The sequence below is a fragment of the Citrus clementina genome, unplaced genomic scaffold (genome assembly GCF_000493195.1).
Source record: "Citrus clementina cultivar Clemenules unplaced genomic scaffold, Citrus_clementina_v1.0 scaffold_2, whole genome shotgun sequence".
Classification (NCBI taxonomy): Eukaryota; Viridiplantae; Streptophyta; class Magnoliopsida; order Sapindales; family Rutaceae; genus Citrus; species Citrus x clementina.
In genome coordinates this window covers 8,837,877-8,898,824 of record NW_006262688.1, presented here as the reverse complement: position 1 = coordinate 8,898,824, position 60,948 = coordinate 8,837,877, and the positions used below count along the sequence as shown (strand labels likewise).

The following is a 60,948-nucleotide window of genomic DNA, read 5'->3' as shown; positions in this document are numbered from 1 at the left end:
TTTTATTAAATTTAATAAAATAAAAATAAATAAATATTATATTTAAATTAATAATATTAAACATTAATTTTAATAAATATTAATTAATTATTTATTTAATAATAATAAATATTTTATTCTAAAAAAATATTAATTTTGTACTATATTATCAATAATAATATTTCATTTGTGTTGCTATTATTAATAATTTTTATTCACATAATTTAAATTTAAATTAATAAAAAATTATGATTTACATAATTAAGAATATTAGTAATTATTATTAATTTATAAATATAATAAAATATTTATTTTATTTTCCAAATATATTTTTTATTAATTTTTTAATTACAAATTATAATTCTGTACATAAGGATAAAATTGTAATTTAAAACAATTTACTTCCAATCCAAGACAAAATAAACAAATAATTAGGATTCTGATTGACAATCCATACTTTCATTTAGTCTAAGTAAACACCCTACTTTCACTCCCACTCCACACTCCTTATCCAAGGATTCTCACTCCTCAGGATTTCCACTCCAATCCAAAAAGTAAACGCAGCATAAAAGATTAAAAGTTAATTTTGATATTTGATAATTTTTTTTAAAATTATTTTTGATAAATCACATCATCCTACAGTATATGGTAACTTTTCAAAATTTGATTTTGAGAATCAATTTTAATATTATATACTTGATACGATTCCATATATATCATATACTATAAATAGTAACTTCACCCATGAGGACGCCGTTATTTTATTTTATTTTTTTCATGTAGACATGTTATTAAGCCACATGAGTTTACAGTGAATTTTACATTAATTCTATCGAATGATATGATTCAATAGCGTGCCCGCATTTTTTTTTTTTAAAAAAGAGGATGTTTGCACTTGAGAATTTAGACACGTGTGCACACACACATATACTTACATACATATTATATAAATTAAAAAATTATCTTTATTAATTAAAAAATCATTAACTTCAAAGGAATTATTATTATTACCAATTACATTGAGATAACAAAATAAAAAAATAAAATTAATAATATAAAATATTTATTTTAGCTATCATTATTATATAACTATATGTACACAATAAAAAAAACTTTTATATACATATTTATAAATGTATAAATAAATTTTATTTAACGTTATATTTAATTTAGTTATTTATATTTTAACAACAGTTTAACAATAAGATTTACCAAACACATATGAATGTTATTAAAACTAATGACACTTTTAAAATAAACTTTACCAAATATTTAATTAATTTTCTTCACTGCTAATTATTTTTACAGTACAATAATGATAATTATTTTAAAAGTTATAATATATCAAACTGAACAATACTTTTAAAAGTGACAAAGTAATTGAGTGATTTTTAAACAGCTCTCTTTAGCCAGCAACTTGAATTTACATTATTAAAAAAACGGCCTAAAAAATAAATAAAATAATTGTGTGAATTTATATTTTTAAACCAATCAATATTGTATAATAATTTCATGAGGGGTGGAAAAAAAGTAGCAAATGAAATTGGTTTGACCTTGTCACTCACTACCTTTAAATAGAGTTTGTATAGATGTCACGTGTGACACAATCATTTCTCACCACTCTTGCTGGGCACTTCCTTGGGTGGAGTTAGGTAACATTGTCTTTGTTATGTCAATGATATAACAAAATGGTTCTCTCTACTTATTATCAATGAAAAAGATGATTTACCCAAAATTAATTTTCGGTAATCAAATATCTAAGCTAATTTTTAATTAGTTTAAAATCACTTTTTACACCACCCTCAACATCAATCCCAAACTAAGGTAACATTTGTTTTTTTAGTTTCAAATCTAAATGGATCTAATTCATGATCATATACTTTTTGTGATTTAACACATAACCTCTAACTCTCAAACCAAATATCTTTTTGTAAATTTTCCCCTTTTTTCTAATAAATTTTTTATTACATGTAAAATTCTTGTTTGCTCTTTTTTTCCCCCCTTTTCCTTTCATTCTCTCCTTTTTCTTTTCGGTCACAATTATTTAGAAGAACTGAGTCACTGACATTGCCAAAAGCCCAGAAATATGCACCCATGATAAGCTTCCTTTCTAATGCTTTAAATTAAATTCATGGTGGCACTTTTTCTCTTTCCTCTCTCTCTTTTGACAATGCTAAGTAATCTAATCACATCAGCTGCCCTTTCATTGACTGAGAATCTCCTCAGTTTATCAGTCTTAATTTTTACAATAAACAAGGATTTATTATATGGCTTAATTTCTACACGATCACATGGCAAGGGCAAAATGTGACCCACGTACAATTGCAATAAAGACTTTCATCACAAGATAATAAAAAATTCTGTGACACTGCTTTCATTGATCCCACAACATCACTGCCCAACTGCCCAGCCCTAAGGACTGGGTTCACCTTAGCATCCCAAAAGGGTTATGCATATGCATATAAAAGGGAAAATAAAGATAAAGGAGAATTGAAAAGCACACAATGCCTCAAAAGGCAAGAAAAGCAAAAGCAGTTGCCTGATCCCTTAGATCATTCTACATATATAAACCAAGATTACATTTTAGACTGACATTGTTATGTGTTAAGCTGAAGGCTTTACATATTAATGGAAATGGTTAGCATATAATTCTATGATGTGCATATTCTGCTATCAATAGGGTTCGTTTTGTAAGCTTCACTAAAAGCATACCGGAACTAAAGGCCACAAGTTTTATGTACAGTTGTTCTTATTTCCTCATTCTGGGTTGCAAAACTTTACACGGAAAACAAGGATTTCCTTGAACAATTAAAACATAGTGCTTGCTTTAAGTTAGTAGTGATTGATGCTTCTGACCTAGCAAATGATTTAGAAGGTGCAAAACTAATCTAAAAGTAAATATCAACATATGAACAAGGAGTAGTTTCTTCTAGGAGATTTAGAATTAACTGTAGGAACAGAGCTTATGACATGTAGGTGTGTCCAATGAAATAATGATTCTACTTTCCAGTTCGACATACAATTTTACAGCCAATGCAACACATTCAAACAAGCTAACCTCCATATTTTCTCTCACCAAAGCTTAATGCAAGAAGTTTAGAAAGGCCAAAATGAGGCAAAGAACTCAAACAAATCATATAGATATCTTCTTTTCATAGAACAAATACATCATGAAGACATATCCAGTTCTCCACTGCATGAATAATAACAGCATAGCATAATCTGTCAACTACTTGAAGTCGCCTATTTGAATCCTACTATGTCATTCCTATAATAAGAACATGCCTTGGAAGAAAAACTTGATCCTTGGGTTTCAAAATGCCACAATCAGCCATTTGAATATTTTAATTAGCACAACAAAAAAAATTTCAGAAGAAGAGCTGGACAATGGCTTGACAAAGGTTTGATTGAACTAACCCTGATACAGGCAGCCGAAAATATACCTTTCATTTTTCTTCTGTTTTTCCCAACCATGGCAAATCCATTTTGAGTGACGGAGGCATACCCATTTGAGCATCTGACGAACTTGAAAATTTTCCCTTCTTCGACCAAAGCCAGATCTTGGAAACAGAAAAACTCTCACCTTTAGCCATATTACTAATTTTCTTCGCCTCCACATCCCCATCAACAGGAGAATTCCTATTGTTTTCCGTTCCTTTTGATAGCTTTGTATCACGGCCACACCTGTCAGTGCACAATGAGACCCTCAAGTCGGAATTACCAAGCACATATTGGTATGAACCCATTGAATAACATCTTCTTGCATCTAAATTACTACTACTAGTCTCTCCTCCAGCCTCTACTGCTAACCCATCATTTAGTCGTCTAAATTTACCAAGTCTCACAGGTAAAACACCCTTATCAACAACAATTTCTTCAATCTCAGCGGTTTTTTGACTAGCAGTGAGCCCATTTTCTCCACAAACATGACCCCCATCTTCTTCCCTAAAATCATCAAAATCGAACATAGGATTCTCAATAGAAAACCCAGGCGTGAAAAGAGTGTCTCTACAAAGAGGACAAGTCGAATTTGATAGCAGCCAAGTGTCTATGCAATTAATATGGAAAGCATGGCTACACATAGGAAGTAACCTGAGCTTATCCTTCTCAGAGAATTCACACAAACAAACAGCACAATCAAAAGGCTCTTTTAGACCAACAATCTCTTTGTACTGAAAGACAGGAAGTGCATCAATAAAAGCTTGATCCAAACCAGAGTCATGGAGATGGAAAAGCTGCTGTAGCTGTCTCTGAAGGGCATCAGAGCCAGAAATCTCAGTGGGGTATCTAGCATTGGATTGGCTATTAGAAGCTGAAGAAGATGGGTGCTTTACTAGGAATCTAACAAGCAAGTGAAGCAGCCCAGAAATGAAAAACAGGACAGCCAAAATCACTATGATGAAAAGCACAGCAGGGCTAATTCTTGTACCAGATGATGATGATGAAGGGCTAGTAGATTCTCTGTGAAAAGAAGGGGAAAGTGGAGGCGGGTAAGTGTAAAAATCATCTTTTTGCTTCATTTGATGATGAATCCAAGACATCTTCAAGTGGTTGTGCTCACTTTCTAACATTCCACAGATCATAATATATGAAGAACACTCAAGAACCATGCTCTTATGAAAAACAAAAAACCCATAAAAAAAAAAAAAAAAGAACAACTCACAAGTCACAACTTTTTATTCCTCAGCAGATTTGAGACAAAAAATATTTGCATAAACGCCTGTAGCTGGTGGTGGTTACTACTTGTTTGGTGCTACAAGTTTCTTTTTTAAAAAAAAATTATATGATTTTGAAATGAAATGAAACCCCACAAAAAGGTCACTAATTGAGGAAATAATAATAAGGCCAGTAGTAGAAGCTGACAACACACACTACAAGAATAATAAGGTTGAAAACTCAAGCTCAAGCTCAATCTCGAGCTCAACTCACCAAACTTGATTGATTCTCTTTGAAATGATGTTCTTGGAATTCAAAGAAATGGGAAACTTATAATAAATACTCAAACGAAATAAAAATATCTATTGTTTATTATTTATCTCTCTTGTTAAAAAACTTGAAAAGTCACTCTCTCTTTGATTTATAATGGCAGCAGTGACAGTAGTTTCCAAAGTGCGAGGTAAAGGATGCTCTAAAGTTAAAGAAAGAACAAAATTTGTGGTTCCACGTGCTCCGGAAGCGCGTGGGTGTCAGTTGGTCAACCATTAGCGACAACTAGATCTCGTCATTTCTGGGCTTTTTATGTGGGTCTTTGGGCCTTCACTCAAGTTGATTCAGTGGATTCAACTCTATCATTAGAGAATCAGCCACATGCGTTTGATTAATTGATACATTTGATCAATGACAATGTGTATATTGATCTTACGAATCACTGCTCAAATTCTCTTAATTCTTTTTTATATTTGAGAGATACCTACTCCACTCACATTTCGTAAAAAAGAGACTGTCTTTACTTAGAGATTTGATAATTGAGGGAGAACTGAAACTAACTCGAACTATTGCTCTCATAATTATAAGTGTGAGGACTCTCTCACTGGATCAAAACCTATTGATTTAATTTTTTAAATCTTGGATTAAGTAACATGTGATGTTATTTCAGTTTGATTACGTTATTAAAAACTTAGATGATTTGTCACATATCTTGAGTGGGAGATTACTTGTGAGGATGGGTTTTATATATGGCCATAGCTTGAAGGATGAAGCATGTGTGAATTACTGAATTCTGATGTGAATGCTTTGCTTGTTTTAGTTTATTTTCTTAAGTCCAAAGGCAATTAGGTAAAGATTTTTGGATCACACACACAATATAAAGAAATGATTAATAGTAACAATTATTAAAGTATCTAATAATTGCATTATCAAGAATGACGACTAAGACTGTTAATTTAGGTGAATGGCATGCAAGTGTGCCTCTCTTTAATTATCTTAGACGATGAACGCATTAATTTGCCATTCAATCACAATTCGCCAGCCATACATAAATCATATCACCCAGTTAATTGTTAACAGTTTTTAGATTCATTATTTTGGTAGGTTCCCATTTGATTATGAGTCTTGTAGTGAATTGACACACAAAGCTTGATGAATAGCCATTAAAAATTAATTTTGAGAGGATAAATAATACATCTATTCCTAATATTTTCCCCTTATTAATTATTATCCTCCTCTTTTTTCCTTATAAAAATGCAACAAAAAAAAACCGTAATTATTCATAATTTAGATTGAGTTGGAACATTATGGATGATCTGATGGCCGATTCATTCATGTCTTATATTTTTCACCCGCACATAATTAAGATAAAGTTATCTGACCAAATAATAAATAAATTGCAACCACTAACCATGTAACAATGTTCATACATGTAAATATGCCGTGTGACCCATAAACAAAATAATAAATTAAAAAAAAAGAGGAAAATATATCTCAATTATAAAAATATGCAAGAGATTCATCTATTTATCATGTATTAGATTTATTTATTTTTTCTTGTTTGAGTTTATTTAATCAGTGAGCATACGCACATATAAAGATAAAAGAAGAAAATCAAAATTACGGTTCCAAGGCTAATCAATTACTTTATTTAATTCAGCCCAACCGTTGCTGGCATTGTCTTAATCGTCTAAATATTTCCACTATTAGAAAAGGGTTGTAAAGAAGAGACTGGAAAATAATAATCACAATAACAATAATGTGGTTAGTAATTATTAACATTATTACTTGATTAAATGCTGACTTTTAGGTTGTCTGATTGATATATGCTCGTGCATTGAATTTTTGGTTCTAGTGTGAATGTGTAATTTCAATCTCCTAAAGTCTGAAGAAAGTCTTTCGATTAATCAATTTTTGGTTTGACCACTTGTACACCACCAAATTTGCCTTAAAAATTAATGATTTTGTTCACTATTCCACCATATCTAGCACCTCTTCTCATGGTTATCGGTTCATTAGAAAGTCTAATTAAGACGTGGACGTTTCCATTTGGTGTGAGATTGAAATTAAAATTTCATACGTAAAAAGTTAAAAAAAGACAATATTTTGTGTATTTTATATTCATTGACTATGAAAATTTTACATGTTAATTTTTCCTTTTTAATGATTTGTTTATTCAAAGAGCTTTGCTCTACATTTTTAAAATTTAAAATATCATGCGTAAAAATAAGTTGAGATGTAAATGTAGTAGTGATTACTTTAACTTATCTAATTATGTTTTTTTTCCCCTTTTATATACTTTATGTCTTATCAATTGAAATATAAATTAAATCCAACTTTTTTATTATTACAAATGGATATTTACAAAATAAAAAATATTTAAGATTTGTTAGGACTAACGTTTAGCAACATATTGGCGATGAACGCAAAGTAAAAATGATAACTTTAAATATGTTGAGACTAGCCTTGATCAGCATAGTAGTGACTAGTGATGAGCACAACTTTAAGCATCGGATTCCAAGATTAGAGAAATGTACTAAAATTAAATTTGGAGGAAAAAAAAAAGTTTCAACTTTGATGTGTATTTGTAATAAGCAAATTAAAGCTATGTAACCGAAGGGTGTTCTTGTATCGAATTTTACGGATTGGACATCAATCCATATCCGATCCACGATTTTGCAGATTATAAATTTTCAATCCAATCCAATCCAATCCACAAATTGGTAAAATTCAATCCAAATCTAATTCATATATCTGCGGATCAGATGCGGATTTGACCCAATCCATATCTAATCCACCATTTTGCGGATTAGTTTGTGGACTAAAAGTTTTTAATTCTATCCAATCCATGAACTAACTAAATAAAAAAATTTAATATAAAAGTAATTTTACTACCAATTAAATTTAAATTAAATAAGATTTAAATAAATTAATTGTTTAAATAAAGTTAGAAAATACATTTAAACTTTCAAAATATAACACATCAAAACGAAAAAAATTTTATTCGTTTAGATCAGTACATAAAAATTAACTATTTAAAAAGTTATATTTGTTTATTTAGTTATTTTTTATTTTATATTATTATCGGATAAGATACAATATAATGTTAGTATAACTATATTTTAACTTATTTATTTACTAGTAAGTACTAATACCATATTTACAAGTTTTATTTTTTAATTAAATAAATACTTTTTATTTTTTTTGCGAATTCACGAATTTTACGGATTTACAAAAGTAGATCCATATCTAATTCACCGATTGCGGATTATCAAATTTTCAATCTAATCCAATCCACCAATCCACATATCGAATTTTTATGGATTAGATTTATATGGATCAGATGGGTTGAGCGAATCGGATTGGAATATGAACACCTATTGTAACCTAGGAATTCTAGCACATAGCAAGTTGAATAGAGGTCCTCCTTCAAACTTAAATGTATAGAAGCTTGCTCCTGTAGAAACTTTCAAACTCTCAAGCCCTGCCTCAAATATTGAGGATTTGAGGGATTTTCCTTTTTAAGTGAAACACAAGTAACCAATTATAACATTAATTGTTTTTTTTTTCCTTGTGGGTGTTTAAAAAATGTTTAAACCTGAAATAGAAGGTTAGACACAAAGTCCCAGATAAAATTGTTTTCAAAAATAAAACAAACATAATGTTTTTGGGCCTGCTTTATTTTGCGTTTTGTCAAACCTTTATTACTGTTCCTAAAGTCCAATGCATTGACAACGTACATTGACTAACTTTGTTATAGTGTACATTATTATAAAATTTCTTTGAAACTTTAACTAATTCAAATGAGACGGAAGCAATTTGTCCTCCACCTAGACTTAAAAATTTTCAGAAAATACAGAAACCGAAGTACAAATTGATCTTTCTTCTTCCTCTTTTAAAGTAACGATCATGACAGCAACTTGCTTCATGCTAGGCCTGGCCTCAGGAGACTTGTTCACACATTTTAGAGCAACCTGCAGCAAGTTCACAAGCCTCTCTTCACTTGCGCCTCCTGATATTAGCAACTTGTCAAAAACTTCTCCGGTCCATTCTTCACTGACAACTGAGTGAACCCATGTTGCCAAGTCAACCCCCTCATTCTTTACCAGCTTCCCAGTTAGCAGCTCCAATAGTATCACGCCGAATCCGTAAACGTCTGCTTTGAAGCCTTGATTGTCCAACGGCACAAGTCCGTATTCACTAATGCAAGGCTCCAGGTTTTTGTTCAGCAAGATGTTTGATGATTTCAAGTTACCATGAGCTATCCCGTCACTGCGAAATTCCTGATGCATGAATGCTAATGTCTCAGCAATTGTAGCTGCAATGCTTAGTCTGCTGACCCAATCAAATGCTTGCCCCATCTGAGCTCCTGAAATACAAATTAAAATTTACAGCAATTTACAACATCTCTAACCCAAAAATGACAAAGAAAAAAAAATGAAGTTACTAGTTGCTAGCATACCATGGAGAAGCCTGAAGAGACTTCCATTTTGTAAGTACTCATAGACCAATAGCTTCTCTTGTTTGGAGCAATAGAAGGCAACAGCTGGCAGTACATTTTGATGCTTCACTTGGTTTAGTCTCTGCATCCTCAGCTTAAAGTCATCGGTTGAAATTTCCCAATCTTTAATCCTTTTAACAACCAACAGGACACCATTTTCCAACACAATTTTGTAGAGGGTACTCTGCCTTCCTCTCCCAAGCAACTCAGCAGGTGCCTTGAGCATGTCATCGAATTTCAATCCGTTCACTACAGGACTTGTGAGAACTAACAGTGAGGTTGATGCAAAATTAGCACTTTGTTCAGCTGATGAAGTGAGGAAGAATCCTGATTTGCTCTCACCTGCTACGTACTGATCAGATTTTGTGATGATACTACGCGTATCGTTATCATCAAATGACGCTACCTTGTTTGCTTTCCCTGCTTCGACATTCTCGCCTTGCTTCTTTAGTTTATGTAGCCGGAAAATGATCACAAAAATTACAATAATAAGTCCTACTGCAGCATATCCCGAGTACATAAGAATATGCGCATCCATTCTGCGGCGCAATCTGAGCTTTGATTCAAAAAGAAAAAAAGGTCTACTGCACAGCTTTGGAGACACACAACCAGGAGTTGTAAACTAATATATGGCTTTTCAATTTATTGATATTGTGGAACATGGAGAAAATCTCTATGCTCTACTGATGGCTGGAATTTTTTAAGATAAGCACTTTGCTCATTGACTGATTCTACAATGTCTTTGTATCTTATCTTTTACATTGCTTCTTCCATTTAATTGGCTCAGGACTAATAGTTTTTCAGACGCCGGCAGCTTCAAAGGGTTAATAAATATAAAAATACTTTGTCAGGAATCTGAGAATTCTAAAGATACTCGATTGGAATCTAGTTGATTGTAATATTTGCAATGCATTACGACAGGTCACTGTCGAAGCAATAGACAACAAGAATTTAAAGTTGTCAAGCTGATTACAAAAGCACATTGAAGTGACTGCACAGTTGGTTTGTGTGATGATTGCTTTTGAAAAAGTCGAAGAATTCGACAATATATGCCTGCAGAGAAAGATTTCCAGGAAATGATTAACGATTGATCAATTGCCAATTGGTGCATTATTGGTTTTCAGAATCCCCTTTCCAACACAATGAGTTGAGAACAGCAAAAGAGGAAACTGATTCAATATTTCTAGTTCATTTCTGTTTATCTTTACATTTGATGTGCCTGCAAATTTGGTACAAACGCATGGTGTTATCTATATATCCAGTCAAACTACTACTCCGTTAGATAACAATTGCATCTGAACATATAATTTTTCTAATTAATTGATTATAAAGTATAGTGCTGAAGGTTAAATTAGCTGCTTATGGATCAGCAACTCCGGCAATGTTGTCATCACTTGACGTGCTTTGTCCATCACTTATGTCCTCATTGCTGATGTCCTCATCAGTTTCTTCTGAGTTTATGCTGGAGATATTCTCCTTCTTCGCGTAACGTTCACAGTACTCTGTCGTTGTCACAACAAATCGACAAAACAAGTAAGAAACGCCCATTCAGTGACATTGTTTTTAGTCAGCTTACTCGCAAGACTAGCCCGTTTATTCCAATATCAAGTAAATTGAACTCAAGATTGGATAACTGGCGAATATTTCTCCAAGGGAAATTATTTTAATGAAAAAGTAAATGAAAAAGGATCTCACCTTTCACCCTCTGTTCGTACTGCTTCCTATCCTTCATCATCAGAGATGCCGCGTCACCATTTAATGGGTCTGAAGGATTAGGATAAAGCAACAGCTGTGGAAGGAAAACCTCAAATATATTCAAAAGATCTGCAGCCGAGAGAGGCTGCAATAAGATACTTGAGGGTTGAATTTTAAGGCGAAGGAAAAGTAAAATCCCAAAAATAAAAGCTTAAGATCACACAATTACAAATGTCAGAAGCAAAGCATCCCGTATGTATAATTCTTGTAGTTCCGTCACATGAAATAGGACCAAGTTGCTTAATTCAGGAATTGATATTCATACATTCATTCAGAAATATGGCTTCTAGTAGGTGAAAGGGCCGCATCGGATTTCTTTCGCAAAATCCAAGCTGGATGATTATCAAATCTTTGTTCATTTGTGCACATTGCAGAAACTATTATTTTTATTTTTTATTTTTTTATCAGAAGAGAATTTTGATATTACCAAACATTGGACTCCATGTTTGGTTGATTACATCCAAGCATACAGAACCCGACCTGCAAATCACATAAAAGACCTGTGAGCTGAAAAACTCAAGGTAACACGAAATTTCAACAGAATTCAATGTAGAAAACACACAACTTGCCAATGCTTTCTTCAATGTAACACTAAAACTATATAGTATATAATATGTAATGCACAAAATTCTTATGCCTTTCCTAACAAAATGTTCCATACAACAGTCAATCTCAATAGAGTTGGCCTAAAATTTGTAACTGATATGAATAGTTGGGTTCCAAAGTGAAAAACAGCTTACAGCTCGTCAACATTGGGATGAAAAATTTTATTAACAAACCCAATGGAAGGAGACTTGTAAGGGTAAGCATCCGGCAGCTCTACTCGGATTTTCCAGATACCGCCTTCATATAGACCTGTGACCATTGAGATGCAATAAACAAAACTAAAGTTATCATAGGGTCAAGAGATATTGAGAAGCCATATTTTCCAGCTGAGTGTCTGTAGTTCAAGTCTCTATCTGAACAAAAGAGCAGTGGCAGAGAGAGGCAGGAAAATTACTGTCTTTCGGACCATGGAATTCGACTTTGAGTTCACTAATCCCATCGTTAATTGGCTCGACAGAATAGTCACTCATCATCCTATTTAGTAAGAACACAAAAGAGAGGAAACACCAGTCACCAATACGATGATCAACATCCGTAAACATAACTTCGATAAGTTAGAATTTCACTAGAAAATGAACTGCAAAAGGAATTGTAACAAACAATAAGGTGAAAAAAAAATGAACAATTTAGACTACACTTACAATTTCATGACATCCATTTCTCTTCTTTTGCATGGGGAAGACATCCTTTACGTGATTGAATTCTTCAGATTTTTCAACTGTTTTTTATTCTCTAATTAAAAAAAAAATGAAACTGCTTTAAGCACATTGTAAATGAAACTGCTTTAAGTACACAACAATGTTGAAATCCATAACGTGCCATATGTACATGACACAAACCCATAAAAATTTCATGCTTAGCTGAGCATTGAATTAATGGTTAAGATTTAATTGGATCCATGCAGGACTCATGTTAGATAAGTCCTAGCCGTCGATTTGGTAATTAGCAGCGTGGAATCCTGGTCCAACACAATAAACGATGCCAGTACCAGAAAATTTTGAATAACTAAAGAATGAAGTAAACTATTAACTATACGTTCTGGTTTTAACAGATATCAAAACGTTTACATTTGATCAACACATTGCTAGCACCATTTCAATTAGTCACTTTGTTCAAGTTCTTCTTATTTCGAAATACCAATATAACCATAAAACAAAGGCACTGGAATAATAAATAATGAAGAGAACATCAGTAATCATACAATGAAAACAAAACATTACTTAAAAAGTTAAGAGCTAGATAGACATGATGAGTAGAACAAAATCCATTACGAATTTGCTTAAAGATACAGTTGCAATCAAATCAGCAGTAAGCATATCAACAAGTAATAGAGAGGAAAATAATTTTGAACAAAATCAAGAAGAGGAATACAAACCCCCAAATGGTGATCATCGGGAGTGAATTTTTGGCAGCTTTTTAAGTAAATAAAAGCAGAAAATGGGGACCAGACAGAATGAAGAAGCAGGTCAAAAACATGGAACAAAAAACGGGACTAGTTCAGGCTCAGCAGCACATACATACACGTGGCATGTGTTACCGGTTTTCTAACTGTCAATGTAAACTATCCGTGTTTGGCTCCTCTCCACTAAAGCCCTATCAACTCTACTTGTGTACTCTTGCTTTATCATAATTATTTTTTATTATAATTAAGCAAATAACATGACTAACTTTTTAGTTATTTTAATTTCCAAAAATTTTTCAAGCACGTATTTCGTAAAACATAACAAATTATGCTTATTAAATTATATTTTTTTAAAAATAATTAAGGTTTGGATGAACGTATCACCCACTAAATACCAACTGCTTACTCTCTATTATTACTCAAATTTAGGAGAGACAAAAGACTTCGTGTTATGATCAAATTATGTTGTGTGGGTTAATGTGTAAATAGTTTTTGGGTTTATTTGCAAGCTATCCGATTTAGATGGCTTGTACTCTTTCATGTCTTGTTAAATCCCTTGGATTCTTGTTTTGTTGATTAGCTTTACAAGTTCTCTGTAGCCATTGATCTTGTATTGTGTGTATCGATCAATAAAGTGTGCTGATTTTCCTTCAAAGATTCGCGTGTGTGCAGCAGTCTATTCTTGCTGTTGAATTTTAGGTTTCTGTCATCAAGCTAGATCTATTATCAAGTATCCAGTTTCTTAGTTCTGGTAATCATAAAACCACAACAAATTATATATTTACTTCAACTATTAACATGTCATATATTTTCATTCAATTTTCTACACAAGTCAAATATAAAACTACTGAAAATATTATCAAAACCTTAATCAAATTTAACATATTTTAGTTAAATTTTATTAGACGCAAATTTGTTAAGTCTGTTTTGCACATGATAATGATAAACAAAGTTTTCTCCAACATCTCAAACACACTTAACATAAGCAGTACAACAAATATCATTATTTGGACTGAACCCAATATGGGGAAAACGTAATTTTGTTCAATTACCACTTAATATCTCTATTTTAGTCCCTGTATATGTATATATATAAATTTATCAATTATTTATGTTAGGATATTTTACAATATAAAACTGCATATGAATGTGTATGGTGCATGTCAAATTTTCAATCTTCATATCTTCATAAAGGAAACAAATTAGGACTCACAAAAATATCGTTTCAGTTAGTGTATATGAAAAAGGTCATGGTGATCAAGTTGGTGAAAAATTAAGATGTAAAATCATGTGATATGTAACATTGCATGCCAATATCATGTATGGAAAGATTTTTTTTTTTTTTTTAGATAAACCATTTACTTTAAGAATAAATTTTTCCATATGCAGCGGTATGTGCGAAAAAGAAATGATTTGTAAAGAAAGAAACTTAAATGTGATTATATTACTGTTTTGAAAGAAAAATAAGAAAGAGAAAACAAAGAAAAGGCCAAAGTAAGTTTATAAGAATGAAAAAGTAGAAGAGTTTGTAATAAAATGATTAGTGCAATTCCCTTGAACTAATAATATGCTAAGCTTTTTATAACATCTATGAGTGTTTTCAATACTAATTTATTCGATATAAATAATTCGTTTATTTCCCACCTAATACAAAAATTACCTAACTTTTTATGCTATGATGAATCTTAGAGATATTCTTTTAATAACGTGTCACACTCTTTATTTTGTACAGTTGTCTTTCCATAGTGTTAGCGATGTAGGCTATGATTAATCTTGCACAAGTAAAGCTTGATATTGAATCTAATTTCAATTATCATTCACTGTATGAGTGTATGTAGTGTATATCTAATGAAAATATTGAGGTTGAGTTTGCATGCGGTGATGACTCGTACTACAATTTTTTATAATCTTTTACCATGCGTTTATATTATTGTAAGTTCAAGATTTAATTACCTATGATTTTTTTTTAATCCAACAATTACCTACACATCATAGTATAAAGTTCAATACTTATTCAAGTCCAAAAATAGTATGCTATACTTTTATTATTTTCTTTTTCTCAATTGCCTTGTATTTTATATGGTGTAGAGCATCAAATATTCAAATGAGAAAAATTTAATGACTGAATAAATCTCAAAAACTTCTTCCTTTATTATCAATCTCATTGGATCTACCAACAACTTTGTTTCCATTAACTTTGTTGCCCAAGCTCCACTAAAACTTACCACCTCAAATTAGATATACTTCTTGAAGATCCCAATTTAATTCCCTTCCAAATGGATATGCTTTAATGAGTTATCTTGATGCAACCTAAACTAACCCTTCACCTACCCTCAACGAAAGTTAATTAAGTAGAGAGAGTGGGTGCGTATGCCTCTCGGGATCGCATCAAGCGAATCAACCAAGAAAGAAAAGTTATCACATGATCTAAAAGGATGACCAAAATATGTGATTGAATACATGCAAATGAACTATATATCAAGAGCTTTGCTGAAGAACTCAGCCGAAATTGATGCCCCTCTTAACAAGAGAGCTAGCCCGGGCTTTCACCTTAGTGTCCAGCCATCGCGCAGCCAACTTCACAAACAAACATGGCCAGAGGATTTTGGGCTGACATTCGCATACGCAGGACGCGCGGGCGCACACGAGTTCAACTAATTTAGTCTTGGATTTGCACCCCCCTGCGCACACGCGTGTGGAGAGAACCTCTATCCTTATAATTCTTACTCATGCATGGTTAAGTGTTTATATATAAACACTAATCTCTAGGCTTCTTTTTACCATGTGGGATAAGACTCATTTCCTTTTAAATTTCTAACTTCAAGGGTGAACTTTAAGACATAATTTTTTATTCACCCAAGCACCATTTTGAGAAAATAAGATTATAGTTTTGAAGTATCAACGGAGTAGAATCCGAACTTCATAAAATTTTCCACTTTCGTTAAATAGGGTCCACTCAAAATGTGCCCTCAAAATAGTATATATACATGCTATTTTTTCAACATGTCTTACATTTTCTTACTCCTGAGTACAAGGGGTTCGTTGAGCGTTGTAAGATGAAGGTGCGATCGTATTAAGAGTTCGAGAAGGTTTTGAGAAGATATTGGTATTTGAACCCAATAACGGTAAAATAATCGTAAAATATTATGGCGTTAATTAAAAAATAGTGTTAAATTATTTTTTGTCACCATTTGCGCCACGTCTCGTACTGTTTTCGCGAATGAAAGCATGCCAGTTTTGCATCGCATATGTGGCTATGATATATATATATATATATATTTTGAGGTACGACGTCGTTTTATTCGGCGTGCTCATATATATACACGGAAGCCCTCTTGGCGGCAACCAGCGTTAAAAACACAAATCGTCTCCAACGAACAAGTCGGTCAGAACCAAACCAACAACAGAAATGGGAGTCCACGGTCTCTGGGACTTACTCGCCCCCGTTGGCCGTCGCGTGTCCGTTGAAACTCTCTCCGGCAAAAAGCTTGCCATCGGTTAGCCTCAAAACCTAGCACTTATGCTCATAAACATTCTGGACATGCATATTAGTAATTACTAATAAATAATCATAATCAATTTAATTTAACTTAATATGGTTGGAATCGTGGTTAGATGCGAGCATATGGATGATCCAATTTATGAAGGCGATGAGAGACGAGAAGGGAGAGATGGTGCGGAACGCGCATTTGATAGGGTTTTTTCGTCGAATTTGTAAGTTATTGTATCTAAAGACAAAGCCAGTGTTTGTCTTCGACGGTGGCACTCCGGCACTCAAGCGCCGCACTGTCATTGCCCGCCGCAGGCAGCGCGAGAACGCCCAGGCTAAGATCCGCAAAACAGCTGAGAAACTGCTTATTAATCATGTAAACATCATTGTGCCTTGTAGTCGTTTATTGGTGGAAGTAGATAAACGCAATTGGTGAAATCAAATTTCATTTGCAGTACTTGATTTTAGTAGTATCGGGTAGAATTCAGTTTGATAACTCGATTATTGCCAACAGCTCAAGACAATGAGGTTGAAAGAACTCGCGCTGGATCTTGAGAACCAAAGGCAGATACAGAAGAGAGACCCTGAGGGAAAGAAGGTTTTGTCGGATATGGAAAATTGTTCGGAAAGAACTGATGGGGTGTCGGCAAGTGATGACAAGGAAAATCTAGATGAAATGTAAGCTGCTGCTTTCACTGTTGTAGTTGTGATTCTATTTTCAATTATGTGGTTTGACTTTTGATTGATGATTTAGTTTAGGTTGGCAGCATCTATTGCAGCGGAGGCTAATGAGAGTTCAAGTAAGAGTGCATCAAAATCTGCCACTGCGAATCTCCTTGAGGAGGATGGTGATGAAGATGAAGAGATAATGTTGGTACGTGGTTAGTTTAATCTAGCTATGACTGTTGGCATTTATGTGGATACTTCTTTTATAATTGTTTTATGGGACCTTGTTGTTGGAAATGTAGATTGAGTGAACTGACTATTAAGTTCATTGGATCATTCACCTCTGAAGAATTAGGGTCAATTTTGCCCTCATGGAATGACAATCTTTAAAATACCCCCAAACTATTGTAAACCTCAAATTACCCTCCATTTTTGTTAAGAAGACAAAAAAAATTTTCATCAATGTGCCCCCATTTTTGTTTAAAAGAATTTTTCTTTTATCTTTTAAACAAAAATGGGTGTAAGTTGAGGTTAACAATAATTTGGGAGTATTTTGAAGATTGTCATTTCACGAGGGGTAACCAGATATTTACCTTTTGAATTATGTAGATGCTTTATTTATCCATTTCTTTATTCTAATTACACCTTAAAGATGAAGTGCGAATTAGTCTAAAATATTTCAGATTGGCTTACTCCAGTATCTTATTTAAGAATAAAGATTCTTTCCATGTGCCTTGTGGTGTTATTAGGCTTATCTGTAAATCAGCACTTGTTTAGGATTTTCTAGACTTGTGGGTATGTGTTTCATGACCACTGTATCTTGGTTTGCAGCCAACAATGGGTGGAAATGTTGACCCAGCTGTTTTTGCTGCTTTGCCTCCATCAATGCAGCATCAGCTTCTTGTTCGGGTGAGTATGTATATGTAGTATGGTGCTTGACAGACCTGAATTTAGTCTTATCTTTTCTGCTCATCATTTCTCTACTAATGGTTAATAATTGCTTCAACTCAAAACTTTTTTATTGAGGAGCAGAACAATGACGCAAAGGGCAAGAACGTTTTATCGGATGATTTGGGCCAAGCCGATACGGTGGGCATTAGTCCAGAAAGTCATGATGGGGTATCAAAGAGTCGTGATCACAAAATGCTTGATGAGATGTAGGCTACATTAGCAGTAGAAGTTATAAGGATATTTGATATTTCTGGTTTCAGTAGCATTTTTGAATTGTTTTAATGAGTTAGTTTAGGTTGGCAGCATCTATTGCGGCAGAAGAAGATGGAAGTTTAAGTAACAATGCATCTGCATCAGCTGCTTCACTTCCTTTGGAGGAAGAGGATGGTGATGAAGATGAAGAGATGATACTGGTAGGTTTGCACTGACCGTGCATCTAGGATTTTGAATAGTAGTGTTGTAGACTTGACTGGTTTAATGAGTAGACTTGATTTTTTCACCCCCGCAAATGTTAAATTCGGGAAGGTTTAGAAATGAATTTATAATTTTGCCCAGCTGAAATTCATTGGGAAGTTAAGTATTTTTGGGATGCTTTTTTATTTGTTTCCTTTTCTTAGTTTTTTGAAGCACTATGTGGGAATTTAGTTGGTCTAAACTTTATCAGATCGCTTACTTGACTGTGTTATTTGACTCATAAAGCTCTCTCTCTAGGATGTAGATATCTGGTCGATTTCTTGGTCTTCCTATGGACTAAACTATAGTTTTATTGGATTTTGCAGCCTGCAATGACTGGTAATGTTGATCCAGCCGTTTTAGCTGCTCTGCCTCCATCAATGCAACTCGATCTGCTTGTTCAGGTGAGCATTGTATATATTTAATAATGGATTCTTATCAGTTAAGGTATACTTCTTTCACTGTATTATGGTTTTTTTTCTTATGGTTGTTGTCAATGCCCTTTTCTGCAGATGAGAGAGCAATTGATGGCAGAAAACAGACAAAAATATCAAAAAGTCAAGAAGGTCTGTTTTCAAGTGCTATTTCTGATTTGCATTGATGTTAAATATATCAGAAAAATTGCAAATGCATGATTGCTCCAATATCTGACTCTGTATTAGCAACAGTCATAGTGGGTTGTGCATTCTTGACTGATTAAAATATATCTGATATCTCTGTATTAGTGACAATTGTAGTTGATACTGATATAGTGCATTCTTGACTGATTAAAGTTGTAATTGATAACGATAAATGAGTGGAATCTCTAGGTCTATACTACTTTGTTGGGGCATGTGGGACTTTGCTATAAAATTCTTTTTCTGATGCACAAATGGCAGTCATGATAGTCCTTGTAATGGAATTTTCTAGGTGAAGATGGATTCTAGTATCGAAAAGGATGGACCAATCTACTTAAAACTTGAACATAGGTGAACATTAATACAACTGACCTATGTCATAATTTTGATCATAATTTTTTTGGTGAGTAGTTCTGATATGATTTTTGCTAGTGTCCACTAGTGTACTCTAATGCGGCGAAAGCATGATAGAAGTACAGATTTTGTATTACATCAGCATGCTATGGAAACATATTTGATACATTTGAATTGGGAAATCTATATCTGAAATCCAAACTATATGAATTATATGAACATAGATACAATCAACATGATCACAAACAGAAAAGGAATCAAGCAATATTACGACTGTTATGTCACCACTTGGCTAAAAACTTACAGTGATGGAAATGGCCCAAACTATAGTATCGAGTTTTCTAACAAGCCCCTTCATCTGCAAGACGGTATTTATTAACAGGCTTTTCAGGGGGCATTTGATCACTAAAAGAAGGCCAAAATAATAAAATTCAAATAATTAAGACCAATGCAATCATGTGGGGAATTTGATCACTAGACCTCTTGGTTAAGATTAGCTCTGATACCACTTAACCTAAAAGCTTAAGTTGTTAGGTAAGGGCGCTAGAAGTACTTCTCCCTTACTAAGAGCTATATTATACAAATAATTTGATAATTCTCTTTGATCCATGTGTAGTTCATCTCATTCTCTGTTTCATGTACATCTAGGCCCCCGAGAAATTCTCTGAGCTACAAATACAGGCTTATCTTAAAACTGTTGCTTTCCGGCGGGAGATAGATGAAGTGCAGAAAGCTGCTGCTGGGAGGGGGGTAGCTGGTGTTCAGACTTCAAGAATAGCATCTGAAGCCAACAGAGAATTTATCTTTTCATCATCATTTACTGGGGACAAACAGTAAGTATTGGTTTAATTTCTGTTTTGAAAATTGCGTAAGGCAAGTCCCATGCCTATTTTAGGTCCAAATCTAATGCACTTTTGTGTCTTTTTCAAAGATTTTCTGTTCTTTCCCCTTTTATATGAGTTAGTTTCATTTTGATGGATGACTTTCATTCCATACGTTTCAGAGTGCTTACATCTTCCAGAGTAGAGGGTAAAAAAGATGAGCAACAACAGATACCATCTGAACACCCTGTTTCAGATTCCGTGAATAATGGTGCATCTATTGATAAGTCCAATTTTTCATCTACTGATCAGTCCAATTCTGTCACAAAATTAGGCCCAGGGGAGTCTAGAAAGAGTTTTGCTGATGATGTTGAGACATACCTGGATGAGAGAGGGCGTGTGCGACTCAGTAAAGTGAGAGCTATGGGGATTCGTATGACCCGTGATTTGCAAAGGAATTTGGCAATGATGAAAGAGATTGAGCAAGACAGACCAAATGGAAACAATATTACAGGTGCAGGGTCTATGCTTACTTTGAACGAAACTGGCACGTCGAATGCTGTTCCTTCTGAGAAAAGCAAGTTTATAGGAACATCACTTGATGATACTAATGAATCTGTAAGCTCGATAGAGAGAAATAAGCAGTCTACGTTAAAAAGTGGAATTTCTTTAGAATTGTCATTTAAAGACAATAGCGAAAACAACTGTGATGACGATGATGATATATTTGCTCATTTAGCTGCAGGAAAACCTGTAATCTTTCCTAATTCTCCAAGGGCACATTCTTCTATTTCTGTTTCAGATAGTGATTGGGAGGAAGGAACTACTGAAAGAAAAGGTAGTAGCTTATCTGATGATGCCAATGCAGGAATTAATCCCCCTCTTAATCTTGAGGAGGGGGGTATCAGCGATGAGAGTGAAGTGGAATGGGAAGAAGGACCGTCTTGTGCTCCCAAAAGTTCCTTGTCATTTCCTGCTGAGTCAGAGAAAACAGTTTCTAATATTGAAGAGGAGGCTAACTTGCAGGAGGCAATCAGAAGAAGTCTCTTGGATGTATGCATTGAGAAACCTAATTATGCTTTATCTGAACATAACAAATGTGAAAATTTAGGAGAAAATGCTTGTGATGGTACTTGGTTATATGATAGAGAAAATAATATGGATGATCCAAATTTTTTGGGAGAAAGTGTCTCTCAGCAACATGAATCAATTTGTGAATATGTTGATGGTCTGGGAAAACTGGATACTGTTGGTGGAATAAATAACTCAGAAGTGATTGGTTCTTTAGGCAGAGAGTTGAAGTTGTATGAACCGCGTAATTCTGATGAAAAGGAGATGCTGATAAATAAACCATTTGAAAAGGACAATTCCTACTTTGAACAGTCAAGGCAAGGCGCAAATGATGGTGCAAATGATGGAAGGTCTTTGTGTAGCGATGCACCGTGTGAAGACTCAGGTACTACTATGGAACTGACAGAGGTCCAATTAGTTAAGGGGCGTTGCCTGAGTGCTTCTGCTAAGGGTGATGAGCATCTTACCCGTGATAAAATGTGTTCTGATGATAGGTCTCATAGTGTTGATGCTGTATTTGAGGACTCATCCATTGCCATTCTAGATGAAGATAAGAAAAATAATTGTGAAGCTGAAACATCTGTTCTCCCTGGTGATAAGAAAAATGAAATTGAAGTTGAGATGAAACATGATTTCACAGCTGAACCATCATGTCGTACAGTGGGGACAAGTGATACTTCTATCCCCTTGGTGAAAACATCTGGGAATGCATCGATTTACGACACTGATATTGAGCAAAAGTCCGCTGAAGAAAGAACTCCTGATACATATTTAAAAGATAGCAAACAAAATACGGGAATATTTGCAACTAAGGCAATTGAAAATGTCCATGCTGAAGCCACAGAGAAAATTTTGGAGGAGGAGATGCAGATTCTAGATCATGAATATATGTATCTTGGAGATGAGCAGAAAAAGCTTGAACGTAATGCGGAATCTGTGAGCAGTGAGATGTTTGCAGAGTGTCAGGTGTGCATTAAATTTCATGTTATGTTATGTTGTCTTCTATAGTTTAGGGTGCCATAATTAGCATATGTGAGTAGGTCTTTTGGGCTTTGTCCTAGATTTCACTCTATGATCCCTCTATGTTCTTCGCCCTTAATGTTGTTATTAAAAATTTGTATTGTGCATAATAAATTTACATAAAGCTCTGATGTTAATAGATTTGGGAGGTTGACTATGTTGCTTTATGTTATCAATAAATTAGCTTTTAGATGAAGAAATTTGCAAGTAACTATAGAATATTTCCTTTTTATAAACTGACCTGTTTTAGAATATATTTTATTGGTCACTTGTAATATGAATTTTGATTTTTTTTTTTTTGGTCCTGATGGATAAACAACTTGATTCTGATATAACAAAGGTCTGTAGCATAGATCTCGACTAATGATAGACATTGTGGTTTTGTTTTCCATAGGAACTGCTGCAAATGTTTGGCTTACCCTATATTATTGCACCTATGGAGGCAGAAGCTCAATGTGCTTATATGGAACTTGCAAACCTTGTTGATGGTGTTGTGACTGATGATTCTGATGTTTTCTTGTTTGGGGCGCGAAGTGTTTACAAGAATATATTCGATGACCGCAAATACGTGGAGACGTACTTCATGCAGGTATGGAATTGGCAAGCCGCTAAGTGGTTCTCCCTCTTTTCTGTTGCCGGAGAAGCTTTTTCATTTTTAGCTATGCATCAATGGTCTTCTTTTTTATGGTATTCTAATTTCTTTTCAATTATCTTTGTGATGCTCTATAAGAAATCTGTGTGTGTGTGTTGGTTTCATTTATTTTTATACTCTGGATGATTCATTGGGATTCTTTTTAGTACATTAGATGTTGGGCGTTTTACACCATTTCTACTCTTGTGAACTTTTATTTATCAGGATTGGATCTCCTTGTTTGTGGAAATTCTATTTTTGAGAAAACTTGCCTCACTGTGAGTATAAAAACTGTAGTGATTTGACCTGCTTATCACCCCCAAACACTGCTCTGGATCTTGAACAGATCAATACAAGATGCTCAACTTGATGATTGAAACCTGAAATGACCAAATCATAAAGCAAGAACAATTAACTAGATCCAAGAAACAAGTTTGATGAACATAAACCAAAAAACGAATTAATCACAGCCAAAGAGAGATTTACGTGGTTCAACTGTACCATGAATGACACAACCTACGTCCACGGGAGAAGCTTTCTGGTGAGATTTTATTGACAAACAATGGAGAATCTTTGCAAAACTTTTACAACAGTTTACAGAGAACAAGCTAGAACACACTCTCTCTTCTATCCTTCTCAATTTGTTTCTCAGTGATGATCCCAATCTGTTTTGTTAGCCAGCTTTATAACTGCATCTGTAACAAACTAGCACACCCAGCTTGTACAGCTTGAGGACATGTGGATAATGGCTTTACCGAACTTGACTCACTTTGTCACGTCCATCAGTTAAGTAGATGAAAACAGCTGCAAGCAGAGGTCATTTTGATCTTTATAATTCATAAGTGATGCATGCTTATCTCATGACCTTTTCAATGTAATATCAAGCTCAAAATGCTGTTGTTTCATACTGCTGAGTTTGATTCACTACCAAGCTACCTGAGTTTGTTCCTTGTTCTCATCTTTCATTGTGTTTTGCTAGTCACTTTTAAATTTATTTGATGGTTTTTGTTAATTTACACATGTACTCAAGACAAACATTGATTTTCTAATACCTTGGGTTATTCTTATCCTACCATTTTCAGTTTTTCTTTTTTGCTAACTCATACTGTGGCGTATTACTGTGTGCTAATTAGTTGCTTATATTTATGCTTATACATTATAAATATTAATATCATATTTTTTGGTCAGGACATCGAAAAGGACCTTGGTCTGACCAGGGAAAAGCTAATTCGCATGGCGTTGCTTCTGGGGAGTGATTATACTGAAGGGATTAGGTAATTAACTGTGACAATTTTAGCGTTCATATTTTGAACTTATGTTATTGCACTGCAGTCTTGTGCAATTTGGATTTTATAGAAGTTTTTTATATTTCTTTTCCTGTTTAAATTTGTTTTGTACTATCCTTTAAAATTAAAAAGAAAAAATCATTTTGTATCACAGACCAGGAAACAATATTCTACCAGTTCTCCATTTACAGTAGCGGTAGTTAAAATGTTAATCTTGCATGGTAGGTAGTTCAACTGACTTTGCTTATTAGTTTTTTGGATTTCAACGGGAGTATTTTGATGCAGTGGGATTGGTATTGTCAATGCCATTGAGGTAGTAAATGCATTCCCGGAGGAAGATGGCCTTTCTAAATTCCGGGAGTGGATTGAGTCACCAGATCCAACCATCCTAGGGAAGTTTGATGTACAAACAGGAGCAAGTTCAAGGAAAAGACGTTCAAGTGATGGTGACAAAGATGTTAATTACGCAAAACACTCTGTGGAAGGTGTCTCTGAATTTGATGAAAGCATTTCCCAATTTGATGAGGACAAGCAATCAGCTGAGTACAGCCAAAATATGAAGAAGATTTTCATGGATAAGCATGTACTAAATAAATTAATTCCTTACTCTTTTCTTCAACATTTTTTATTTGTATTGTGGCATTGATCATTTTGCATTGCTAAGCTACCATTTTACCTAAACACTTCAGCTCATAGGTAAGGCCCTCTTGCACCCTCTTACGTGCAACACACATGGATCCAACACAACACTATTACAAACATAGCACCAGACCAATTGATTAAATATAATTGATTTAAATATGAGATCATTTTGTCAAACTGGCTTTGAACCATGTTCAGTAATCACTTGACCTAATGATTTAAACTTATAGTTGAGGGCCTAGCAGTAATTCTGAACTTCTAGCATGCACTTTCTATATGTTTCTGAGCATTTATATATTCTAATTCATAGAGAAATGTGAGCAAGAACTGGCACATACCTTCCTCTTTTCCAAGTGAAGCAGTTATTTCAGCATATTTCTGTCCACAAGTGGATAAGTCTACTGAATCTTTCTCGTGGGGAAAGCCAGACCTCTTTGTTCTTCGCAAGTAAGTTCTCTTATATTTAGCTTTTGATTTTCGTGAAACTTGGCTGGGTTCATCAGTTTCCTATGCCTTTTCAGATGGGTTAAAGATGTTTCTTTCCAGTAAACCATCGACTGAAGATCTCGATAGTTAATTTTGATACATCTGCCATATAATGTGTGTGAACTTATAGTGATACTTGTTAATTTTTAGATTTATTTAGTTCTTGGTGTCTTATTATCTACTTATTTGATCTTATGATGTGGACTATAAAGGTCTGGTCTGATTCACAATTTGTGAAAGTATCTTGATCTTCCTTTTCTTTGTCATTTCCCCTTTATATAGCACTGCACCTGTTATACACTTTTATGAATTCTGTGCTAATTATTTTATAATTTTTATTTTTCATGCAAGAATATGATTTAGCATAATATACATCATGAAAGGTTTGCAGGTCTCGTGAATTGACTTACCGACACGTATGGTTTATGTATTTGACCAAGTGATTTGTCTTTACTTTTCAATATGCACCAACATAATCTGTTCTGCTTGCACTGTCATGATAACTTGAAATCACTGTGGGCATTGTTTATCTGCATATCTTATTATTTGAAAAAAAAAGCTTTCTTTTTCTTATGTGCACTGGTTTTGTACAGATTTTGCTGGGAAAAATTTGGGTGGGGTGGTGACAAGTCGAATGAGTTGCTCGTACCTGTTTTGAAGGAATATGAGAAACGTGAGGTTAGAACTTATGCACCACTCTCTTTCTCATTTACATGCACACTTGCACATGAACCATATGCAAATGCCCACCTGCAAGCTAAATGAAGACTTCTTTCAGGGGGAAAAAATGAAAAACATATTGAAGACTTAAAAGTTTTGGCTGAGCAATCTTTCTCTGTTGGCCATCACCACCCTTTTTTTTTTTTTTTTTTTTTTAAAACCCCCAAAAACCTATTGTTGTAAGTACAATTGCTGACAACATTTTATTATGTGAAAGACTCAACTGCGACTCGAAGCTTTCTACACTTTCAATGAAAGATTTGCAAAAATTCGTAGCAAGCGGATTAAGAAGGCTGTTAAAGGAATAACTGGAAACCAATCTCTACTGCTGATGGATGATGCTGGGCAAGAAGTTTCCAAAAGTAGAAATAAGAGGAAGAATAATGGTCTTGAAAATGGCAGTAATCGATCACAAAAAGCTCCAAAGAAAGGGGAGGAAAGTGTGTCTGGAGCTCAGAACAATATGGAAAAATCATCTCAGAGTCAATCTAGGAAAAGGAAGGTACTTGAGAAGTTTGTTTTGGCTGAGATGGAGAATCCAGAAAGACTTACACCGGCCGGTGGCGGACGAAATGCCAATAATGTATTTCGTGGAAATAGAAGAGGTAAAGGTCAGAGAGTTGGACGAGGAAGGGGAAGAGGAAGGCTTTGTGCTGAACAATCTGAAACCAGCTCCAGTGATGATATTGGTAGTGATGATACCCAAGAATATTATTCTGAGAAATTTGAAGGGCAGCAAGAAGTGCGAAGGGTAAGCTTAACTATTCTGTTCCTGCCATTATATTTTAGTAGAATTATGAGGAACATAAGCAATGGATCACTTGATTTATTAGCTTTCCAACATGGTTTACCTCAACTTTTGAATAGAATGTAGTGGGTTTGGTTATCAATGGTTTGCCCTGTTCTTGGTATGATCGTTAATTCTTATGAGTTAGTGTGGTTCCTGAATTTTCTTGCTTTGCCTGTGAATGAGGAGTTTAGTCAAACATGAAACATGACATCCTAAGAGAAATTGATATTAAATCCTTGTAAATTATTACTAGGATATGGACTGCCCCTCTTCTTCATTTGGGAGTTGAATACAAAATTTTGCTCTAATTTTAGGAACTTAGCTGCCTAACAGAGTGTATGATAAATGTTAATTAACAAAAATATCATTCTTATGAAATTCTACAGGGGCATTATGCTATTTAGAAAGTGGTATGATTTGGCCAGTAGATTGCTTCTGAATTGACTGACAGCACAGTTTGTGCCTGAGCTTTCCCACTGGGACATGTTGAGTTGTTGGCCTGACCTTTGCAAATATGTTTCTGTTGTGCCTTCCATAGATTGAACATGCTGGTCTGCATCATGCATGTATACCTGAGAGAGGTTTTTGCTTCGAAAGATCTTATTCATAATGTATTGTTTTTCTATGTGTATTTCCCAGTCAACACGTTCCAGGAAGCCTGTGGATTACAATGTCGATGACCCAGAAATTGCTGATGTTGGCAAGATTTTGAGTAATAAAGAATCTTCTAACGAAGAGGAAGCAAAGCAAGATTCGGTTCATGGTGTAACTGGCGAAGCTTCTGCTGACTATAGCAGAAAGAAACAGCACAGGGCAGATGACCCTTCAATTGATAAAGACTATATTGAAAGAGGAGGTGGATTCTGCATTGATGATCAGGAAATTGGTCAGCCGAGTGTGAGCCCGTGTGATGATCCTTTTCTCGAGGCAGAAATCACCAAAGATTACATGAAAATGGGAGGTGGGTTTTGTCACGATGAAAGTGAGACACGCGAGGACCAAGTTGCTGCTAAGGACCCAGTTGTCACTGGGGAGAGTCCATCTACTTGCTTTGATTCTTCAGATGGAGTTCACTGTGATGTTGGATTAGGTGATTCGACTACCAGTTCGAACTCTAAAGAAGCAACAAATGGACTTGAAAATGTGGGGAGGACGGACACATTTGATACAGAGCCGAATCCGGTCGTTCAAAATGCAACCAGTACTGATAGTGCTAGGAACGATGCTGGTAGAGCCTCCCGAGGATCTCTTACTGCTATGACTTTCTTGAGGAGAAAACGTCGAAGGAGTTGAACTATACAATGTTTTGCATATTTTTCGAAATAATGTAAATGATCGTGTCTTGATTGTCCCAATTTTGTACGTCTTGAAATTCCAGGAACATGTTATAAGCATGATCAGATATAAATTTTGTACAGCGCCGATAAATTTTATTTGCAAATTGAGGATAGTATATTTTGTTACTCGTAGATGGTGACTATAGAAGAATACTGATTATCTTTTGATTGAGAGTTTGTCAACATGATTTGTCATATCTGATGTGACCTTACCCGGCACTCGCATCGCACATTAATACGAGTTGACATAGACAGAGGCGTTGAATTATCGCTCTCCTGAAAGAACAATTTATGAAACATTTTCGTCTGGGACCATTAATTATTGTTTAAGAATGCTTTCTACTCAAGGTCCACGAATTAAGCACTTAGTATTAAATTATTTGCGTGGCCACAGAGATATTTGTGCTGTCATCTTTTAGAAGAGTTGCAAGTGGATTGGTGGAAAATGGCGTTGGCTTCCTGGTTGCAGAATGCAATACCCTTTGTGGCAATGGTAACGGTGGAGTGCACGGATGTTGGCCTATCAGTAATAAGCAAAGCAGCCTTGACAAAAGGGATGAACAAGTTTGTTTCAGTAGTCTACTATAATGCCCTTGGTACTCTCATACTTCTCCCTTACTTCCTGTTCCGCAGGTATTTAAACTTGTTCTATTTTCTGCTTCTTTCAAGCTTACCAAAATTGAATGGTTTTGAGTGAAGGTTATACACAGATTTGATTGATAAACCTTTCGTGTCTTTGGCAGGAACAAGGGTGCTTCTCTCACTTGGTCGCTCATTTGGAGATTTTTCCTCCTTGGCCTGATAGGGTAACGTAGTTATTATCTGGCATTTAGAAATTCAGATCTGCAGGATTTTATAACTGAGGACAAACCTTTTGTTGCAGGAGCTCGGGGCAGATAATATACTTTACTGGTCTTAAATTCAGTTCCCCAACTCTTTCATCAGCTATGGCGAATCTTATTCCTATCTACACTTTCTTGCTTGCAGTCATATTCAGGTTGAATAAAACGCTGAAAGCTTGTTTAGATATTGATGATTGAGAATCATTTGATTATGCTTAGTCAACTCATCTGTTATTCAAACAGTTGTTCAATGATTTCAGTCTTGTTTGAAGATTTTTTGCTTCACTTAAAACTTTTTAAATTCTAGGATTGAGAAGCTCGATTTAAGGAGATCAAGCAGTCAAGCCAAAACCTTGGGTGCTACTGTAGCAGTAACAGGGGCATTTATGATAACTCTATATAGGGGTCCACTGCTCTTGATGGCTTCATCCACTTCTGACTCTCCTGATCATCCTAAGCTGCTTTTTTCACAGCAATCAGAATGGCTCATAGGAGGTCTTCTCCTTGTTCTCGTATGCATTTCGTCTGCAATATGGAATGTTGCTCAGGTAAATGGCATTCAGTTTACAAACTCACATTCGAGCACAATCAATGCCTGTATAACCTCTAGTATCATTGTTGGTTATTATATTTGGATGGACTCGATGCAAATAACTTTTACCAGCACTTGTTGAAGAATATTCAACCATTGAAAGCATCTCATTTAAACCACAATTGTGACTAATCACATGAAAAGAATATGCTTGCAAATGAATTTTCACATTAATAACAACCGTGTATCTTTGGTGTGGTTTTCTATTTGCAGGCAGCCACAATTAGGGGGTATCCAGAAGAAATGACTGTAGTCTTCTTCTATACATTCTTTATAACAATCCAAGCTCTCTGTTTCTCTGTCATAGTGGAAAATGATATAGATGCATGGAAATTGACAACTGGTGTTGAAATAATGGCCATAGTTTGCACGGTGAGATCACATCAGAAGTCCAAATGATTGTGTGTCGGTACAGTTCTCTATGGCATGATCTGACTAATGTTAATATGTGGCTTGCATTCTGTTCTAACTATTAGGAGTGATAGTTACTGATTTGGGGTAATTTTAGGCAATATTCGGGAGTGTGTTCCGCATAGGGATTCATACTTGGTGCTTGCGGAAGAAGGGACCCGTGTATGTAGCTATGTTCAAGCCATTGGGGATGGCCGTTGCAGTAGTCCTGACAGTAATTTTCCTTGGTTATAATCTCTATCTTGGCAGGTATGTAACACTGTCGCAACTTAGTTGCCTTATTTTTCGTTCTCTTACGACAGACAAATGAAGAAAGACTTGAGTAATGGTGCTTTAATTGAATGTTTAATTATCGCAGTGTAATAGGATCAATTGTAATTGCACTTGGATTTTATACTGTGATGTGGGGACAAATGAAAGAGGAGGACTTGGTTCGAAATAATGAAGATTGTAGCTTGATATCAGCCGGTCAAAGGACTCCTTTACTGCAACGAAGATGCACTGAAGACGCATAAAAAAGCTTTCAATACCGTGCTAAAACCAAATATAAAACATCAACTTGAAGGCAGTGTCTTTTCTTGCAGTAGCAGTTAAAGCACTCTCTCTTGGCTGGTAACCATATTCCCCTCTTAGCCTATTTCTAATGTTTCCATCAATTTAGCAAATAGCCAACTACAAAGACGACTGGAGATGGTGGTGTATTGTCATGCCACAGCCCAACATAGATAACATAGGTGAGCTTAGAAGAGATATATTTTTACTTCAAAAAATGACTTCATTGTTATTAAACATTATATTTAATCACTAATTTGTGGGTGGAACTGCTGTCCTTCTAAATTTCAAAGAAATTTGTGAACTTTAATTGTATAATGTGTTTGTAAGCAATTTGTGAAGACAAAAAAAATTCCAAGCTTTATTGTGAAGATATTGAACTGAATTGTGATGGTAAATATATTAATTGTATTATATCTCATTAAAAAATAAAAAGAAAAGAAAAAAAATTATATTTAATGCCAGATAACCCATGCCCTCAAATGGGTAGACCGCTTCCCATTCAATGTGAAACTTGGACCACGCATCAGTGGATCATTAAATTTCTGATAGAATATCACCTGATTGATTTTCTTTTTCTTTTTCTTTTTGAAATAATATCAGCTGATTGTTAATATATGTATTAAAAAAAATTACCGTATTGATTATTTGACTTGCCAATTGTATTTTACTAAATCCCATTTTTGTTTTTTTCTTTATTTTTAGAGGGAATCCCATTTTTGTCAAATTTAAATGGGATTATACGGTTCATCGACTTTCAGTAGACCTTGGACTTGACGATCAACGAATTATATCGAGTCGCAGAAGTATGATTATATGAACGAAAATTGAACTCTATAACGGGGAAAAAATAAATAAATAAAACTTGGGAGTTTCAGAGAGCTTTCAATTCAACAATCCATGATGGCCTTCGTAATTTCAGCGATTTGATTTGTAAATTCTGTAATCTCACAAAATTCTCTCATCTTTTATGCAATTTTCTTTTCTTTTCCGTTTAGTGTCATCCGCCACTGACTCAAACAAAACAGCGTACTGCGACCACCTTCATTTATCCGGCATCGTCGTCGTCACCAGACGCCACGGATCTTACAACCCTTCAAAACCCGGCGCGTCATTTTCAGCAACGCGCCTACACGCTCCGGCTCATTGCCGAAAGATGATGAAGCTGGATTCATCGACAGATACAGCCCCATTTGTCGCGATGGCATTAGTCGAGATCGGCGAAGTGGGCATGATCACTCTGGGCAAAGCAGCCATGTCCAGCGGAATGAGCAACTTCGTTTATGTCGTTTACTATAATGCCCTCGGCACCTTCATCCTCCTGCATTACTTCATTTATAACACCTACAGGTAACAACTGAGCTCCCTTTAATCCTTTAAATCTTTTGGTTTTTAATTACTTTGCTTCTCATTTTCGTTTTCCTAATCTTGATGTGTTCAGAAGCAAGGGCCCTGTATTGACTTTCTCGCTTCTTTGTAAATTCTTCATGCTTGGTGTACTCGGGTAACAAATTTTAGTCAAATTGTGAAATGGGATTGTTCTTTTTTCTGTGAAATGTTGTTATAGTAATGGGAAAGAAAAAAATTGTGTTGCAGGATATGTTTGGTGCAAATATTTGCAATTACAGGTATCAAATACAGCTCTCCGACTCTTGCTTCTGCCATGGGCAACTTGATACCGGGTATTACATTTCTGCTCGCCGTTTTCTTCAGGTGGGCAGGGCAATAGTTTATAATATAGGTGCTTTTCGGTTGTGTAAATAACATAATATTCATTGTTCATTCTAGCCGTGCCATGTGGATTTGATAAAATTATTGAGGTTTCTAAACTCAGAAATAACTATTATTCACGTTGTTTTGGAGTGAGGAATATAAATTTTTTTTGGTCCTCTGCTGTTTACTTGGATCCTGGTCTAATATTTATGCATCTTTTAATGTATGCTAAAATGAAGGATGGAAAAGGTAGCCATAAGAAGCAGAAGCAGTCAGGCTAAAATTCTAGGTACCGTTGTATCAATAGCAGGAGCATTTATAGTCAGTCTCTACAAGGGCCCACCACTGCTGGGGTTCTCTTCACCTTCTAACTCGAATATTCAGCTTCCTGTCTCAGAATACTCAAACTGGGCTCTTGGAGGCCTTCTTCTTACAGTCACTTGTTTCTCATCTGCAACGTGGAAGATTTTCCAGGTACAATCATATTTCTTAGCATTATTGTGGCCAATGCAAATAATTTAACAATTTTACTTAGAATGCACCTACCATAAGCAGGCTGGAGCTAGCTGGGGTAACTGCCCTTATAGACACCTATGCTGCTTTTTGCTTTTTGTTTCTGCTGTTGAAGTTACAGCCAATTTATGTTCAGCATTTAGTTTATTTGCTTGGGCTAGCCTTAGTTATGATTTGCATATCAATCCCTTGGTTGGAGGATGAATCTCGCTACATACTAAAAGGATGTTAATCACCGCATTGGAACTACCTCCCACGAACTACATACTAAAAGGAGGTTGCGGGATGGGAACTTCTCTTAATCAACTCATCACCTAATCCTGAACACTAAACTGAAGACTACACCAAACTCTTAAAAGCTAAAGCATGAAATTTACAGTATGTTGTGGGGTTTGTTAATTTATGTTTATATGTGTGTGGTGGTTACGATAGTTTGTTAAGTTTTATTTATTTTGATAGTGTTAAAGTATACTGTGCACTTACAGTAATTTCAAGGAGAGAATAACATAATCTTTTCTCAGAAAAAGATTCTAATATAGTTAATCAAACAAATATTTGAATACACTCGTTTACTTCATATCCTGTCTAACATTTAATTAAATTTATAATGGGATACATGAGAAAATTATTAGAAACATTGCATAAGAAAGATGTGAATATTGTGATTTTGATTAAATTATGAGAGCAGCAACGTGCTTGAATTGATTGATTGAGTTTTTCCCCCGGTATCAAATATAGTGTTAGTGATAGGGACAAAAAATGGGTAATGTCTCCCTGTTATCTTACTTGCCTGTAATATCAGCTGATTCCACTATTTATTATTGTGGCTAAATAATGTCAGTTATGTACATATTTATGTCTTCCTTTTTGGTAAAACGCTGACCTTCACAAAAGGACTTGAACTCTATGTGATATTTACTACAAACATGAAGGTGCTGCATTTTATGAGTCCGTATATTGTGGTTTTGGTAATGAGACTAGCATGTATCTTTTAACATGAAGGCACATAGAAGACTACAACATTTATGGAATGGAAGTATTATGAATTAATCCTTGCATTTTCTAAATTTATTACTTTCAATAAAATCATGGAAAAGGAAAATCTATTACTTTATGTATGCCTCTAAAGACTATTTCTGATTCCTTCACTGACTATAAGTTATGAACATACATGGGATAGTTGTATATGTCATCGGTCAGGATTGCAGTATGCTTGAACTTTCTTAAGATATTATCAGAAGCATGAAAATGTTGGAAGTTTATATTTCTGTGATCAATGTATTCATAAGGTGCTAATAGAAATTACATGGAAAGTTGAAGCTAAATATGTATCAGATGCTTACAATCATTGGACACTGAGCAAGAATCTTCCCTGGAGAAAACTAACCTGATTTCGATTCTAGGCAGCAGTGCTAAAGGAGTACCCAGACAAAATAAATCTAGTCTTTTTCTCCTGCTTCTTTGGGACTATCCAATGTGCAGTTGTATCTATAATAGTAGAAAGAAATCCAAGTGCTTGGAAACTCCAACCTGGCATTCAAAGGACTGCTGTCATATATGCGGTATGGACTCACCCCCAGTCAGTTATTCCAAGTTTGACACTCCTTTTTGTTCATCACATTTCATATGACAGTCAGTTTGCACTTCTGCACTGCACAAATCTTTTATGATTATGCTTGTGAAATTTCTTAAAAAGTTTCAGTTTTCAATCTTTTCTGTTGACACACTGCTTTGGCTTCAATTCAGGCAATTGTGGGGACTGTGATCCGGAGCAGCATTATTGCTTGGTGTCTGCAAAAGAAGGGGCCTGTATTTGTAGCTCTCTTTAAGCCCTTGGGAACTGCCATCGCAGTGTTCATGGCTGTTATGTTCCTTGGCGAAACACCTCATCTTGGCAGGTAAATGGCATTCTAAATTTTTTTGCATGCATATTCCATGGGAATTGGTCTCAAACAATGCTGAAGGCAACCAATACTTATTATATGTATCACTCTCGCACAATTTTTGTGCAGCATGGACTTATTCTTGGACTGAATCTATCCCAACCCTCAGCACTAGGCACAGCTGCTCCATAAAAAGTCATGCTCGATACATTTATCCTCAAAGAATGTCATTTTCCAACAACTTCCCCACGACGCCCAACCCAAGTCATTGTTTTCTACACACTATGACCCCTCAGAAACCAAACTCTATCTTTGTCTCTGCATATACACTCATCAATCTGAATTAATGATGTTTGGTTGGTGTGTTTCATGTTGTTCCATCACTATATATCTTATGATCTTAAACTATGTGAACAGAACCATAATCATACATAATCTTTGTGCAGTTTGATTGGAGCTGTGGTAATTGCTTTTGGATTTTATGCTGTAATATGGGCGCAAGGCAAAGAAAGTAACATGACTACCGGCAATGTTGGCAGCTTGGAATCACCGAACCAAAAGATTCCACCCTTGAAAAATACATGATAGAACATACAGAGGAAGATAAGTCTGACGACGGCAAATTGGTTGGAATTATTTTGATCCTGATGATAAGAACATACATATACACATATGAAGATATGTAGCAGTTTCCACTAACTTATGATGGTAGTTGAGGAAGATTTCTTGTGGACAGTTGCCTTTAATGCACGAAATCATTGAGAGAAGTTTCTGGTCGCTTGCGCTGACAACCATATACATTATTAACCAAAATGTTGAATTCGCAAAATATAAACTTCTGCTCATGTTAATTAATTTACCAAGAAGACTTGGTAGTTTATGAGAAGTCCTTGCTCATGAAAAGCAGTGACAATATTGTGCATTTGAAAGCTGAAGCTCAGACACACAGTTCATGCTTATGCAGAAAGTTATGCTCTTTTTAGGTCTTGTTTGGGATTGAAATTAAGTAACTGTATTTTAAAAATTACAACATTAAAGTGTTTAATAATTGTTGTAACTTGAAAATTAAAATTATATGATTTTCACTTAAACGATGAAAAATTTATTATATTTTAATGATTTTATCAAAATTATTATTTAAAAATTTTATTTATTATATGATATTAATTTTTATTTTATAATTATAATTATTTTTAAAATAATTATAATTTAAAAATTACAATATTGAAATCCCAAACAAGATTTTAGTAGTTAAGTTGACGAGCAAACGGGAGGGAATTGAGTTTCTAAAAAGTGCATTTGTACTTTTTCATTATTGCTCTCCATTAAGAGGCATAATTTTTTACATTTTATGGGAATTGAGTTTCTGAAAAGACCATTTGTACTTTTTCATTATTGCTCTCCATTATGAGGCATAATTTTTGACATTTTACGAAACTTTTAAGGATGGTTGACAAATTTAGATTTCAAAAGGATTCAGGCATTTTTCTTTAATTGGCCTCTCAAGTTCGAATTGTAAAAGAGATAGGAACTGCAAAAAAATCCTTTTTAAAAGTTAAAAAAAAATAAGAACATAAGAGAATAACAACTTATCATAATTAGGTAGATATTACTATTATCAATATCATAATCAAGCTGGTCTGGAAAGTGAGAGCTCCATCAAAAGTATTAACACTGTTTATAATGTGGGAATTATTAAAGCTTTCTTTAGTAATTTTTGGACAATATTCGTAGTTTGTATTAACAGAATGGGTTTAACAATTTCTACTATTTAATTTAGCTAAGATACTAATAAAATGTCACATATATCCAGATATTTAAAAAATAAAAATAAATATGTCATTCATGTGTTATTGGTATTAAATTATCACTTAATTCTTAAATAATCAAATTTCAAAACCATCTTTCGGAAAATTAACACAAGTTTAAAATTTCAAATGGCCAAATTTTCAAAAATCACTCAAATAGAGGTTTACCAAACATACTTCAAATATTGATAGCGAAGTCATTGGAAAGAGCATAAATTCAACAAAGTATTAAAGTCGGGTCACTTATTATCGTCCACATCAGCATGTTGATCAAATATTCTTTCTTTTCTATCTTCTTTTTCTTTTTTCGGTCAACAAAGCCGTACATACAAATAATAGATGAAAAATATTTAATGTTCATCGGTTCAAGGAGAAGAGAGCTGATATGTATACTAGCATTCTTTTTTTTTTCCCCTCCCTTTTAGAGGTTAAAAATTAAAGAACTTTCAAGTGCAGGTTAAAGAAGAGAAAGATGGAAATAAGAAGGAATTATTTGAAGGAAGCTTTGCTCTTCGCAGCCATGGTTTTTGTGGAGTTCAAAAACGTAGGTTTGACAACTTAATTTAAAACAACAACTTCGAGAGCAGGGCTGAGCTACCATGTCTTTCTCCTCTACACTTATGCCGTCGCTACTCTTGAACTACTCCCTTTGGCCTTTATCTTTCTTAGGTCTCTAGCTAGCTAGCTCTCTTAATCCTCTAGTCATATATGCATGAAGCAATAATTAACATCATCTCAATCCATTTGTGTTACTAACATTATATTTGTGATACACACACACACACACAGAGCACAGCAGCGCTTCCATCAGTCAAGTTCCCTCTGTTTTCAAGGATCTGCCTCCTTGGCCTTATTGGGTATATGATGAAAAACTAGTAGTGTTTCTTCTTAGATTTGAAATATGACGAGTTAAAAAATAATAATAATAATTTTTGTCTCAGTTGCTTGGCTACAAAGGCATAGCATACAGTTCTCCAACTCTTGCTTCAGCAATCAGCAATCACACCCCGGCTTTTACCTTCATTTTAGCCATCGTTTTCAGGTTCTTTGTTCTTATCAATTTCAGTTTCAATGCAGCAGTCCTGGTGTAGATGTCTAGAATCCATGGGCAAAAAGAAGAAAGAATGGTACGAAATGCAAAAAAAGAAACAAACACAGGATGAGGAGAGGTATCCCAGGAACACCTTCTAGCCGTATATGTTGAGAAGCCGATAGGAGGCTTTCCTCAGTCAGCCTAACGTTCTCCAATCTGTCCACACTTAACACATCATTTTCCCTTTGTAAAGCCCCCTCAACTCTATAAGCGAAATATCCCTCACAAGTAACTCCGACCACAACACTTAAAGGCCGGGCTAGAGGGATGTGCGGAGTGCCAAATCAATATGAAGAGCTATCCCATCTGTCTTAGGGCGCTTTGGGGTTTCATTCTTGTATCTGGAGGTCAACCAAAGAAGGAATGTAGTACCTAACCCTGATATACTCTAGGTCTCGCAGAGTAGCTCTCCGAGCGAGATTGGTTAAACCTAGAAAAGGAAAGTGAGGGAGCGATTTTTGGACGTGCGAACCAATGTGGTCAGCCTAGAGAAGGGTAAGCAAGGTACCCCTTTTTCTTACTCAACCATTTGTGAAGGTGAGCTAAGTATCACAATGTGTCATTCACAATTCTTCTACGAGTTTCTTTTGCCTTCAAATACTTTCGCCATAAAGAAATTATGGGGATTTTTTTGGGGATAAATAAAATATTGAAAATGAAGCGCCATGTGTCGATGCAAAGGTTATGTAACTATAAGTTATCTTTGGGGGTACCTGACCAACACCATAAATTTGGTATCCGAGATATTCGACCTACACCATAAATTCAGTATCCAAGATACCCGACATACACCAGGTACAGTTGGCGATTAAGAGGGTACGAGGGGTAACACAGGTCAGATGCGAAACGGTCAAAGAAAAATCTCCAAAAAGTCAGTCATCAAAAATATCTCCATCGTCTAAAAGATAATATTCGATTGTGTAGAATCAAATATTAAAATATATTGTTGAAAGGGTGGGGATAGCCAAGTGTCACCTCTGCCAAAAAGTGAAGGACAACATAGCAAGGACAGTGACCTGCAGTAGCCCTGCTAGATAACCTTTGCTGAGGTATCCTGTACCACTCTCCAACATACACCACGTGTCCAACAAGATAAACTATGTCATAAACACTTTTTTGCTTTTTAAGCATGCTCCTAACGGCCTAAAAATCATGAAAAAAAGGTAAAAGAACAGAAAAAAATTCGGAAAAAGACAACCAATAACCATTAGAAATGTGTCATGTGACAGTCAAGGTACTCCATAAATAAAGACATTCAGGTTCTATTTTCATCATTCAACACCACACACACACTCTTCAATAAAAAGGTTGAGGTCTTCTTCAACCTTAGGCCACTATTTTATAGGGCTTGCAAGCTCTCGTCACTGTAAAAAGTTTGAGTAGCTGACTTGAGCATCGGAGTGTGGACGCCGGCCACCTCAACTCCACCTCTAACCTCTTTTTCATTGTTTTGCAGGTTAAAAACTTATCTCCAAGAACCTCTTTTCCAAATTTCGACCTCTCACTATCATCACCGTCCTCCCACTCTCATTCACCTCCTTTAAATCATAAAATATCACACACAATGATCAAGTGTGGTAACCTAATTTCCCCAAGAAAAATAAATTTATTGTTTTAGATAGGTTTTCCTCTTTTCTTTTGCACCCATCATCTATCTAAAACAAGATAAAATATATTATATTACAATTGATGTTTTTCTTATTATTTACTATAAAAAAATAGGAGATCTCTTATTAAAAATTTACTCTATATCTATATACATATAGTCGTGGAAGTCAAATTATTGAATTGGTATAGATAAATTTACTTAAATAATTAAATTTCAGTCACAATAAGATCAAGTAACGATAGAAAATAAATCTTTTAAAATAATATAAAAATTATTTATTAACTTCCTCTAACGGCAAATTTTTTCGCACTGAAATAAAGATCTTTAAGAAAAACATTTGTAACGAGTGAGGGCTATTATTGCTCATATCATAGGATGTCCATCAATATCATTACTTTCCATTGACAAATGTGACCGCCTTCATTTCTTTTTCTTCCACTACCCTTAAAAATGGACCATTTTTACCATCTCTTACGAAACTTTTTTTATTTTTTGAGTTGATCAGTATATTTCAAGTTGTTGAGTGGTTCGGCCTATAATTTTTAGGTATTATACTCAAAATATTAATGTATTAGGTAAAACGACCTATCGTACTTATAAATTCAAATGATTTTCATTTATTAGCTAATGTGAGGTATAACTCAGGATGAAACCACTTTTGGAGCCCAATTCTTTCATCCAATACACTTAAGTTGTTCTACCACCATAATTTGACTATAAGAATTTAAGTTTGATACCACTTGTTGGGAGGAGGTTCGGCCTAAAATTTCAAAATATTCAGTTCAAAAAACTAATTTATTGGATGGAATGACCTATCATACTTATATAATAATTCTCCTTTCCTAACAAATATAGAACATAACTCAGCACAAGTTTTCAGCCTAATTTTCTCTAAAATAACAACTTTCTTAATTTCAAAAATAGTAAAAATTATCAACAAAAATATGCAGCAGAACTGTTGTATATAGCTCCTATGGCTGGGTAGATGGGCCGACTACAAATCTGCCACAAACTACACACTAATGCTACTGTGACAAAAGTAGTTTGTGGTTGGGACTTTGGAGTAACGCTACTTTTGACAAAAGTTATTTGCATATATATGTGTATATACGGTGCTTATCTAGTGAGAGAGAGAAAATTAACGTTAAACTTTTAAATTATTCAATTTGAGGAAAAAACTACTCTGTTTGACCGGCCATTTTTGCCCAAATTGGGAGGGTGAAAGAGAAATTTTTTCCATTTTTTTTTCTAATGATAAGAGTAAAAAATTTCGATTTGAGCACAAAATTAGATAAATGTCACTTTGTAGACAAAGATGCTAATTAGAAAAATGCTTATTTATAATTTGATATTTTAATCTGTGATACACAAGAAGGAGACAGATTCATTCATTTTTAATATATATATTTCAATTGGGAATCCCGGATTGGAACACCATCCGGAAAGGGTACTGGAACAATTGGATTTTGATCCAAAGAATCCAACGGCCCCTAAATCTTTATTTATTTATTTATTTTATTGTTGGCTACACATGGTGCGGTTCCACCATATGCAGTCAATGGTGGCCTTTGGATTTCAATCCAAAGGCACCAACACCCTTCCCGAGTGCTGTATGTTTGAAATTATTGATGATGGAGAAGAGACTAGAGAGAGCTAGCTGATTGGGGGTTGGGGAGGGGGGGGGGGGGGGGGGGGGGGTTGGGTGGGGGTGGAGGGGGAACTAAAATCAAGAACAAGAATGGATAGGAGGAAATTTTTAAAGGAAGCTTTGTTGTTAGCAGCCTTGGTTGCCTTGGAATTTTCATAATTTTTTTTTTGGGAAATACTATGTATATAGGCGGGAAACCAGCGACGTATATTCTGATGGTCAACCCGAATGATGACTAGATCAGTTTGCACTGCTGGTATAACAAGCCACGTACAAGTTTTCCCTAGACAGAACCTAACGTCCGTAGGATGGAGAGAATGGATGAAGAAAAATAAATTAAAAGAATTAAATAATTTTGATACAAATATTATAGTAATTAGTTTTATTGATTTAATGAAAAAATTAGTATTAGGAGTAGTTGAAAAAGACGATGTAATTAAGCAGATTAAAGCTATTAGAAATTTAGAACAATTATTCAAGGCAGCATCTTCAAAAGGGTTGAGCCACTATGTCTTTGTTGGCTACTCCTACCCTCTTGCAACCCTTGCTCTCCTTCCTTTGATCTTTATCTTTCCCAGGTACCCTATATCTCTCTTTATTAATCTTTCTCTTCTATTAATCAAATTTGTTCATCATCTTGAGAATTTCCATTGATTTATTTAACATATGCAGCACAACAACAGTGGTTCCACCATTCAAGCTCTCTCTCCTCTTAAGAATCTTCCTCCTTTCCTCCATTGGGTATTTTTACTTCACATATAGCACCAATTATCGTTTGATTATTCTTCTTGATCATATTTTGGGTAGTAGTATAACAAATGATAGATGAACACAATGCGCATGATGGGGATAAAATAATGTATAATCGTATTAAAGTGAGCAAATCTCTATTTGAGATTTAGATTGGATAGTTGTACCTTAAAAATTAGCACTAAAGTATTTTATAAACATTTGTTGTTGTAACTTAAAAACTAAATTGATTTGATTTCACGAAGAAAATCTATTATATATTAAAAATTATATTTATTATATATTATTAAGTTTGATTTCATAGGTACATACTATTTTTTTTTTACAATAACTATAATTTAAAAATTATAGTACCCCACAAAGAACTCTGATTAGATTTATAATTTTTCGTCACCATCTTATTTTTTTTATTTTTATCCAAATATATATGTGTGCTGATAATTGGGAAATTAAACAGGGTTTTGTCTCAGACAGTTGGGTATATAGGAATAGCATACAGCTCTCCAACACTTTCTGCAGCAATCACCAATACCATTCCTGCTTTTACCTTCACACTTGCCATTCTTTTCAGGTTCTTAATTTGTTTATTAATTGATGTAGTTGTTTGAAAATGATGAGCTGGATTGAAATTATTATTATTATTATAATAACGATACCTTGACAAGCAAAATGGATAAAGCAGCTAGCACAAACTGTCCACCGAGTGAAGAATTTTTAAATCATATTCATGTATTACTTTCATTAATTAATTGATGCAGTCGTTTGTGAGGTGCATTTTAAATCATATTCATAATTTGTTTATCAACAATTGGCCAATATTAGAAATTTCACTAATTTATTTGTTTTCTAATTGACATGACTCCAAAAAATTTGGGTCTGAATATTTAGTTGAATATTTACTAAGCACTAAATCATTGGTCAGAAGTTTTTTTTTTTAATTTATTTTTCATTTCTTTTACCTAACTAACAAAAACTGATTCAGGATGGAAAAATTAACTTTAAGGAGTAGAATCACTCAGGCTAAAATCATTGGAGCAATAGTATCAATATCAGGTGCATTATTGGTGGTCCTTTCCAAGGGACCAGCAATGTTTTTGACGTCACCTTCAACTCATTCAAAGCCGCTATTTCAGTGGCCTCTGTGCTCATCACTATCAAATTGGGTCACTGGCGGCCTTTTGCTGATAGCTCAGTGCTTGCTTAATTCAATCTGGTACATTCTCCAGGTATAACATTAAACTCTGCCACAAAAACTTTTCTAGAAGCTCGTAAATTTCAGAGGATCTGATGTTGAAATTCAATGACAATAATTTAACAGGCACATATTATCAAGATATATCCTGCGGAGCTTGTAGTGGTCTCCCTCTACCTCCCGTGCGCATCCATAATATAAGTGCCTGCGTGTTTGATGGCAGAACAAGATCTAAGTGCATGGAGACTGAAAACTGATGTAGCATTGGTTTCGGTTGTACTCTCGGTAAGAATGAAATAGATTAGAATTAGTTGTAAAGAAGGCAAATGATAAGAGAAAATATGTCTGTGATGCAAGAGATTGTTCTCTTAATTGATTTATTTTCAGGGATTTTTCGGATCATCCTTTAGTACTCTTGTTCATACTTGGGGCTTACACTTGAAGGGTCCTGTGTACATAGCAATTTTCAAGCCATTATCAATTGCCATTGCAGCCATTATGGGTGTCGTGTTCTTGGGTGATACTCTCCATCTAGGGAGGTAATTAACTAATAAATTAATAATCGGCTTCCTTTTCATTATTTGTGCTGTTCTTAATTAATTTTAGTAAGTATCATCATTGATCTGTTTTTCATATTCCTAATAATTTTGCAGTGTTATTGGTGCAATAATAATATGCATAGGATTCTATGCTGTGTTATGGGGGAAAGCCAATGGAGAAGGGACAACTTATTCATCTGATAGTAAGACTCCTTTGTTGCAAAGTCTTAAAGTTGAAGATACAGAGACTAATTAGTTGCAGATAGTAATTAATATGAAATGCGAAGTTATATTGGTATGAAATTAGTTAGAATTTCATATATATTCTTCTATTGTACGTTTGAAAATCAGAAACATTCGCCAAATTAGTAATTTGACATGTAACTTCAAAAATATCAGGAGAAGTTCTTGGGAGTATCAGAGGTTTCAAGTTTAAAATTTAGGAGGTTACAATATATCACCATTCTGTACATGTTATATATTGTTAATCCATACACGAATTTGGACAATTAACACCGTTTGCAAGTTAATTAGGAAGAGATCACATAATTGTTTATGCTAATAACAACAACAACAACAACAACTTAGCCATGGCCCTTTCTTTATTTATAAATAATAATAATAATAATAATAGTAATAAGGTAATAATAAACCACTTGGCCTTTGGCCCAGTGGCCAGAACCTTTGTGAGGGCATCGGTTTGAGTCGGTTTGAGCCCCCGCGAAGCATGTAGAGGCTTACTTCATTCCTTAATTACGGTATATAATTAAGTGAAAGTAATATTCTCTCTTTCGAAATGTGAGTGGAGTAGACACCTCTCGAATATTAGAGAGGGTAAAATATGAACAGTGCTATATAAGAATGAATGTAAACTAATCTCAGTAATTGTCTGATTGTAAATATCAGCTGTAACCTCATACAATAAGTTATAATATGAGCATTAGTCTCATGTAATTAAAAAAAAGCAATAATAAGCAGCACTGCAGCAGTTTCATAAAAATTATAAACAAAAAAACGCAGCAGTGTTGTTTAGTTCAAAACAGCACTGTAAACAAAATAATAGTAATATGGTAATTCTATTGTTACTAATAATACTAATAAGCAGCAATTTTAAAAAAAATAGTTATGGACAAAAAAAATATGCAAGGCAGTGTTGTGGCTGACCAGATGATGGTTAAATATCTACCACAAAACGACAAAGAAAATGTCTATTTCAATCGACCAATATTTTTCTGCCACAAAACGAAAAAAGAAAATGTCTATTTCAATCTACCAATATTTTCTTTCTTTTCTTTTTATTATTTTATATATAACTGAACATATATCTTGTTTTTTAAGACTTTTAAACGTAACAGATATGTTCTTCTTTTTCTTTTTATTATTTCATATGTTCTTTTTTTTTAAAGGAATATAATTCATTCAACTAACGAGCTAAATAAGTACATAATTTCTGAAGGGTATGAACCTACCCAAACAACAGTTTCACATCTTTCTAAACCTAACTTAGTTAAAGAATGAGAAATAGCGTTATAAGATCTTGAAGTATGCCTGACTTTGACAGTATTAAAATCCTTCATTTTGTTCTGCACTTCTGAAATCATCCATTGGATCTCTGTTCTACTGCTCTTCCTATTGTCAACAAAATCAATAACATCTTGAGAATCTGATTCGATAATGATATCTGGCAATCCTACATGCTTAGCTATGTTTAAACCCCAACTCATAGCTTCTGCTTCTGCAAAGGTTATCACCATGGAGCTTTGCGGCCTTTATTGCAGCTGCCACAAAATTTTTATTGACATCTCTTATAACAACTCTCAAACCTGCACAATGATCTTCAAAGTTTATGGCAGCATCCACATTAATTTTACACCAATCTATTGGAGGGAGGCTCCAACATCTTTGAACCTTTTCTTTCTGCCCATTCCTATCCTAGAGGTTGGCACTCTAATTTTTTAAACTCCTCCACTACTGCTTCAGCTTTCACAGCTAGAACATGAGGATCTTCTCTCTTCCCTTTGAATAACACTTGATTTTGTGCACTCCAAGCTACCCAAAACAAAGCCACCACCAGCTCAGTTTCAGCCTTACCAATTCTTTTTTCTAGGTCTTGAATTACACCAAGAATGTCTTGAGCTGCAATGCTTCTGATTTCTGCTGCAGCCTGAGTTATTTTCCAGATTTTGCGGGTTCACTTGCACTCTATCAATGCGTGAAATGTATTCTTCACAGAGCTTCCACAGATCTGACAAAGAGAATGAGTTAAAATTTTCCTTTTCCACATATTCTCAGCTGTCGGGAGGAGATTTTTTGTTGCTTTGCCATATAAAAGTTTTGATTTTCTCTGGCAATAACATAGTCCAGATGATAGACTATGGACTTGCTTTATGGTTTGAGCAACCTGGGGAGTCTTCTTGCTTAATCTTTAAGGCTACCTAGTATCTGCTCTTGACAGTATAGTCCTTTTTTTTTTTAATCATAATGCCATTGAACTTGATCTGCCAATGGTTTACTAAGAAGTGAGATTCTTGTAATCATATATGCATCTTGTTTCACAAAATGTTGGTATATCAATTCAATCTTCCACTTATTATCATCATCAATAAGCTCTGAGACAGTAGCATCAATTGGCAAAGATGAAAGAGAAATTGGTTTAAAAGATATTGGCCTCGGCATCCAGTTTCCTTTGTAGATTTGCACTTGATCACCCTTTCTAATCCTCCATCTAATCCCTTTGTTGATTACTTGTCTATCCTAAAATATGCTTCTCCAGATAAACGAAAGTTTGGATCTTAGTTTTGCATTAAAATTTTGATAATTCTTAAAGTATCTTGCTTGTAAAACCTTGGCCACTAAAGAATTAGGGAACTGCAGTATTCTCTAGTTTTGCTTAGCTACCAGAGCCTGGTTAAAACTTGCAAAGTCTCTAAATCCTAATCCTCCTCTCTGTTTGGCTCAAGCTCTCCCACCTTGCCCAATGAATACTCATTTTCTCCTACTGCTCCACCAGATTCTAGATATGGCTTTTTGAACATCCTCACAAATACCTAAAGGAAGTTTAAAGACACTCATAGCAAAGGCTGGAACAGCCTGTGCTACTGCCTTAATAAGTACTTTGTTTCCCCCACTTGAGAAGAATTTGTACTGCCAACTCGAAATTTTGCTCATCACCCTCAATTTTATATCATTGAAGAATCCTTTCCTTTTTCTCCCCACCATGGATGACAACCCCATATACTTCTTATGTCTAGAGACTACATTTAATTGGAAAATGTTTTTGATTGCTGCAATGCTTCCACCATTTGTATTGCTACTAAAAAACATTGAGGATTTGTTGTAGTTGAATAGCTATCCTGATGCAGCAGTATAGTAATAAAAAATATGCTTAAAATGTTGGCAATCTTTAACCGAGGCTCTTGTGAAAACAAGGTTATCATCAGCAAGCAAGAGGTTTGAGATGTTGATATTGTTGCCAAATTTTAGGCCATGAATCAGCCCTTTCCCTTCTACCCGTTGCAGCATACTAAGGAATATCTCTGCACACATAATAAACAAATAAGGGGAAAAAAGGCAGCCTTATCTTAAGCCTCTCTGGGGATAAATTAAACATTTTTGTTGTGCCATTTATAATGACTGAGAGAGAGGAAGTTGTGATACACCTCATGATTAGATTTACTCACGATTGAGCAAATCTTAGTTTAAACATAGTTTACTTCAAAAGCAGCCACACCACCGTATCATAGGCCTTACTTATGTCAGGCTTTAGAGCTACAAGGTCATTTCTCTTTCTTTTACTGTGCCTAATCTTATGTAGACATTCATAATTTGTGATAATATTATCAGTTATGAGTCTATTTTAGATAAAAACACTTTGAGTTGGGGAAATAACTCGGTGGAGTATATGTTTAAACCTATTTGCAATAGCTTTAGCCACAATTCTATAGTAACAGATATGTTCTTAATACTACATAATTTAAAAAGAAAAATTGAAGTATCCCAATTTATGTCACATCTAATTTATCATTCCATAATAAGTGATAAAAATTATCACATAAATGATGAAAAGGGTGTTAATCATTTTATACTCAATATACGTGCAATGTTACAGTTCTTAATTTCTAACTTTAACAGTCTCACCTGACATTTATTCAGAGAAGATGTGCTTAATTTTTACAGGTGATAAGTATCATTTTGTCTTTTGCTTACTTTATTTTGATAAATTAAAATATGTTCCTTATTAATTAGGGCAAATGATAATCTAATTCCTTTTCCATACATGTGAGAGGGATTCAAATCTTATGTCTTATTTTTCAAGTCGAGAAAAGTTTTAGCCACTCAATTAGTTATTGATTGCCACGAAGACTTAACCCTATTTTTAAACTTGTGTTCTCGTAAGGACTACAGTTTCTCTTCCACAAAATACAAAATATAGGTGGAGTAGATTTTTAAGCTAGTGTCTAAGAGTGAGTTTGGTAATACTGTAGTTTTTGAAATAATCTTTGTTAATTGTGTTGTACAAATAATCAACTGCAAATAGAACAAGTTAAATAGTAGGTAAAGTTTATTTTCAAAAGTTTTATAAGCTTTAAAAGCAGTTATATGTGTTAGGCAAATTTTACCGTTAAAATTTCTATAAAAATGCAAATGAATGAAATGGACATAATATTAAATAATATATATATTATTTTGTATATATGATAATTGATAACTAAAATAAAAATTTTATTTTATTAAGTTTATTTTTTGATTTGTTATCCCAATATTATTGGTATTAATGTTAATCTCTTTAAATTTCTTAATTTTATTTTCTAATTGAATAAAAATAATTTATAATTTTTATAATATATATGAGAATATATATAAAATCATAATAAATATAAAATTAACTCTCAAAATATAATTTTAAATTTATTCCTCTCATACTTTTAAAATTTTTTTAAATTTTATATTTTTTATTGAAGAATGACACATCGGCTAAGATGTAAACGTTATATTCGAATTTTGTAGATATTATGCCCTATGGAAGCAGCTATCTTCGCCCGAAGTGTGAAGGTCAGAGAAATTTTCGTTTCGAGCACGAAATAAGGAATATGTCACTTTCTAGATGATGGTGCAGCACTAACAAAAGGTTTGTTAGATATTTTGATACACAAGAAGGAGACAGGACATTAATTCATTTTTTATTATTGGAGGATGGAGAAGAGATTAGAGACCAGAGCGACCCACCAAGCTGAAAAAACAGAAATATAAAATTCTAACATCAAGAACAAGAAATGGAGAGGAGGAAATTTTTCAGGGAAGCGTTGTTGTTATCAGCCACGGTTGCCGTGGAGTGCACCACAGTTGGCTTAAATACTCTATTCAAGGCAGCTGCTTCCAAAGGGCTGAGCTACTATGTCTTTGTTGCCTACTCTTATCCTCTTGCAACTCTTGCCCTCCTCCCTTTGCCCCTTATCTTTCGCAAGTACAAGTCTCTCTTTATTCACCCTCTCTTCTATTTATTAATTAATTTGTTCATCATATTGAATAATTGTGTTGATAAGTATGTCTAATATATATATGCAGCACAACAACAGTGGTTCCATCATTCAAGTTCTCTATCCTCTCAAGAATCATCCTCCTTTCCTTTATTGGGTAATTTTTTTTTTCAAATAAAAGACTGATTGTAATTTGATTATTCTTCTTTTATATTTTGATTATAAATCAACAGCATGCTAGTGCTGATTTTTCGGAATTAAATTGAAACAGGGTTTTGTCTCAGATATTCGGCTATACTGGAATAGCATGTAGCTCTCCAACTCTTTCTTCAGCAATCAGCAATCTTACTCCTGCTTTTACCTTCACACTTGCCATTCTTTTCAGGTTCTTCAATAATTCCTTTTCTCTTTTTTCACTTCACTACTGTCTTGGTTAAAGAAATTCGTGAGCTAACTGAAATTACTTTAATAATTTCTTCCACGTGTCTTAAATACTTATTTATTTAAGTTTTTCAATCAAATACTTTGTTATCAGTGAAAAGGTTTCAACTTTCAAGTTCGATTTCCTTTATGCGCAAATTCTTTATCTACCCGCTCAATTTTTTGGGTCAAGCCACAAATCTTTTTTTTAATTATTATTATTATTATTTTTTAGCTCACTTTGGGGCTCATATCCTTTGGCCGATTGTAAATTTTGGTCTTACCAATTAAGCACCGGCTAATAATATAGCATCTGTTTCATTTAATATATGTACTTTAATCGTTGGCCATCATGGGGGATGCATATTTTTATTTCATGACTCCAAAAGGATGGAAAAGCTGGCTTTAAGGACTTTAAGCACTCAGGCTAAAATCATTGGGACGATGGTATCAATATCAGGTGCATTAGTGGTGGTTCTTTATAAGGGACCAACAATTTTTCTCGGTACTTCACCTTCTTCAACTCATTCAACAAACTCACTTCATTGGCTTATGGGCTCACCATCAGTATCAAATTGGGTCACTGGCGGCTTTTTGCTCGCAGCTCAATGCTTCCTTCTTTCAATCTGGTCCATTCTCCTGGTATGAAAAATTAAACCCTGCAATGCAGCCAAAAATTAACCATAATCTTCCAGTGATTAATTATAAAGTTTAATTCTATGACATTTTTAACAGACACAAATTATCAATATATATCCAGCAGAGCTACTAGTAGCCTTCCTCTACAACTTGTTCGCCGCCGTAATTGCAGTACCCCTATGTTTGTTTGCGGAACCGGATTTGAGTTTATGGAGACTCAAACCTGATGTAGCATTGGTTTCAATTGTATACTCGGTAAGAAGAAAATAGATTAGATTGCGGAAAAAATGTGAACAAAAAAAAAAGGTTGCAAATGATGAAAATGTGTAAGCTGAGATTAATTCTAGTTATTTGCTTTTCAGGCATTTCTTGGACCGTCCTTTAATACAATTATTCATACGTGGGGATTACGCCTGAAGGGTCCTGTGTACATAGCAATTTTCAAGCCATTATCAGTTGTCATTGCAGCAATTACGGGTATCATATTCCTTGGTGATACACTCCATCTCGGGAGGTAATTAATTTAATTAATCAACTCGCTTTTGTGTTATGAAATCGATGGGTGAAGCAGGGTCACAACTAAAATAAATTAGAAGAAAATGAAAAATAAGTACCCAAGAGGACATCAAAAAATTACGTGGTTCGCTTTTTAGCATATGTCCAAGGGCAAAGACAAAAAGAAATTACTAGTGAAATGAGAATTACAAATATTTTTATATTTTGGCTCACTACTCAAAATCTCAATACACTCAATCTCTCAAATCACTAAAACAAGAGCTTAAATCTATAACACTCTCAACCACTTAATTTCTCTGTAAACAAGAGAAAAGGAACTGAAGAAAAATGGGAATATCAAGAGGGGGAAATGAAGCCTTCTATTTATAGGCTTCATTTCCTCTCTTTTTCTAATTAAAATAATGTATTATTATTATTACTTTATTTTTTCTTCCACCACCTTTGATTTCTTTCTTCTTCTTCTTTCTTTTTCTTTCTTTTTTTCTTCTTTCCAAAATTTCGGCATGGAATAAAAAATTGTGGCTTTCAAAATGGGTTGGCTTCTAGAATTTGCTAACTTTGACATTCTTCCACTTGGAGATTTGATTGAGAACCAATCAATTTCCATATCGCCTTTCTAGTTCGCCATTATCATGTTGTTTTACGTCTTTGTTAGGCCACAAGAGGATCTACTCCATGCAAACTTGTCATTATTAACAGACTTTGTCATAACATCCACTAGATTCTCATTCGTATGCATTTTCTGTAAATCCACACTTCCGTCTTCCATTACTTCTCAAACGAAGAGGTACTGAACTCTTATGTGCTTTGTATTGGAATGAAATGCTAGAATCCTCATAATGTGCAAGACACTTTGACTGTCACAAAACACAGAAATTTTCTCTTGTCTGTACCCGAGCTCCTCCAATAACCTTTGTATCTAAATAGCTTCCTTACAAGCTTGGGTAGCTGCCATGTGTTCTGCTTTTGTTGTAGATAGAGCCACAACGGTCTGCAGTTTTGAAACCCAGCTTACAACTCATTTTGCAAGTGTAAACACATAGCCAATAGTGGATTTCCTTTTATCAAAGTCTTATGCAAAATCTAAATCCACATAGCACCTGACAATAAACTCTAATCCTCCGTAACATAATGCAACATCTAAGGTTCCTCTGATGTATCTCAGGATCCTCTTTACAACTTTTCAATGTTCTCCACCAGGATTCGCCATGTATAGACTGACTGCTCCTACTGTTTGTGCAATGTCTAGTCTTGTACATATCAAGCAAACATTAAACTTCACATCGCTGATGAATACCATACTCGAGTCATCTCCTTTTTTTTCTGCTTTATTGTTAGGACACATACTTGAGGATAACTTGAAATTAACAGGAAGTGGGGTAAAAATTGACTTACAATCTTACATGTTGAAGCATTGCAAGATTTTATTTAAGTAGTTCTTCTGAGAAAGTCAAATTTTCCTATTATTTCTGTCTCGATAAATTTGCATTCCTAGAATCTTGTTTGTTGGTCACAAGTCCTTCATTTCAAACTCCCTAGCCAATTGTGTCTTTAACTCTTGGACTCGATCTTTGTTGGGACTTACTACCAACATATCATCCACATACAACAACAGAATGATGAAATCATTATCCTCAAACCTGTTGTAATATGCACAATGATCTGAACTGAATCTATTGTATTCAAGATTTATAATGAATGAATCAAATCTCTTATAGCAACACATTAGCGCATGTTTGAAACCATATAGAGATTTGTTCAACCTGCAATTCAAGTTCTCTTTACCCTTTGGAGCAAAACCTTCTGGTTATAGTATATAAATTTTTTCTTCAAGTTCTCTATGAAAAAAATGTAGTTTTCACATCTAATTATTCTAGATGTAGGTCAAATGTACTACACGTTGCCAAGACTACTTTGACTGTTGTGAGTCAAACCACCGGATAAGATATCTCGTTGAAGTCAATACCTTCTTTCTGAGCATATCCTTTCACCACTAATCTTTCACGATACTGCTCCACTTGGTCATTGCCATCGCGTTTGATCTTGTAGACCCATTTGTTTCCAATGGCTTTCTTTCCTCGTAGTAGTGGTACAAGTTCTCATGTCTTATTCTTGTGTAGGGCTTCAATTTTTTCCTGCATTACTGTCATCCACAAAGCAACATCTGAGTTGTTTAAAATTTCATGGAAATTTGATGGCTATTCATCCTCTGTTAGAAAATAGTATGCAACATTGATCTCTGTAACATAATCCGAGTGTCACACTAGCAGTCGTCTCTCACCTTGAACTCGACTGATTATTGTTCTTCGTGCTCTGGTGCTGCTTCAGAAGAATCTAAATCTTCTTTTTCCAGATTATTTTTCACATATACTGGTACAGTCTCTGACTTTTCTTTTACAGTGCTATCATCTTCATATCTCCTTTACAATTGATCTTCTATAAAGATAAAATCTCTGTCGATGATTATTTTGTGGGTCGTGGGGCCCAACAAACGACTTCACTCCATCAGTTTATCCTAAGAAGATGCATTTTCTAGATTTTTTATCTAACATTGTTCTTTCTTGGGCATTGTACATCACATACAGAAGACATCTAAATGCATGTAGGTATAAGTAATCAGTTGGCTTTCCATTCCATATTTTCATTGGTGTCTTCAACTCAATTGCTGTTGATGGCGACCGATTTACTATATAATAGGTAGTTTTGGCCGCTTATGCCCATAATTAGTTGGGTAGACCCGTAGTCCTTAACATAACTCTTATTTTTTTCTGTAAGAGTTCTGTTCATCTACTCTGCCACTTCATTCTGTTAAAGAGTGAATGCCATCGTGAATTGTCTCTGAAATGTAGATTTACAGAAAATCTATACAAATGAGAACCTAGCGGATGTTATGACCAAGCCTATTAATATTGACAAATTTGCATGGAGTAGATCCTCTTGTGGCCTAGTAGAGACGTAAAGTAACATGATAATGGCGTAGCAGAAAAGGTGATGTGGAGATTGATTGGTTTTCAATCAAATCTCCAAGTGAGAAAATGTTAAAGTTGACAAATTTTAGAAGCCAACCCATTTTGAAAGCCACAATTTTTTATTCCATGCCAAAATTTTGGAAAGAAAAAAAGAAGAAAGAAGAAGAAAGATATCAAAGGCAGTGGAAGAAAAAATAATAAAATAATAAAAATATATTATTTTAATTAGAAAAAAGAGGAAATGAAACCTATAAATAGAATGCTTCATTTCCCCTCTCGGTATTCCCATTTTTCTTCAATTCCTTTTCTCTTCTTTACAGAGAAATTAAGTGGTTGAGAGTGTTATAGCTTTAAGCTCTTGTTTTAGTAATTTGAGAGATTGGGTGTATTGGAATTCTGGATAGTGAGCCAAAATATTACAATATTTGTAATCTTTATTTCATTAGTAAAATATTTTTCTTCTATCTTCGTCCTTAGACGTAGGTATCCTCTTGTGTGTTTATTTTGCATTTTCTTCCAATTTCATTTTAGCTGTGGCCTTATTTCACTCATCGATTTCATAACCTTTTGATTATTACTTGCTTAATTGATCTGTTTATAATTAATTTGTTTTAGCAATGATTAATTAATTTGTCTTTTGTGTTCCTAATGTTGCAGTGTCATTGGAGCAGTAGTAATATGCGTAGGATTTTATGCTGTATTATGGGGGAAGGCTAATGAAGAAGTGGCAAACGATGACTCTGGCTTCGCTAGCCTGGGAGTGAGAGCTTCATCTGATAATACGACCCCTTTGTTGCAAAGTGTTAAAGTTGAAGACACAGATTATAAATGGTAGCAGATGGTAGCAATTAAGGAAATGCAGAGTCATATTGGTGTGAAATTAATGTCTGATGAAATCCCTTGATTATGTTAATTAAGGGCAGAAGAATGTATATTTAAAATTGTGGAGCTAAATTGTATAAAGAATTAATCAGCATTTTCTACCAGAAAACAATCAAATTACAGTTGAATCTAAGTTTTATGTGAGGCATGAAGTAAAGACACATGCAAAATAATTTTTAATTAATTGAAATTGGTACTAAAAATTTAATGGAGAAGCGAAGATGCAAGTTGGAGAAATTTGGGAGAAGTGAATTTGGTTATAACGATGATTTTTTTTTTTTTGACAGATAGCGTTGATTTACGAACTCATTGGAGCATAAACTAAAATCACAAAATTTTCTTTTTTAAAGGAAAGCGCATCTACGTGTATGCTATTTGAACTTGAGATTATTAGTATCAATATTTTACTAATTAAATTAACATGTTGACTCTTTTATTTATCCACTCTTAAATTATCCTGTTATCAAAAGTATTACGACATTCACTTTATTCAAGGCAGCCTTTATAAAAGGAATTAATGAGCTCCTATGTCTTCGCCTACTGTTTGCCATTGCCACTCTTATTCTTCTCCCTTTGTCAATCATCTTCCCCAGGTCTCTCTGTCTAGAAATCATCAAATGATATATTTTGTTATAAATTCTTGAGAAACCATTAATAATATTGATTACATTATATTTTATATTTGTATGAAATATGCAGTGCAGTGGTGCTTCCATCATTCAAAGCTCCCACTCCTCTCCAAAATCTGCCTCCTTGGCCTTGTTGGAAATATACAGCAAAGTGGATTGTTTTCAGATACTAGGCTACAAGGCGCTAACATGCAGCTTTCCATTTCTTGCTATCATTTTCAGCTGCCTTTACCTTCACACTTGCTATCATTTTCGGGTGCCTTCTACTTCCCTATTTTTCCCATGGTCCTATTGGATTTATTAAGAACTGAATTTATGGATTCAATTCTGTTCTCTTGACCTATGTAGTCTTGCCACAAAACCAAAATGAAATTGTTGTCGTTGTGCATGCATGGAGAGATGGCCAGCGGGCCGTGAAGGCTAGCTTAGCCCCAACCATTCTTCTGGGTCGGCACTACACGGCCCACTTTCAGTCAGCCCAATTACAGCCAGGCCCGCTTGGCTACAGGACCAAGCGTGAAAAAGCATCATTCATGTTTAAGGACATCAACTTACATTTGTAAACTCCATATCAAATTAACAAATAAAGAAGAAATTGTGAGTAAAATTAAATTTTATTAAAGAGACGAATTGAACGCCCCAAAATCCTTCACGAAAGTTTTCTTGTTCCTTGAAATCAATTTTGAACCGCGACTTTTAAAAGAGAGAGAGAGTCGCACAGCATCAAAAAGTCACAATACAGTTTTATAGACTAAATCCAAAATGACTCAATTGTTTGATTTCAATTAGAGTTTTTGAGACTTTCGATCTTAGAATTCCTTTCCAAAACTCTTATTCCTTGTTTTTGTTTAACTCATCATCCACCAAATTGTTTTCCAGAATGCCGCCACTGCTGACAAGCAAGGTCGAATTGATGGGTCTTTGCCGTGTCGTATATAATAAAGACTTAATTTTCAAGCATCAGATTTACTCAAACCTAATGAAAATTTTAAGTTGAGAAATAATTTGAAAGTATTTTTAGTTTTTTTTTTACGCTGTTGTTTGCTACTTTTAATGGATCATCTTGATTTATTTTGTATTATATTATTATTTGGAAAGGAGTTATACTATTTTAATTTAATTTTTTATAAAAAAATCTTGAGTCCTTGATTTAAAAAAATTCAATAGTGAATGAATACTCATTATTAAATGTTATTTTAACTTTCAATATCTACTATGAAAATTAATGACTCAATATTTATATTAAAATTTTACGTTAAAAATTTAAATTGAAATAACCTTACCCAAAAGGAAACAAGAGATTGCTATTATTTGAAAAAAAAAAAGGAAAGAAAAGAAAAATCAACAACCATTTATAAAGATTATATATTTTAAGAATAAGCGTATTAGTCTTCCTCTACAATTTGTGCGCAACGATTATTTTATTACGTACATGTATCATGGAAGGAAAAAATTGAGTTTTTGGAGACTTAGACTTAATCAAAATGGAACAATTAAGCTAATAAGGAAATGAAAATGTTTGTTCTTATGCATGTACCTGTTTCAGGAATTCATTGGATCATCCATGGGTACTGTTGTTCATACTTGGGGCTTGCACTTGAAGGGCCCCGTGCGCATAGAAATTTTCAAGGCATTGTCGATTGCGATTGCTGCCACTATGAGTTTCATATTTCTTGGCTATGCTCTTCATCCTGGGAGGTACTAATTATCGAAGTTTATTAGCCGAATCAACCTAAAATCTAGCTCAATAGTTGAGGATTGTTCAAGTCTTATATACTTAACTTAAATTTAATACTTAACATCCATGTGACTCTAATATCATATAGAATTTTACGAGTCTAATTCAACTCTAAATTTAACTCAAGAGTTAAGAATTGTTTAAATCTTATATATTTAACTCAAATTCAATACTCAAGTGATGTGAGATATTTTCTTTAACACTAATAATTAATTTTTTATTTTCGTGAACGATTACAATTAATAAATATTATAATACGAGGTGTGCCAAGAATTTGAGTTGCCACCATTATAGTACAATTTAGAAATCTATCAATTCCGAGCTTATAGATCTCAAAACTTTATTTATTTATATTTTAGCCTTGTGTTGGCATGTGCCTTTTTTTTTAATGATTAATTTGCCCCTATTATTTGATCCTAATGTTGCAACGTCATTGGAGCAGTGATAAATATCTATGGGGTTTTATGCCGTAATATGAGGAAAGGCAACAGAAGGGACACATGAGGATGAATATGGAACAGGCTGTATTAGTTAGGGAGAGTCGTCTAATGGCAAGACTCCATTGCTGCCAATTCTCAAGTTGAAGACACACGGATTCAATACTGTGTCTCAGTATGTGTTGATGGAACTCATGGAAGTAAAATAAGTCATCAGACGGTGCTATTTTTGTCCTTTTAATTTTAATTTACTTGATTGACACACGTCTTAAGCGATATTTTCCGAGAAAATAATAGTGTTGCCGATTGTTTGGTTTATCTGGGGTTCCATTGTGGGGTCAATGTATTTAGGTGAACAGTATCCACGATGTCGCGAGTTAAATTAATTAAACTAAATAATTGGAAATTCAATATTTTTAGGTGAACAGTTGAGCAGGACTTTAATACATAAGAATGGATATGTTAGAAACGAAGCAGAATCCTCTCAATCAAAAGATCCCAGTAATCAAGAATATAGTAAGGGATCACAATACAGTAAAATTTTTATATTGATAATTTAAGATACAAGTGTGTATATACACATAAACGTTAAGAAGAATTACTCTTGAGTCTGAGAGAAATAATAGCAAAATAATTTTTAATATGCGGGTGCAAATGACACTTCAGTACGTGCTGCTGTTTTCTCTTTAATTCGAGGATTTTTGAGCTTTTTCAATGGACTGGTCTTGGTAAGTTGTTCTTAAGATTAATTTTTACGATCGATTGATTCAAATGCAGCATGCTTCTGGCCGTTCTAGCAAAGAACAAAGCAAACCAAAACAAAAAAAGAACACAAAAACAAAGTAAAAATAATAAAGGCTTTTGTTTTATTACATAATCAGATATGATTATGTAACAACTGTTGAATAAAAATAACAAAATTTAATTATTTTATATTTTCACAACCGTTGGATGAAAATTTAACGGCTGTTAAATAATCACGTATGTTACATAATTATATAATTTAATAATTTTTAATAATAAATTAGATTAAAAAATACTTAATAAATAAATTTAGGAAAATTTGTAACCTACCCCCAAATAAATTGACATTTTCCACCGCGTCCCCAAAAAATTTGACTTGTTGCACCGCGCCCCCAATTCCGTTATTTTTTCAGTTAAGTTTAATGGTGGAGAGGTAAAATTGGAAGTTCATTCCTTAAATTAATTTTAATGTGAATTCTCTTTATTGCATTTGAAATAAAAATCTTTAAAAAATTAAAAAAATAATAATAGTGGTGACAATGTGCATGTAATAAGAAATTTTTTTTATTGCAATTGAAATAAAAATCTTAAATAAATTAAAGGAAAAATAATAGTGGTGACAAATGTACATGTAACAAGAATTTTTTTTATTGCAATTGAAATAAAAATCTTTAAAAAATTAAAGGAAAAATAATAGTGGTGACAATGTACATGTAAAAAGAAATTTTTTATTGCAATTGAAATAAAAACCTTAAAAAAATTAAATGAGCTAAAAATTTTCTTTTTTTTTTCATACAGAGGGGCATTTTTGTCATTTAATCAAAACTTAGACGGAACCGTTAAAAATAACTGAAAAATTAATGAAATTGAGGGTGCGGTGCAACACGTTATTTTTTTAGATGCGCAGTATAAAATATCAATTTATTTGGAGGTAGGATACAAATTTCCTATAAATTTATGGGAGGGGCGGTGGGGACTTTTCAAAAAGATTATGACCTCATAATACGGGGAGAAGGGGAGGGGCCCGTTATGATGCAAGCTTTTGATAAACGAAAAAAAACACAAGGACCTTGAAGGGCACGTTCCCATCAATGATTTTGGTTAATTTTGGCTCTCAAAAGTCAAATCTCAATGAGTCTCAACTTGATTTGATTTTGGACTCGACTTGAATTACTATTATCTATATTCAATTCAGTGTATCTCAAATCAATTCTCACCCTTCCTCTGTACAAAGCAAATAATAACTGAAGGGGAAGGATACCACTTGAGACCTCATCACTCAATTTGTCATTTTTTTTAAACAAGCAATCCTATGTAATTAAGTAGCGGCTAAGTTACATTATACGTAATTTATAGTTGATTTAAAATAGTATTCAATGCGAAAAACTAGGACAAAAGACAAAAGCAGTTGGTGAAATATGCATATATGTTCAGATTGATTATCTAATTGTAATGGATTCAGCTGTAATTATGACCAATATAATTAAGAAATAAAAATTCTGTCGGCTGAAAAATCTAAGACGTGTTGGACACACGATGCCTTATCTTAATCGATTTATATCCTTTTCAAACCTAGATTTTACAAAGTTTGAGATTATGGCACTTGGTATTTAAATCTTTATAGGCAAGAATTTAATTTACTTCTAGCTTCCCTTGACTACACCAAAACACACTGTTACAAGAGTTATCTGTCATATATTTATAACAGAGGGAAAGAAAGAATAGTCTCGAAGGGATTCTTTAGAAATACTAAAAATCGTACCCATAGATTTGTAACTTAAGGCCAGTTTAAAAATTATGTAACTTTTAAAATAATTACTATTAGTTGTGCTATAAAAATAATCAGATGTGAAGAGAATCATTTAAGTGTTTAGTAAATTTTATTTTTCAGAAATACTGTGCATTTTGAAAGCAGTTATGGATGTTTGGTAAATTTTACTGTTAAACTATTGAAAGAAAACAAATGATTAAAATATACATAATATAGGATACAAATTATTTATTCATATGAAAACATATAAATATAATATATTTAATTGTGTATTATAATAATTTTTACTAAAAATAAAATTCATAATAAATTAATTTATTTTTTATTATTTTTATTTTTTATCTTAAAATGAAATTTATAATATAGTAAAAAAAATAATTCAACCAAAAAATTGATATTAATAAATTGATATTGATGAATTATAATAAAAATTTATTAAAATATTGATTTTGTTTCTAATTTGAATAAGGATAATTTTGGGTTTATAATTTTAAGGATATTTGTGAAATTATATTAAAAGATAAAATTAATTCTCCAAATCAGAATTTAAAAGTTACTCTTTCTCTGCTTTCAAAATTAGTTATAGAAGGGGCTGATTTTAATAAAAGTGATTTTAATTTTTTTACCAAATATTAAAATTAACTTTTAAATTTTCAAAATCATTTTTAAACCTTCCAAAAACAATCTCAAACGAGCCCTTAATACTTTATTTACATGTATATATTATAAGCAGGGCGGAAATATGTACGAGATGAAAAAAATTTAGAGGAAAAACAAAAGTACGAGTAGAAATTTTACATTTGATCCCTCATTTTTATATAATTTCAATATGTTTTTTTTAAAGTACTAACGTAACTTTCATTTATTAAATAATTAATATCATAATTTATTATCTTATCTATTTGGGGTAATTTTCGGATACCTCCCTTAAGGTTTATCCCTGCTACACTTAGAGAGAATGTATGAATATATTAACATATAGCGCCCCTGAACATATATAAGCATTAGGGAGCCGTTTGGTTTAACAATAAAAATACAATAATACCCTTCATTCTACAGTACAAGAACTGGCAATTG

The 60,948-nt window shown here is 33.9% G+C and overlaps 7 protein-coding genes and 1 pseudogene across 16 annotated transcripts; 5 read left to right on the top strand and 3 right to left on the bottom strand.

Annotated features, from left to right (window-relative positions):
- Window positions 1-3,184: 3,184 nt before the first annotated feature.
- LOC18050579 (RING-H2 finger protein ATL46) lies at window positions 3,185-4,617 on the bottom strand. Its single transcript, XM_006446393.2, has one exon. It carries the CDS (start codon window positions 4,587-4,589, stop codon window positions 3,426-3,428), a length of 1,164 nt encoding a protein of 387 aa, XP_006446456.1. The 5' UTR covers window positions 4,590-4,617; the 3' UTR covers window positions 3,185-3,425.
- A 4,124-nt stretch (window positions 4,618-8,741) lies between these two features.
- On the bottom strand, window positions 8,742-9,944 carry LOC18050578 (probable inactive receptor kinase At2g26730). The gene is made up of 2 exons (XM_006446392.1): window positions 9,368-9,944; window positions 8,742-9,274 (listed from the first exon to the last, which is right to left on the bottom strand). Exons 1-2 carry the CDS (start codon window positions 9,942-9,944, stop codon window positions 8,742-8,744), a joined length of 1,110 nt encoding a protein of 369 aa, XP_006446455.1.
- Window positions 9,945-10,626: 682 nt separating this feature from the next.
- Window positions 10,627-12,243, bottom strand: LOC18050577 (ubiquitin-conjugating enzyme E2-23 kDa). The gene is made up of 5 exons (XM_006446391.2): window positions 12,162-12,243; window positions 11,902-12,016; window positions 11,589-11,641; window positions 11,102-11,230; window positions 10,627-10,908 (listed from the first exon to the last, which is right to left on the bottom strand). Exons 1-5 carry the CDS (start codon window positions 12,238-12,240, stop codon window positions 10,766-10,768), a joined length of 519 nt encoding a protein of 172 aa, XP_006446454.1. The 5' UTR covers window positions 12,241-12,243; the 3' UTR covers window positions 10,627-10,765.
- Window positions 12,244-16,487: 4,244 nt separating this feature from the next.
- Window positions 16,488-28,522, top strand: LOC18050576 (DNA repair protein UVH3). Of its 5 annotated transcripts, none has more exons than XM_024190459.1 (19): window positions 16,488-16,666; window positions 16,785-17,035; window positions 17,174-17,337; window positions 17,419-17,533; window positions 18,157-18,234; window positions 18,358-18,482; window positions 18,572-18,689; window positions 19,056-19,133; window positions 19,242-19,295; window positions 20,349-20,533; window positions 20,704-20,729; window positions 20,856-22,558; window positions 23,007-23,201; window positions 24,432-24,517; window positions 24,815-25,112; window positions 25,482-25,618; window positions 26,251-26,335; window positions 26,595-27,128; window positions 27,807-28,522. In XM_024190459.1, the coding sequence occupies exons 1-19, from the start codon at window positions 16,579-16,581 to the stop codon at window positions 28,458-28,460; spliced, it is 4,974 nt and encodes a 1,657-aa protein (XP_024046227.1). In that variant the 5' UTR covers window positions 16,488-16,578; the 3' UTR covers window positions 28,461-28,522. The 5 variants fall into 5 exon arrangements, with proteins under 5 accessions (XP_024046227.1, XP_024046228.1, XP_006446452.1 ...); XM_024190460.1 differs by having other exon boundaries at window positions 20,704-21,035; window positions 21,324-22,558; XM_006446389.2 differs by having other exon boundaries at window positions 20,704-22,558.
- Window positions 28,523-28,723: 201 nt separating this feature from the next.
- Window positions 28,724-30,775, top strand: LOC18050575 (WAT1-related protein At3g28050). Its single transcript, XM_006446388.2, has 6 exons — window positions 28,724-29,137; window positions 29,248-29,310; window positions 29,388-29,501; window positions 29,654-29,894; window positions 30,152-30,310; window positions 30,447-30,775. Exons 1-6 carry the CDS (start codon window positions 28,950-28,952, stop codon window positions 30,657-30,659), a joined length of 978 nt encoding a protein of 325 aa, XP_006446451.2. The 5' UTR covers window positions 28,724-28,949; the 3' UTR covers window positions 30,660-30,775.
- A 97-nt stretch (window positions 30,776-30,872) lies between these two features.
- LOC18050574 (WAT1-related protein At4g15540) lies at window positions 30,873-35,941 on the top strand. 6 transcript variants are annotated; one of them, XM_006446387.2, is made up of 8 exons: window positions 30,873-31,083; window positions 31,900-32,251; window positions 32,343-32,405; window positions 32,498-32,614; window positions 32,854-33,088; window positions 34,531-34,689; window positions 34,874-35,025; window positions 35,457-35,941. In XM_006446387.2, exons 1-8 carry the CDS (start codon window positions 31,056-31,058, stop codon window positions 35,593-35,595), a joined length of 1,245 nt encoding a protein of 414 aa, XP_006446450.2. In that variant the 5' UTR covers window positions 30,873-31,055; the 3' UTR covers window positions 35,596-35,941. The 6 variants fall into 6 exon arrangements, 5 of the variants coding, with proteins under 5 accessions (XP_006446450.2, XP_024046231.1, XP_024046232.1 ...); XM_024190463.1 differs by having other exon boundaries at window positions 31,607-32,251; XR_002907089.1 differs by lacking the exon at window positions 30,873-31,083 and adding an exon at window positions 35,140-35,370 and having other exon boundaries at window positions 31,401-32,251; window positions 35,457-35,544.
- A 1,349-nt stretch (window positions 35,942-37,290) lies between these two features.
- LOC112100859 lies at window positions 37,291-43,905 on the top strand (annotated as a pseudogene).
- Window positions 43,906-48,854: 4,949 nt separating this feature from the next.
- On the top strand, window positions 48,855-54,613 carry LOC112101124 (WAT1-related protein At5g40240-like). Its single transcript, XM_024191439.1, has 7 exons — window positions 48,855-49,113; window positions 49,215-49,283; window positions 49,398-49,511; window positions 49,936-50,188; window positions 50,282-50,440; window positions 50,548-50,699; window positions 54,328-54,613. Exons 1-7 carry the CDS (start codon window positions 48,923-48,925, stop codon window positions 54,503-54,505), a joined length of 1,116 nt encoding a protein of 371 aa, XP_024047207.1. The 5' UTR covers window positions 48,855-48,922; the 3' UTR covers window positions 54,506-54,613.
- The last annotated feature ends 6,335 nt before the right edge of the window (window positions 54,614-60,948 follow it).

Coding starts and splice junctions, on each gene's coding strand:
- LOC112101124 (XM_024191439.1), top strand. CDS start 48,923: ATGGAGAGGAGGAAATTTTTCAGGGAAGCGTTGTTGTTATCAGCCACG. Junction 49,284..49,397: donor ATCCTCCTTTCCTTTATTGG/GTAATTTTTTTT, acceptor AAATTGAAACAG/GGTTTTGTCTCAGATATTCG. Junction 50,700..54,327: donor GATACACTCCATCTCGGGAG/GTAATTAATTTA, acceptor CTAATGTTGCAG/TGTCATTGGAGCAGTAGTAA.
- LOC18050578 (XM_006446392.1), bottom strand. CDS start 9,944: ATGGATGCGCATATTCTTATGTACTCGGGATATGCTGCAGTAGGACTT. Junction 9,275..9,367: donor TCTCTTCAGGCTTCTCCATG/GTATGCTAGCAA, acceptor TTTGTATTTCAG/GAGCTCAGATGGGGCAAGCA.
- LOC18050574 (XM_006446387.2), top strand. CDS start 31,056: ATGCCACAGCCCAACATAGATAACATAG. Junction 32,252..32,342: donor TTCATTTATAACACCTACAG/GTAACAACTGAG, acceptor TGATGTGTTCAG/AAGCAAGGGCCCTGTATTGA. Junction 35,026..35,456: donor GAAACACCTCATCTTGGCAG/GTAAATGGCATT, acceptor ATCTTTGTGCAG/TTTGATTGGAGCTGTGGTAA.
- LOC18050577 (XM_006446391.2), bottom strand. CDS start 12,240: ATGATGAGTGACTATTCTGTCGAGCCAATTAACGATGGGATTAGTGAA. Junction 11,642..11,901: donor CATCCCAATGTTGACGAGCT/GTAAGCTGTTTT, acceptor TGTGATTTGCAG/GTCGGGTTCTGTATGCTTGG. Junction 10,909..11,101: donor GTACGAACAGAGGGTGAAAG/GTGAGATCCTTT, acceptor TGACAACGACAG/AGTACTGTGAACGTTACGCG.
- LOC18050579 (XM_006446393.2), bottom strand. CDS start 4,589: ATGGTTCTTGAGTGTTCTTCATATATTATGATCTGTGGAATGTTAGAA.
- LOC18050575 (XM_006446388.2), top strand. CDS start 28,950: ATGGCGTTGGCTTCCTGGTTGCAGAATGCAATACCCTTTGTGGCAATG. Junction 29,138..29,247: donor CCTTACTTCCTGTTCCGCAG/GTATTTAAACTT, acceptor TGTCTTTGGCAG/GAACAAGGGTGCTTCTCTCA. Junction 29,311..29,387: donor TTCCTCCTTGGCCTGATAGG/GTAACGTAGTTA, acceptor CTTTTGTTGCAG/GAGCTCGGGGCAGATAATAT.
- LOC18050576 (XM_006446389.2), top strand. CDS start 16,579: ATGGGAGTCCACGGTCTCTGGGACTTACTCGCCCCCGTTGGCCGTCGC. Junction 17,036..17,173: donor AGAAACTGCTTATTAATCAT/GTAAACATCATT, acceptor TATTGCCAACAG/CTCAAGACAATGAGGTTGAA. Junction 22,559..23,006: donor AGATGTTTGCAGAGTGTCAG/GTGTGCATTAAA, acceptor TGTTTTCCATAG/GAACTGCTGCAAATGTTTGG.